Source organism: Solanum stenotomum, chromosome 6 (genome assembly GCF_019186545.1).
Source record: "Solanum stenotomum isolate F172 chromosome 6, ASM1918654v1, whole genome shotgun sequence".
NCBI classification, from domain to species: domain Eukaryota; kingdom Viridiplantae; phylum Streptophyta; class Magnoliopsida; order Solanales; family Solanaceae; genus Solanum; species Solanum stenotomum.
The window spans coordinates 22,031,912-22,104,000 of NC_064287.1; the positions used below are offsets into that span (position 1 = coordinate 22,031,912).

The 72,089-nt window shown below is 39.1% G+C and overlaps 2 protein-coding genes and 1 non-coding gene across 3 annotated transcripts; all 3 read left to right on the forward strand.

The window, feature by feature from the left end:
- Positions 1–29,919: 29,919 nt before the first annotated feature.
- Positions 29,920–33,429, forward strand: LOC125869460 (28S ribosomal RNA). Its single transcript, XR_007446833.1, has one exon. It is a non-coding gene; the product is annotated as a 28S ribosomal RNA (ribosomal RNA).
- A 17,301-nt stretch (positions 33,430–50,730) lies between these two features.
- Positions 50,731–52,644, forward strand: LOC125868577 (uncharacterized). The gene is made up of 5 exons (XM_049549206.1): positions 50,731–50,944; positions 51,313–51,510; positions 51,639–51,720; positions 51,988–52,193; positions 52,325–52,644. Exons 1-5 carry the CDS (start codon positions 50,731–50,733, stop codon positions 52,642–52,644), a joined length of 1,020 nt encoding a protein of 339 aa, XP_049405163.1.
- Positions 52,645–52,753: 109 nt separating this feature from the next.
- LOC125868578 (uncharacterized) lies at positions 52,754–53,146 on the forward strand. Its single transcript, XM_049549207.1, has one exon. It carries the CDS (start codon positions 52,754–52,756, stop codon positions 53,144–53,146), a length of 393 nt encoding a protein of 130 aa, XP_049405164.1.
- The last annotated feature ends 18,943 nt before the right edge of the window (positions 53,147–72,089 follow it).

The window sequence follows — 72,089 nt, forward strand, 5'->3', positions numbered from 1 at the left end:
TAGCTTAAGTGGATCCACTAGCTAATAAACCTACGGGGAAACATAGTTATGGGATAAGGATATTACTACTAGAAACCCGACCTCTACTAACGGGAGAGCTTCCATTTCATGAGACTCCTTCTAGAAACCCGACCTCTACTAATGGGAGAGCTTCCATCTCAATGTCAATATCCACTCGGTGCTAAGCATAAATCCCTGGGAATAGTATGTTCTTACTTATTCTCATTATCCATGGAAAGGCATGTCATTTTCACAATCCAAGCTAGTTAATTAGGATAGCTCTTATTCTTTGATTCAATTAGGTGAGAAAACCTTTCAACCTAAGAATCCTTTCTATGTGAGAGAACCTTTCACATAATGCTACTATGTGTTTATGAGAATGTTCTTACACAACAAAACATCATCATTGGTACTTTACTCTCAAAGCACCCTTAAAGCATATACATAATTCTCATGAAAACATGCATAATTCCATAATCACCTTTGAAGGTCAAAAACCCTCTTTCAATCATCAACATTTAGAAAACAAGGGTTAGATATGGATTTCATTATAAATTCATGCAATTCTCCAATTACATGCTTAATTTCATAATAATCTTCCTTTAAGAGCAAAATCACACAACATATAGTTCATAACTTGAAAACATGGGAATTAAATAGGTTCATAGGGGAAAGCATCATAAAACCATAGGAATTCATCAATTCATGCTTAGAAGATCATAATCCAATCAATTAAATCAATAATGAAAAGAACCCATGCTAATTGAAGAAAACCCTAACTCAATTTGGGGAATTCTACATTTTTGAAATAGAGGAATTTATGAACTCCATGGATGGAACGAATCCATGGATGAAAACTGTCATACCTTACTATCAAAGGCCAAATAAATTGAAGTATGGATGATCTTAAACTCTAGCTTGAATATCCTTCTTCTTCTTCTTCTCCTTTTTCAAGTTCTAGAGAGAGAATATTTGGAGAGGAGTTGGTTTTCTTTTGGGAATTTGGAAGAATGAATTAAATGGGGTGAATTTGGGGGTTAAAAGGCTTTTATAGGGGTCCTAAACATAGGTAAAATGACATAGTATATGAACTAATTAATTAGGAAAAGACCCAACTTTCCCTTAAAATAACTGACAGCAGCCCATCCACGGACCCAGTCGAAGGACCGTGGTCTGACCCAGGGCCCGTCCTAGTGGACCGTAGATTGGTGTCAGAAAGTTGGGATTTGGGGTCTTGAACCATGAACCCTGACCACAGACCGTGGTCTGACCTACAGTCCGTAGGTTGTGTCGTGGTCCTTGACCCCTCAGAATTTACCCAAGCAGCCCAACCACAGACCACATCACGGTTCATGGTCCACTCCATGGGTCGTGGGTGGATGGCGTGGTTTGGTTGCTGCACCACCTGGAAAGCTGCAATTTTTTGTTTTTCGGATACAGGGTGTTACATTATCTCCCTATTGGGACCATGCGTCTTCCAATGAGACTTAAACATGTACTAAAATAGTAGGAGAGTAACTAACAATCCAATCTACGATGCAATGCATAAAATCAAGGAGGAACTATCGACTCTAAGCTAGGACGTTCTCAAAATATCAAAAAGGGGTGAAAGTAACTCTATCAGCCCATTAGGCATGTAAGCACATATATAAGGAGGAAACATCAACTCCAAGATCAACATACTCAAATGCATCATAAGAAAGTAGGAACTACACCTATCAACCCAATTTCTCATGTTCAAGGAGGAATTACCTTCTCCAAGCTAAAATCATGTTCAACACAATCACATGGAGCTCATATGCAATTCAATCTCAAAAAACATATCTAAAGCATGTTCATCAATTTATCTCATGATGTCTATAGGCAATTCATACTCAATGCACAACAACATAAGGAAAATAAATCATATAAGTCATTTCTTTCAAAATTTAAGTTTTTTCATGAACATGCATAATCATAAGAAAATCATGGAAACACATATATGACACATGACTCCCAAAACATAGAACAAACAAAGAGGAACTCATTACCTCAAGCTAGAGTAGGAGTAGAAGGAAAAATATGAGGATATCGAGACATCATATCTGCCTCAGCCTCCCAAGTAGCACCCTCAACTTAATGATTCCTTCATAACACTTTTATGGAAGCTACTTCCTTATTTCTTAATTTCTTGACTTGCCGGTCTAAAATCTCAATCAGAACTTCTTTATATGAGAGATTCTCATCAACTCACAAAACCTCTAAAGGAACTATAGATGTTGAATCACCAACACACTTCTTCAACATTGAGACACGGAAAACCGAATGCACCATTGCCAACTCATTTGGCAAATCTAATTCGTAAGCAACCTTACCAACGCGCCTCAAAATCTAATATGGGCCTACATATCAGGAACTAAGTTTTCCCTTCTTACCAAACCTCATTACACCCATTTTGGGTGAAAATTTTAAGTAAACCCAATTGTTAACATCAAATTCAAGATCCCTTTTTCTCACATTGACATAAAACTTTTGCCGACTTTTAGCCATTCTCAACCTCTCTCTAATGAGTCGAACATTCTCAATGGCCTCATGTACCAATTCGGGACCTATTAGGGCAACCTAACCCACCTCAAACCAACCTATGGGGAACTACACCTCCTACCATATAGGGCCTTAAACGGAGCCATATCAATACTTGAGTGATAGCTATTATTATAGGCAAACTCTATCAACGACATATGGTCATCTCAATTACCCTTAAAATCAATAACACAAGCCCTTAACATATCTTCCAAAGTTTGAATAGTACTATCACGCCTCACACTGAAGGGGCACAAATGGCTCCTAATGCCAAAACTCAGGCCCAAGCCGACCCTACTGAACCATTTGCTACTAGCGCATGGCAGCCACATCCAATCAAGAAAATAAGAAAATATATCTCCGCTTAAAACTACTCTCTCGGCCGGCAAGGCCCCTATCACCAAATCTATAAAAGAAACAGTTACTCCCAAGAGTTCATATAAAAAAATGACAACTAGCACAGAATTCCTATTTGGGTCGTCGAGGCCACCATGATCTCTATACAAAAACTTGAAGTACGTATATATCAAGACAATACATCAAACAACTCCCAAGCTTCAGCAAACCAATAAACTAGGCCAGCATGGCCATAACGTAGCTATAACACCCACACACTGGTTTGTAAGCCTTTAAGAGTAGTAAAGATAGGCGGGACAGGGCCCAGCCTACCCATAAAAATATATACAACAAAAGCTAACAAACCTCCCAACTCTAGCAGTTCCAGAGGAAAGGGGCTAGCAACCTGGATAGAAGTCAATCCTACTACTGAGGAGGTCTACTGGGTCGTCTGTCGGAACGTGCAGGCATGAATGTAGCGCTCCCAGGCAATTGGGCGTCAATACGAAATAATGTACAATGTATGAAAGGGTATAGACTAAATGAGCAAGTATCGTAATATACAAAAAACAATCAGGTAAGGAAATCAAAATTTAGATAAGCAGGCTAACCCACTACTGAATCCAAAAATACAAAAAAATGATCAAACAACAACCTAACAAATCCCCATAAGCTCGGCAGGTACAAACAACATTCCACCTACCTAGGCCCCCTTAAGCGCAAAAGGTGCAAAATCAATCTACATACCCCTATTGGTAGCCCATTGTATTTGTAAGAAGTCACATAGTCCTTTTTGGCGACGATATAGCCTGTAGGCAGCACATAGCCCTTTTAGGCAACTTCATAGCTTTGTGGGCTAAACATAGCCCTCTTTTGCATCAATATAGCCCTGTAGGCAACACATAACCCTCTGTGGTGTAAAAATAACCCTGTAGGGAACACATAACAGTGTTCGGCATCAATATAACCCCTTGGGCAACACATAACTCTCTTAGGCAGTAACATAATCCTCTTAGACAACATCATAGCCCCCATAGGTAGTTCATAGCTCAAGAGCTAACCACAATAGCCCCAAGGGCGACAACAAATAATTAAATAGTCTAAAGGTAAACAATTTAGCTATAATTAATATATGTGAATAGTCTCCAAGTCGTTCCTAACTTAGGGTCATTCTTAAGAGAATATGAGTCCTTAAAATGAGGGTTTATAACAACTCAATCAGCCAACCACTCACAATTACATCTATAAGATCACCAATATTAACTACCCTATTATATCACTCCCAAGCTCTAAGGAAACATGCCGAACGAAGGGAATAGCCTTAACGCAACTTTTTCTTTATAATTTATGCTGAAAATACCTCTGTCCACACTAATAAAACACTAAAAATAAGTGAAATCAATTAGTAATTAAGGACAAGAATTACTACGACAATTTGACAATCATATTTCCTACCGTAAATTACTATACAAGACCTAAGGTATCCTTAAATTGATAAAATATGGTTCCTACCTTTCTTTACACGTCCAGAACACTTAAAAGAAATCAAACTACTAAAAAAACCATGCTGCCACAACCTCCATCGAGCTATACTGCTCAATTCACCATGAAAACTATACCAAAACGACGATCTCGTGACGTAGGCCAATTTTTGAATAGGACCCAAGAAGAGATCATGAACACACAAGGGTGATTTAAGGAGTAATTCTTTTATTTTTGTGGGTTTCCTACTAGCTGGAATGAAGAAAAATAAAGAAGATGCAATCTTATAAGGTTCCACCGACCTAGGGGACCCACATCACGTGCTTGCTTGTGTAGTCTCACAAAAATGCTAATATCTCTCTATTTTGAAGTCGTATGAGCGAACGGTTTGATAAGTTTGAAACTAGACCGGTAGACCTTCGTGGGACCCATAACTTATTATAGATTGGGAGAAAACCTTCGAGACATTTGACCCAAATTTCAGAAAAATCATTAAAAAGAAACTTACGATAACTTCACCAACTTTTATTTTTCGACTTACCTAACTTCAAAACTTGTGATACAACCCTTGAAAACTTAAAATATGGCGTACCACATCATTCTTAATTTATTACTCACCCTTTTTTTTTCCACGAAGGTACTAGTTAAATTAAAGTTCCAAAAAGTCGGGGTGTTACATCTTCCCACCTAGAAACATTCATCCTCGAAGTGAAAATCTAAGCCATACGGTTAAGTACTTACTAGTTTCCAAAATTTTGGCAAAGTATCCTCTATAACCATAATATCTAGGAAGCTGAAAGGCAGAAGATTCCAACCTAAGTACCTCACAGGATGATACAAATAGTTAAGCACCATAGCTCAGCACTAGTAGTACGAGGAAAATACAACAACAACAACAACAACAACAACAACAATAATAAGCAATAATGAAAAAAACTAAATGGGTATCCCATCTCATTCTGCTAATCAAGATTGATATTTTTACCAGTGCGGGATCTAAAACAATTGAGGATATCTGGATCTCATGCCATCCTCGACTTCCCATGTCACCTCTTCCCTATTTTTGTTTCTCCACAGTACTTTAACATAAGCCACATCTTTGGTCCTCAACCTTCGGACCTGTCTATCTAATATTGCAACTGGAGTTTTCTCATAGGACAATTCCTTTGTGATCTGAACATCATCAACAGGGACAACCCTAGAAGGGTCTCATATGCACTTTCGTAGCATCGATATATGGAATACAGGTTGAACCGATTCTATCCCCCATGGCAACTCTAACTCATAAGCCCCTTGTCCTATCTTTCGAAGGATCCGCTATGGCCCAATGAATCTTGGACTAAACTTGCCCTTCTTTCAAAATCTCATAACACCCTTCATAGGTGAGACTTTTATGAATTCCCATTAATCAACACAAAACTCTTAATACCTTCGCCGTACATCTGAATATGACTTTTGGAGACTTTGAGAAGTCAATAAACGTTCCCGGATGAGCTTAACCCGCTCTATTTTTTGTTGTACAAGGTGGGGTCCAACCAACCGTAACTCACCAACCTCAAACCAACCAATAAGGGATCTGCATTTCCGATCGTACAAAGCCTCATAAGGTGCCATCTTGATGCTAGAATAATAACTATTGTTATATGCAAACTCAATAAGAGGTAAGTGGTCATCCCTACTTCAATTAAAGTTCAACATGCATGCCCGTAGCATGGTCCTCAAGTGTTAAAATGATGCGTTCAACTTGGCCATATGTCTGAGGGGGAAAGGCTATAGTGAGATTAACTTGGGTCCCTAATCCTTTCTAAAAAGACTTCCAGAAGTTAGCGGTAAATTGTGCTTCTCTATCCGAGATAATAGATATTGGGATGCCGTGCAATCTAAAAATCTCTCGGATGTAAAGACCTACATAATCTTGAGCTGTGAAAGTAGGCTTGACCGGTAAGAAGTGGGTTGATTTATTAACCGATCAACAATTACCCAAATAGGGTCAAACTTACGCCGTGATCGAGGTAACCTCGTAATAAAATCCATATTAATTACCTCCCACTTCCATGAAGGAATGGCTATCTCCTAGACCACCCCAACATGCTTTTGGTGCTCAACCTTAACCTGTTGACAGTTAGGACAGTGTGCCACAAACTCAACAACATTCTTCGTCATCCCGTGCCACCAATACATTTCTTTAGTATCATGGTACATCTTTGTCGATGCTGGGTGAATAGAATACCGGGAATGGTGTGCCTCTGCCATAATCTGTTGTCGAAGCCCTACCACATTTGGAACACATAGTCGTCCTCTATATCTGAGGACTCCATCTCTTGCTATATTAAAGGCAAACGACTCCTTATAATGAACTTTGCCTCTGAGCTGCTCTAAGTAGGGATCCTCATGCTGTCGTGCCTTCACTTCCAAGATTAAAGATGATCCAATTGTGTTCTGAACTCTGACCCTACTATCACTTGCCCCTTCTAATATGACTCCCAAGCTATATAATTGATGAAGTTCTCGAGCTAATTAACGCCTCTCAACACCTAAATATGATAAAATTCCAATTGATCTATGACTGAGGGCATCAACTACCCCATTTGCCGTCCCTGGATGATATACAATATCTATGTCATAGTCTTTCAGTAACTCAAGCCATCGACGTTGTCGAAGATTCAATTCCTTTCATCTAAATATATACTGAAGGCTCTTATGATTTGTGAAAATGTCCACATGAACGCCATATAGATAGTGTCTCCAGATCTTCAGTGCATGCCCAATCGGAACCAACTCTAAGTCGTGAGTTGGGTAATTCTTCTCATGCTTTCTTAACTTCCTTGAAGCATATGTGATCACCTTGCCATGTTGCATCAGAACACATCCTAACCTAATACTAGAAGTGTTGCAGAACACTGCATATCCCTCTGAACCCTCCGACAAGGATAGGACTGATGCTTATGTCAACCTATCCTTCAGCTACTAGAAATTGTTCTCGCAAGCTTCAGTTCACTGAAACTTAACTGCTTTCTGAGTTAGCTTTGTTAGTGGTGCTGAGAGTGAAGAAAACCCCTCTACAAACATTTTGTAGTACCCAACTAACCCTAAGAAAATACGAACCTCTATAAGAGTTGTGGGTCTAGGCCAAGTCTTCATGGCCTCAATCTTCTATATATCAACCATAATTCCCACATCTAATACAATATGGCCTAGGAAAGCCAAAGAGATCAACCAAAACTCACACTTAGATAACTTTGCGTAAAGTTCCTGCTCTCGAAGAACCTGAAGGACTGCTCGCAAATGATTTGCATGCTCAGCTTTTTAATGCTAATAGACCAAAATATCATTAATAAATACAATCACAAATGTATCTAGATACGGCCTAAATATGATATTTATCAGGTCCATAAACACTGTCGGGGCATTGGTCAATCTAAAAGACATAACTAAAAATTCAAAATGCCCCTATCTAGTTCTAAAATATGTCTTCGGAATATCTTTATCCCGAACTCGTACCTGATGGTGCCCTGATCTAAAATCAATCTTAGAGAAGTACTTAGTACGTTGTAGTTGATAAAACAAGTCATCAATCCTCAGAAGGGGATACCTATTCTTTTAGTTTCCTTGTTCAGTTGTCGATAATCGCTATACAACCTTAGCGAGCCATCTTTCTTTCTCACAAATAATACTGGTGCACCCTTATGGTGAAGCACTAGCCTGATAAAGCCTTTATCAAGAAAATCTTTTAGCTAATCCTTCAACTCTTTCAGCTCAGCCCAAGCCATTCTATAAGGAGGGATAGATATCAGTTGTGTACCTCGTAGCATATCGATAGCAAAATTAGTTTCCCATTATGGAGGGATACCAGGAAGCTTATCTGGAAATACATCTAGAAACTTATTAACTACTGGAATAGACTGAAGAGTTGGTGGTTCTGCATCTATATCATGAACAAGATGGTAAATACAACCCTTAGTAATCATCCCCTTTGCCTTAGATAGGAAAGAAACCTACCTTTCGACGTTGTTGTATCGCCTTTCCATTCCCGAAATGCCTCTCATGGAAAGTGGAATCTAACAATCTTTATCTGGCACTCAACATTAGCACAACAAGATGCTAACCAGTCCATACCCATAATGAAGTCAAAATCGACCATCTCTAACTCTACCAGGTCTACATAGGTCTGACGGTAGATAATTTCTACCGTGCAACCTCGATAGACTCTCTTTGCAATAATAGACTCACCAACTGGTGTAGATACAATAAAGGGTGGATCTAATGACTCTACTACTATACATAACTTCCTTGCAATAAATGGAGTAACATAAGACAGAGTAGATCCAGGATCTATAAAAGAATAAATACAATAAGAGCAAACAATTAATGCACCTGTCATAACATATGGTGATGATTCTGAGTCATGTCGGTCGGCAAGTGAATATGTACAATTTTGGCCACTACCAAAACTAGATGCTCCCTCTCTGCCTCCACCACTGCCTCTACCTGCTGAAGTTTGGGGTCTACGCCCTGTACACTATGTTGATGAAGAGGAACCTACTACTGACCCTGTCGACTGACCTATACCACCATGACCTTTGGTCGGGCAGTTCCTCCACCCATGCCCCTCCTGTCCACAAGAATAACAACCTATGGAACCCTGCTTGCACCTCTCAAAATTCCTCATATCGTAAGTAGCGCAACGCGACGTAGTTGTCCCAGCATGGCCTGAACTCCTCTGCTGCTAAGAGCCTGATGCTCGTGAACTCTCATCTGGGCCTGACTATCCCTGGTGATCAAATCTACTACCATGTAACTACTGTGGTGGAGGTTTAGGTGGCCTACTAGAATATCGGGGTCTGGGACCACAGTGAAAATCTCCCTGTGAATCAGTGGTCCTAGCCCTCTTCTGTCACTCTCTTTCGACCCTCTCACTCATATATTGTAGATGTCGGCGATCCTGTATGCCCTGTGCATAGGCCCGAATTCACGAGATATCCATATTATCATTTGGTGCAGCGGTAGGACAAGCGTCGATATAGTTTGAGTCAAGCCCTTCCACAAATCTATGCACCATGTCATGCATCGTATTAACAAATTTTGGTGCATATCTAGTTAATGAATCAAATCCCAGCCCTTACTCTCGGAGACTCATGCTACCCTATCAAAGGTTTAGAAACTGGTCCACCTGGGCATCCTTAATCTCTCGAGGCATATAATGATCTATGAAATCTTCTGTAAAGCTATCCCAAATGGGTAGGGGTGCATCTTTTCCCTTAGATATCTCCCAACTTTCATACCACAATACGACAAAATCACACAATCAAAATGGTTCTTACTCAGATGACTCAGTCGCTGAGGCATGCATAACTCTGAAGATCCTATGAAGCTGATCAACAAAGTGTTGAGGGTCCTCTCTGCAATCTGTACTTGCAAACTGTGGAGGTTCCAAGGCAAGAAATTCACAAACTCTCGAAATTTCGGGCCCTTCAGAAGGTCCAGCAACATCTGGTACAAGTTGTTGGCGTTGTGCAGCTACTAAATGTGTTTACATACATAATGCACTCTTGAAATCCTGATAAGATGGAATAGGAGGAACTAGAGGTGGTACTGCTGGTGAAGCCGGGAGTCCTATAGACATCGGAGGCTCCTGATGAAGTAGAGAAGCCATAGGGGCTGAGAAGATGTCTCCCCCTGGTTCTCACAATGGGCTACCTCCACCTGTGGTACCTTATCGGTACCCTCACCTGTAGCTGTATCTAGGCCTGGCTAGCTGTGGTCTATCTAGTGTCAGCCATCTTTATCTGCATACAATAATTAATTATAAGCTAGAAACCTCAACCCTTAATATAACGCTCTATAGCGCCAAGTGAGCAAAAGAAAGCTAGTCATTCTAACATGTCCGGTAGCTTATTGCTTATTCAATGTGGTGCATAACACATTTATAAGCAAGACTCTACTAGACACGACTTGCAGACTCCCTCGGATATTACGTTGCTATGATACAAAGTTTATCACGCCCCACACTTAAGGGGCGCAACTGGCTCCTTATTCCAAAACTCAGGCCCGAGCTGACCTTGCTGAACCATTTTCTACTACTTAATGGCAACCACATGCATTCAAGAAAACACGCAAGTATGTCTCGGCTTAAAACTAAGCCCTTGCCTGGCAAGGTCCCTATCATATATCTATAAAAGAAACAACAACTCCCAAGAGTTCATATAAAGAAATATACAACTAGCACAGAAATCCTGATTGGGCCATCGAGCCACCATGATCTCTATACCAAAACTGGATGCAGGTATATATAGAAACAATACATCAAACAACTCACAACCTTCAACAACCCAACAAACTAGGCCATCATGGCCATAACGTAGCTATTCACCCCACACACTAGTCTGCAAGCCTCTAAAAGTAGTAAAGATTGGTGGGATAGGGCCCCAGCCTACCCATAAAAATATATACAACAAAAGCTAACAAGCCTCCCAACTCTGGCAAATTCGGAGGAAAGGAACTAGCCAACCGAATAGAAGTCAATCGTGTTCTTGAGGAGGTCTACTGGGTCGTCTATCGGAACCTGCATGGATGAATGTAGGCACCCCAGGCAATGGGGCTTCAGTACGAAATAATGTATAGAGTATGAAAGGCTATAGACTAAATTAGCAAGTATCGTAATATACCAAAAATAATCAGGTAAGGAAATCAAAATTTAGATAAACATGCTAACCCACTACTGAATCTAGAAATACAAAAAATGATGAAACAACAACCTAAACAAATCCCCATAAGCTCGGCAAGTACAAACAACATACCACCTACCTAGGCCCCCATAAGCCCAAAAGGTGCCAAATCAATCTAAAGACCCTTATCGGTAGCCCGTTGTCTTTGTAAGAAGTCACATAGCCCTTTCTGGCAACGATATAGCTCATAGGTAGCGCATAGCCTTCTTAGGAAACATCATAACTCTGTGGGCTGCAATTACCCTCTTTGCATCAACATAGCCCTGTAGGCAATACACAACCCTCTTTGGCATCAGTATAACCCCGTCGGCAACACATAACACTCTTTGGCTTCAATATAGCCCTGTGGGAAACACATAGACCTCTTAGGCAGTAATATAGTCATCTTAGAAAACATCATAGCCCCCATAGGCAGTTCATAACTCAACAGCTAACCACAATATCCCCAATAGCGACAACAAACAATTGAATAGGCTAAAGGCGAGCAATTTAGCTATAATCAATATATATGGATAGTCTCCAAGTCGTTCCTAACTCAGGGTTGTTCTTAGCAGATCATGAGTCACTAAAATGAGGGTTTATAACCATTCAATCAGCCAACCACTCACAATTATATCTACAAGATCACCAATATTAACTACCCTATTATATTACTCCCAAGCTCTAAGGAAACATGTCGAACGAAGGGAGTAGCCTTAACATACCTTTTCCTTCATAAATTATGCTGAAATTACCTCTGTACGCACCACTACAACACTAAAAATAGTGAAATCAATCAGTAATTAAGGACAAGAATTACCATGACAATTTGACAATCGATACAGATTCCTATCCAAGACCTAAGTATCTATAAACTTATAAAAGATAGTTCCTACCTTTCTTTACATGCCCAGAACACTTGAAACAAATCAAACTACTGAAAAAAACCCTGCTGCCACCTCCACGGAGCTACACTGCTCAAGTCACCATGAAAACTATACCAAAACGACTAGCTCGCGATGTAGGGCAATTTTTTATAAGGAGCCAAGAAGAGATCATGAACACACAAGGATGATTTAAGGAGTAATTATCTGATTTTTGTGGGTTTCTTACAAGGTGGAATGAAGAAAAATGAAGACGATGCTATCTTATAAGGTTCCACCGACCTAGGGGACCCACCTAACGTGCCTGCTTGTGCAGTCTCATGAAAATGCAAATATCTATCTATTCTGAAGTTGTATGAAGAAACGGTTCGATGCGTTGGAAACTAAACTCATAGACCTTCGATTTACTAGGTCATGGGCCTCATAAATATTTATAGATTGGGAGAAAACCTTTGAGAAATTTGATCCAAATTTCATAAAAATCTTTAAAAAAGAACTTACGAAAACTTCGCCAACTTTTATTTTGCCACATACCTAACTTCAAAACCTGAGATACAAGCCTTGAACACTTAAAATATGACATACCAGATCATTCTTAATTTATGACTCCCCCTCTTTGTCTTTCCACGAAGGTACGAGTTAAATTAGAGTTCTGAAAAGTTGGGGTGTTACAAGTACGCTCCGCTTGCCCATCGTTTTGGGGATGAAAAGTCGTGTTAAGCTTAACCTTAGTGACAAGACCCTTTTGGAATGACTTCCTAAACTAAGTAGAGAATTGGGTACCGCGATCGGAAATAATGGATAAAGGCACTCCATGCAACTTTACCATTTCTCTTGTGTACATCTTGGCATAGTCCTCCGTCGAATAAGAAACCTTAACGCGAAGGAAATGAACCGATTTTCTCATCCAATCTACTATAACCCAAATAGAGGCAAACAAATAATTAAGTCCATATTCAAGTCTTCCCACTTCCAAGTAGGAATCGCAATATCTTGGGATAAACCTCCCAGTTTCTGATGCTAAACCTTCCCTTGTTCGCAATTTGGTTAACCATAAATCCCGCGATATCCTTCTTCATCCCATTCCACCAATAGACCTCTTGTAAGTCATGGTACATCTTGGTGGCTCCCAAGTGAATGAAATATCGCTAACTATGAGTTTCTGTGAAAATCTGTACTCTCAAGACATCCACAATTGGAACACATAAATGACCTAGGTATCTAAGGACACCATCTCCCCCTTGGGAGAATGCCTTAACGGATTTCTTAAGTATTGCCTATTTCAGTTCTTCCAAAATTGGATCAAGACCTTGCTTGGCTTTCATGACCACCAAAAAAGATGATTAGGAACTATTATGAACCATAAAACCACCATTGGTGGAGTCCACTAGTTGAACACCTAACCGAGCCAATCTATGAACATTTTTAAACCAACTCTTTCTTTTCTTCCTCAATATGGACAACACTACCCATAAATAATCGACTAAGAGCATCCGCTACCACATTAGCTTTACTGGGGTGATAAAGAACACTCATGTCATAATCCATGAATAACTCAAGCCAACTACTTGGGAGAAGATTCAAATCATTTTGGTTAAACACATATGGAAAAATCTTATGATCGGTAAATACATCAACATGAACACCATACAAGTAATGTCTCTAAATCATTAAGGAAAAACAACGGCCGCTAATTCAAGGTTAGGGGTAGGATAATTCTTCTCATGGATCTTAAGTTGCCTTGAAACATATGAAATAAATTTCTCATTTTTCATAAGAACACATCCCAACCCAATTCTAGAGGCATCACAATATACCACAAAGCCATTTGTTCCTTTCGATAAGGTCAATACCAGAGCGGAAGTAAGCGTATCTTTCAACTCTTGAAAACTCTTTTCACAAGTTTCGGACCATATGAACTTAGCTTTCTTTTGAGTCAAAGCCGTCAAAGGAGAGGAAATTGAAGAAAATCCCTAAACAAACCTTCTATAATAACCGGCCAAACCCAAGAAGCTTCTAATATCCGAAGGATTTAGAGGTCTAGGCAAACTCTTGACCGCATCCGTCTTAATAGGATCTACATCAATACCCTTGCTTGACACAATATGACCAACGAAATCTATGGATCTTAACCAAAACTCACAATTGCTAAACTTAGCAAAAAGTTGTTGGTCCTTGAGAATTTGCAGCACAATTCTCAAATGATCAATATCCTCATTCTCACTTCTTGAATAGATCAAACTATCATCTATGAACACAATTACAAATATGTCAAGGTATTGTGTAAACACCTTTATTCATCAAATCCATAAACGCCATCGGAGCTTTAGTCAACCCAAATGACACTGCTAGAAACTGATAATGATCATACTGAGTTCGAAAAGCCATCGTCGAAATGTCATATTCGTTCACCCTCAATTGGTGATAACCCGATCGGAGATCAATCTTAGAGAAACAACTTGCTCCTTGAAGTTGGTCAAACAAATCATCTATCTTTGGACGAGGATACTTATTCTTAATAGTCACCTTGTTCAACTGACGATATTCAATACACATACGAAGAGACCCATCTTTCTTTCTAACAAACAAAACTGGAGCGCTCAATGGAGAGATACTCGGTTGGATGAAACACTTATCCAACAAATCCTTCAATTGCTCCTTAAACTCCTTAAGTTCAACCGGAGACAATCTATAAGGAGGAATAGTGATAGGTTGTGTATCTGGGAAAAGGTCAGTACCAAAGTCTATTTCCTGCTCGTGAGGAATATCGAATAGATCATCTGGCAACACTTCTGGAAACTCATTTACAATGGGGACTGACTCGAGAGAAGGGGTTTCAGAATCTACATCCCTCACCCTGACTAGATGGTTAAAGCAACCCTTAGAAATCATCTTTTTAACTTTGAGATAAGAGACAAACCGACTCTTAGGCATAGAATTCCCCCCATTCCACTCTAGGATAGGCTCATTTGGGAATTGGAACTTGACTACACGAGTTCTACATTCAATAGAAGCATAACAAGAATGCAACTAATCCATACCAAGAATAACATCAAAGTCTAACATATCGAGCTCTACCAAGTCAACAAGAGTAACTCTATAGGAAAAGGAAATGGGACATCTTCTATAAATCCTCTTAGCCACAACAGAATCACCAACATGAGTAGAGACAAATAAATGTTCTAACAACACTTCGGGGAGCACATCCAACCTCATTCCCACATATGGCGTCACAAAGGACAAGGTAGCACCGAGATAAAAAAAGCATATACATCTATTTGGAAAACTTTTAACATACCGGTGACCGCGATCGGAGAACTCTCTTGCTCACCTCTGGATTGGAGAGCATAGAAGTGGTTTTGCTTAGAAGCATTGGAATTTGAACAACTTGGAGGAGCTTGCTTCTATTCTCTTCCTTTTGCTGCAAGCATTGTACAATCCCTCATTTTGCGACCACTCTTACGACAATTAAAGAAACCATTCGTGCAGGCTAGACACCTACCGTCATGCTTCTTACCACACTTAGCACAAGTAGACATAGGAAATGAAGAACCACCACCATTACCTCCTTGAGGCTTAGGGTTAGACACCCTATCTTGATGAACTTAGGAATAGTATTCGAGGAAACTTGACCGCAAAACCTTTGCCGAAATCTAGGACGACCTTCTCCATTAGGCCTTGCATGAGAAAAGTTATCATCACCGGTCTTAGCCATTTTTACCTCCCTAGACCTTTCCTGGAGTTTCTCCTCCTCAATTTGTTGTGCATGCAACATGAGACGAGAGATATCCATATCATGAATGAGCATTGCGGTTCGGCACTCCTTAACTACCATTTCAGACACACTCAAACAAACTTACTCATCCTAGCCCTTGAATCGGCAATCGTTGTTGGAGCATACCTAGACAATTGTGTGAACTTTAGAGCATATTCCCTCACACTCATACTCCCTTGTCGAAGGTTAATCAACTCAAGCACTTTAGCTTCCCTCATATCAAGGTGAAAGAACTTATAAATAAAAGCACTTTTAAATTTCTCCCAATCTAGAAGACCCACATCTTCAAGTCTCCCTTCCTTCCATTGGTGTCACAACCCTTTTTCGCCCGATGGATAGGGTTTTTTCAATTCAAGTGACATTATTGATTAGGGATTAGTTTAGTTTTTCAGAGTCGCCACTTGAAATTGAGTTATGGTGTTCCAAGTCACCTTTTATTTTTTAACCCCTAATCAAAAGGAAATGACTCTTTAATTTTGGTCTGCGAACTAGAAATTCCAGTAAGGAATTTTGTTGACCGAGGGGAAGGTATTAAGCATTCCTCGAATCCCATGGTTCTAGCACGGTTGCTTTTATTGACTTCTACTTACTTTTAAATTATTTTGGATATATTTTATATGCTACAATTTCACTCATATTCTTATTGTTGAACTTTTATTTGGTCTCAACCTAGATGCGTAACTGCATTCTTGGTTTTGACATACAATATCTTAGAAGCATAACTCATTTCTTATCTAGAGTACATACCTAAAAGTCTTTCTTCACACTTCTTTAATTTAACTAAAGAAAGTTAATTTTTAAAATAATATGGCAAAGTTGTGTCATCGCATCCTCAAATTTCTTGTACGCATCTCAAAAAAGATGTATAACCACATTCTTAATTGAGACAAAACATAATTATGCTTGTACTTTTTAAATATTTGACAACTCTTAATATTGCCTATAATTATGTTACCACCATCTAAAATAATATTTAGCAACCTCAAAATAATACAACATCCCAAAATCCCCCTTTTTTTAGAAAAAAAATTTATTTCTTTTTCGACAATATTTTGAAACTAGCATTACATCCATGTCATATAGAATACCAAGAACTTTAGATGCTTTAGATGACATAAAATAAATTGTATCCAGATGATTTACTTAATCTATTTTAAAACTATTCTCACACGTATAACACAAATCTATATTAAATACGCAATTTAATTCATAGTAATTCATGAGTCAAATCTTGGCATAACAAGGAAAAATGAATAAAGGAAAAATATTGGATCTTAAGCAAGCAAAAACAACTATATGATATACCACATTTAGTCTAAATATAACAATATAAATGTTCAATATATTTCATATTATAATTACCTCAAAAAATATTAATAAGTCAAACATATACGAAATATGAACAACTTCAATATATTGGGATCAGTTCTTGCACAATCATGACATAACACTTAAAAAACAATAATAAACTAGAATTCAATGTTACCTCTTGTGAAAATTAATTCATGAAAAGAAAATATCGTCATAAGAAACCACGAAGTCGAAACCACGAAAGCGAATCTCAAATTCAACCTGTGTTTTTCTAAATTTGTGTTGCTGCGTAATTTTTTTCCTTTTTTTTCTTCTCCTTCTCATTGCTAATTTTTATTTTTCTTTCTTTTGTGTTGTCGTGTGATCTGTTTCCTTTTTCTTTTCATTCCCTTTGTGTGTTTTTTTTTGTTGTGGCCGATTGTGTGGTGTGTTCTTTTTTTTTTCTTTTTTTGTTGTTGTTCTGTCGTGTGTGTATATTGTTTGGAGTAGTGTAGGTGTATATAGGATATGTGTGTGAGAGGATATGCATAAGTGTTGTGTATGCAGGATAGGGGGGAAGTGGGGTGTGCAGGTGGGTAGTGGAGTGAAGTTGGGGTAGTCGGGTTGAAAGAGTGGGTAGTTAAAGTTATTATTATTTTTTAAGATTAAATATATAATATAATTATAATAATAAAAATATGAAGTAATTATTTTGAATTAATAAAATATAAGAAAAGTCAAGTAGCTAGTCTAAAATGTAATTAAGAAATACTAGGTTGTTTAATAAAATTTAAATTAAAAGAAAAAATATATTTTTTGTAGTTTTCGAATATTTTAAAATAAACTTACTAAAATACGATGAAAAATAAATTATTTAATGTAGACCTAGAAGAAATATTTAAGGAATAAAAATAGTGTAAAATCTTATGTTCGGTCAAAAACTATGTGTCTACAGTTTTCCCCTCTTTGACTGGAAACACGAAGAGTTTTCATACAAAAAAGTAGACAAAGCAACAAGTTTTGACCAGACTCTTATTTGAAAGAAAAATATTCAACCGAGTCCTTGTTTTGGATAGTCTGCATATCCCGGGTTATAAGGGAATCAGGTCACGTGTAGTTTAAGGAGATGACGTGATGAGTTCGAAGTTAAGTGAGGTTCCATCGAGGTTCCAGGTCACGGCTCTTATCCTTACCTAAAAAATAAAAATAAATAAAAGCTAATAGTCCAAAGGAAAATAAAAGTACAAGCTCCTATCTATGCAACTTCTCTTGAGTCTTGAATTTGAGATATCACTTAGATTTTGGTGAGTATCTTGATCTTGAATGGATTTGATGCTTAACTTGCCACTTAGAGTGAGTTTTTGGCACTCTTCAAAATGAAAATTTGAAAATGCTGTTGAATGACTATGTTTTCTTGACTAGAAGCTGAATAAAAATAGATGTGAGGAAGTCCGACTGCTACATGCATGGAAGAAGCTGATTCTGGCTATCATGTGATTGATCATTCTTAAAAGAGTTGAAACTTTGCTCTTGAATTTCAAATCCATGTTTCACTTGAAGAATCCTGAAAACCATTGCAAACAAAAGAAATAAACAAATTTTTTAGCCCAGTTTTCACTGTTAAAATTTTGTGAGTTATTAGGAAATGTGAATTTTAAAAAATAAACTCAAACTAGGAAGTACTTCTCCTAAGAGAAAAAAATAAAAATTAATGGTCTCAGACTAAGAAGTGTTTATCGTAGGAGAAGGTAACCAAATCCCTTTATTTAGGAGGGTCCTGCTAATCCTATTTTCCAGGAGGGTCTTGCTAATATAAATCTCATTATGTAGGAGGGTTCTGTTAGTCCCAGTATGAGGAGGGTCCTACAAATATCCCATTATTCAGGAGGGTCCTTGCTACGTTACGTCCCATTATTCAGAAGGGTCCTTGTTACGCTACGTCCCATTATTCAGGAGGGTCTTTGCTACGCTACGTCCCATTATATAGGAAGGTCCTTGCTACGCTACGTCCCATTATTCAGGGGGGTCCTTTCTATATAATGTCCCATCATTTAGGAGGGTCCTTGCTATACTACGTCCCATTATTCAGGAGGGTCCTTGCTATATTACGTCCTATTATTCATGAGGGTCCTTGCTATACTATGTCCCATTATTTAGGAGGGTTCTTGTTATAATACGTCTCATTATTCATGAGGGTCATTTCTATGCTACATCCCATTATTCAAGAACGTCCTTGCTATGCTTCGTCCCATTGTTTAAGAAGGTCCTTGCTATGCTAATTCCTATTGTTTAGGAGGGTCCTACAACTCTAATTCCCATTATTTAGGAGGGTCCTGCTACTCTAATTCACATTTTTTAGGAGGGTCCTGCTAGACTAATTCCCATTGTTTAGGAGGGTCGTGCTACTCTAATTCTCATTGTTTAGGAGGGTCCTGCTACTCAATTACCATTGTTTATGAGGGTCCTACTAACCTTATTCCCATTGATTAAAAGGATCCTACTACACTAATTCCCATTATTTATGAGGGTCCTTTTACACTCATTCCCATTGTTTAGGAGGGTCCTACTACTCTAATTCCCATTATTTAGGAGGGTCCTGCTACACTAATTCTTATTGTTTAGGAGAGTCCTGCTACACCAATTCCCATAGTTTAGAAGGGTCCAGCTACACTAATTCCCATTGTTTAGGAGGGTCCTGCTACTCTATTTCCCATTGTTTATGAGGGTCCTACTACACTAATTCACATTGTCCAGGAGCTACACTAATTCCCATTATTCAAAAGGGTCCTGCTATTGTAATTCTAATTGTTTAGGAGGGTCCTGTTATTCTAATTCCCATAGTTTAGAATGGTCCTTCTATTCTAATTCTGATTGTTTAGGAGGGTCCTGCTACTTTAATTTCCATTGTTTTTGAGGGTCTTGCTACACTAATTCTTATTGTTTAGGTGGGTCCTGTTACACTAATTCTCATTATTTAGAAGGGTCCTGCTACACTTATTCCCATTATAAGGACGTTCCTTCTAGTGTCATTATGAGGAGGGTCCTACTAATCCCATCATTAGGAGGGTCCTCCTAATCCCATTGTCTAGGAGGGTCCAACTAATCTAAATCCTATTAGAGGTGGGTTTTACTAATCCCATTATGAGGAGAGTCCTGCTAGTCCTATTATGAGGAGGGTCCTGCTAATCCCATTTTGAGGAGGGTTTTGTTGATCTAAATATCATTACTCCAGAATATCTTACTAAACAAAATCATCATTTGGAATCACCACACATTTTTTATTGTTAGCTAGTTAGCACCAAAAAATATTTTTTATTAGTTATTAGCGTGAATCACAAATACCTATACCAAAAGAAAAATGCAAGACAATCTGCAATTAGGGAGTTCGTTCCCTAGAAATGAAAGATGATAGGGAGTTTATTCCCTAGAATGCCTCTAGAGTGTTTGATCCCTAAGGTCAAAACACAAATTGGGTGCTTGTTCCCTAGAAATGAAAGATGATGGGGTGTTTGTTCCCTAGGGTTAAAATGCAACTAGAGTGCTTGTTCCCTAAAAATGAGAGTGATTTTTTTTCAAACAAATAAAATTATGCCTCAGTTTCTTAAATTGAGGAACTTTGAAACTTTTTTCTAATTTATCATTCCTTTTTTTGGATTTTTTTTCTTAAAAAATGATCTAATTATGATCTTTCAAGGATATACAATTTTATTTTGTGAGACCGAGCCCTATTGTAACATTGCCTACGTATCTTGTATAACATGAATAAGGTCAAAGGTAGTTCATAAAAATGAAAAAAATATCTTTATTTTTCTTGATTTTTTCTACAAAAGACATCTTTTAAGAAACGAATTAGTTCATGGTTGACAATGATTTGACCTTAGTTGGTACCAACAATTAGTATGATGCATATGAGTCACCTTCAACTACTTTCAGACAAATTTGAGGTCAACTTTGAGTAATCACTATAGTTTTAAATGGTAACTCGAACATACTTAAATATTTACAAGATGAGTTCATTTTCCCTAAATTAAGGGATAGAATTATTCATATCCTCATGTTTTAAGTGCCCTCGCAACAAATGAAGTCCAACTTCACACAATAGAAGTGTTCTGATCTTAGGACGTTTTAGAGGTCACTCAAACTTAGAAAAATGTTCAGTGCATGAGATAGAGATACCATATGCTTGGCCCTTATGTAAGTATCCACTAATGTGAGAACACTAAAAATGAGATCAAATAGGATTTGTCATTGGCTTGTGATGTAGCCGTAGGGTAAGTTAGGATATTCATTTGAGATAAAGTGACTATTTTCTCCTTAAAATTTGCACAGTGCTCTCAATATTTTTAAATTTTCGCATTTGACTTTTGTTTTCTTGAAAGCTTCTGCTCATTTTTTTTTCTTTTTTTTTCTCATTTTCTTTTCTTTTTGTTGGAGATTATTTTTCATTTTTTCATCCTAGTTTTTCTTTGTCGTTTTTTTTTGAACTTTTGCATATTTGGCCTTTTCACTTTGTTACCCACCTAGGTCCTTGACATTGTGTAGATAATTGGTAGTTCACTCAGGGAGATGGTACCAAGGTGTACTGCATTTATGCACTCAAAAGGATATAGGCTAACATGGAATTTAGTAAGCTTGAAAGGCACAATCGGATCAAAGAAAGCCTATAACCCTTTCCCAAATTAAATGTTGCTCAAAATTTTGCTTCAACCAACATTCGGGTCAAGTTCTAGATTAACAATTTCATGTCATTAAATTTTATATCTAAATCTCACTACACAATGCACATGAAACAATGAGGTCGAATTGTTTTATGCTTTAACTTTAAGAAAGACAATTTCTCAAAAATTACATAAATATTTTAAGAGGTACTAAAAGATGTCTATAGGTCACAACAAAGTTGGTTTGTCTTGCCAAATAGTTTAACACTTTTTTCTTATGCACAGTCCTAAATATGTTGGTACCAACCAAGTCAAGAATTTTTTTAAGAAAATAAATAAATAAAAATCCTTTTAAAGAAATATTGTACCCTAATTTCTTTTTTTTAAAAATAAGAAAGAGAAATATTTTTATTTGAGCCTTGAATTAAAAAAACCAGTTTTTTTGCCCAGTTTTTGTGATGAGAATTTTTTAGAGTTTTTCTTGGTTATACCGAACCTCAAAATAAGGTTGCCTACGTATTTTGTCAAAACAAGAATCAGGTCAAACGTAGTTCACGAAGATTATAAACACAACATTATTTTTCATAAGAAATACTTTTTAAAAAAAAATTCATATGGATCACGAGAGGGTTGCCTACGTATCTCATTATGTAACGACTCTAAAAATGAACTCGTGAAACTAGAGCCTCGTGTGTTGATATATAGTTGGTAATCTTGTATAAATACTTAAAAATGGTGTTAGAGTTCAGTTTGGTTGTGTTGGAGGTCAAACGTCAAGAAACATCCACGACGTCTGGAAACTAGTCTTGTGTGTATTAGTGTGTTGTCCTTGATTTGGTGAGTTGTTTGGAGTCAAAATGTAGTGGAAGTGACCCTAGTGTCTAGATGAGCATGTTTAGGGTCAAAACGCTTGGGTACGACTCCCAAGGACCTCCCTAAGGGTCCTTCAAGAGGACCCAAAAGCTGACCTAAAAGCTGTCAAAACCAGCAGCCATCCACGAGCCGCATTGACGGGGCGTGGATTGGCTTCGTGAGTTAAGACTTAGTCTCCTCACCAAGGTCTCCCCAACAGCCTCTCTGAACCTTTTGACGAGCAGCCAGGACGGGTGGTCAATCCATCCACGGTCTGTGGATGGTGGCCGTCAGTTGTACTATGTTGCTGTCCAAAAATCTGCTAAGCCAAGGGTGGTTTGGTAAATTCCACCCTTGGCCAATTAAATGCATGGACGGTTGTTTTAACTTATTTTAGGTATTTTAAAGGTATTAAAAGATTTAAAAGGTATTTTTGAATCCATTTTTCAAATTAAAACTCCCAAAGACTTTCTCTCTCTAAAGTTCTCTCAAGTTCAAGGAAGTAGAAGGTGGAGAGCTAGGGTTTCAAATTGAGGGTTCCTTGCACCAAATTTTGTTAGTATTTCATCAATTGAGGGTTCCTTGCACCAATCTCAAATGAATTTTAATGTTTTCCAAAAAGTAATGAAAAAGATTGTTCCTCAATTCTCTTAAGGGTTCTTGCATGAAAATGGTTTCAATGATTTAATATGGTGTTATTAATGTTTGGTTGAAGGTTTTTGAATGAAAAACTATATGAACCCTTGTCTTCCACAAAACCCTAGAATTTGCTTATGAAGTGGGTCTTTTGCTTAAAATCCAAAGTTTATGAAATTATGTTTGGATTGAATTGTATGGGAGACTCTTATGATTTTCTATATCTATCTATGATGAATTGTTGATGTATGGATGAATTGAGAGTTGTGGCCTTATGGGCAAGTTATGGATGAATTCTCTTGTGGTAAGTAAAATGATGGGGACTTGAGTGTTGTTGAATATGGCTTTGGAGGATGGTAAGTTGGCTTAATCTCATATTATTGATATAATTGTTCTTGTTTGGTTTGATCCACTTATGGTGGAGGTGTTTAATTATAGAATGTATTATGGTCAAGGCCTTGAAGGCATTATCTATAGAATTAAAGTGTTATCAAGTTATGAAGTGTCATTGTACTATGTGATGGTACAAATGTGAAGGTATTCTTATGGACATAAGGTGATCTTATATAAAGTGTTATTGCATTATGATTGAAAGTGTGATGTCTTTTAATGTTCATATATGTGATGATGTTAGACTATATAGAGTCTCTATATGGTAATGTTGTGGCTTGCTTGGTAGACTTAGATGTCTCTTCTTGTTACATGAAATCTTATGGAATGAATGAACGTCTAGGATTAGTAGACCTAAGCATGGTGCCCTTTCTATGAATGATAAAAGAGGACTTCTAGGCTAAGCCTTGAATAGGTAGACCTAAGCATGGTGCCCTTTCATAAGTCAAGACTCCTAAGTGAATGAAAAACTTTGAAGTGGTGGACCTTAGGGTGATGACCTTCTTCTTTTGTGAAATGATAGACTTAGAGTTGGTGGACCGGAACGGTAGAAAACCTTCTCTAGGAAAGTTAATGAACTATCCTATTGAACCTTGATCGGTAGATCCTTGTGGTGTCTTTCTTGTTAAAAGTACTATGGGTCAGCTAGACTTAGTGATGGAGCCCTCTCTAGTACATACACGTGAATGAAATTACTCTATAGAAACTAAGGCTACACACCAAGTGGATATGGTTAAAAAGGTAGCCCTCTCCGAGTATGAGGTTAGGGTACAATGAGCTTCTTTGGATAACCCCTAAACCATGTGCCTACATGGATTGCTTATTAGTTCTACCCTTGACAAGTAGAACACGTTCCACGGAATAGGGTAGACTCTGGATTCCATGCCTAGCTAGTATGGTCTATGTCGGTAAATGCCTATTTCCCATCATGTGGGATGTGCACTCTAGTCATGGCACGAGTAGGCCTAGAAGATACTAAAGTGAGTTCCCTAAGTTTAAATGACTATTATGTGAAAGTCCCCTAATTGCTTGAATGTCTCCTAAAATGGTGTAATAAGGAATGTTGACTTAGCATGTTGTATTGTAATGATAAATTCCTTATCTATGGTAACCCTTAGGAACACTTAGGTGTATATGAAGAGGTTGTATGGGCAGTCACTTCATGTCTCACTTAAGTGTGGCTTAGGGTGACTTGAGATAGAGGTTTCAAGATGATGAAAGGACTTACTTGACTATTATGTTTATGTGTTGTGCATTGGTACTAGTTGAGTAAGTCTGTTATGTGGGTATTGTCTTTTATGTGGATGATGACTTGAAATGTGTTTCTTATACATGTGTTATGAAGGTTTTATCAAAAATGGCATGAAAGCATTTATTTCAAATAAATGTCCGTTTTAGCATAGTCATCATACTTAGTACTTAATTGTGATAATTCCATATTTTCTCTATTGTCTACAAGTGTAGGTCCGGCAAGTGAGCGGGTTCTATAGTAAGCTTGGGATTTGAAGTTCTTCCAAGATCTTGTGGTATGTCCTCATATGTCGAGGACAAGTGAAACAAACCCAAAAATGTCCGAAAATGTGCTTCGGAAGCACCTATAATTGTAATTTCCATATATCTCAAAATCCGTGCATGATTTCGGAAATTCGACTTCATATTCTTATTCAGGGGGTCAAATTGAGTGGGAAATGGGTCTAACCCGAATTTTAGAGCAACCGTATCAAAATTCGAAAATCGCAAAAAATGCGATTTGGAGGGTCAACTTTAAAGAGGCGTATCTCTTAGTACACAAGAAACTGGAAGGGCCACTACCTATTAAATTAAAGACCTTCGAGTTAGCTTTCCAATGCAATTGGTTTCACCTCATTCCGAGTTAGGATGAAGGAGTTATGACCATTTTCGCAAAACCTGTCCGGGCAGAATTGCAATTTCCAGTAGCTGTTTTTTTTTAAAGCCTCAATTTTTTTGGCTAAGTGTTGGGGCGTTTTTTTTTTTATAAAGAGGGGATATGTCCCATACTTAGTCATATTTTGTTTCTAACTTCAAAACACTCAAAAACACCCTCCAAACTTCCACCAAGATCTTCAACCAAATTCAAACATCTCAAGCTCTAATTCCGAATTCAAGACTCAATCTCAAGCTTCAATTCTCCATCCCAATCTTCATCAAGGATTCTCCAATGTTGAGGTATGTGGGTTTGATTGTGGAAACCTTCCTTTCCACAAGTCCAACCATTTATTCTCTATTTTTACTTCAAGTTATGGGTCCTTATGGTTATTATGAACTCTTGAAGTATGGAATTACTACTACACACCCTATTATGGTATAGTTTGCATATTATCATGAAATAGAATTTTTATGTGATGTTTATGGTTTTCATGCTTCCGTTATCAAATTATGAAGGTTGATTTATATATATGTATGTTGTTGGTGGGCTGATTTATATGGATTTTGGAATTGGTTGGACTTAGTACTCTTGAAATACATGATTTTCTTTACATGAACAATAGCCCACCATGTGTTTGATAAAATGCCCACTTATAGAATTCTTAGAAAATGGAAGGTCCAATGTACGTCCTATGAGTCGGATGGTCATATAATCATTGAAATGATGATGAATGGATACATGTATATGATTTTCTCTATATAAGTGTTGTGAGTCGACCAAGCCTAGCTCGGGGGGTTGTAGGCTCTTTCGCCTCTCCAAGGGGGTGGTAGGCCTTGGAAAATACTATAGTGATGGTTACTCGCCACACATGTACTACGTCCCACTAAATATGATTTTTGTGTAAGCATCATTATACATATCATTTCTTTAATATACTATCTATCGGGTATGATTATGCATTTTTCCTATGATGTCCATCTATTGTAGCATTGCATTTCATCCCATATACTTAGTACATTCGAACCTACTAATGCAAACTCTATGCCTACATGATGTCACCATGTAGGGACCGGAGCACCGCTTGACCATCCTCCTCCGCGTGGCTAATACGATTTTCTATAGAGGTTATTGGTGAGTCCTCCATTCCGGGGACGTTGCTTATGATCTTTTGCTATGTATAAGACTTTTCCTTTTTAGTTATGTTTTGACTATGAGGGTGAGCCCGGGAGTTTGTCTTGGCCCCCGCTAAGTACCCATGTTTAGAGGTGGTGTTGGACAAGTTGTGTATTATGCTTGAGCTTGACTCATCTATGGTATTTATGTATCATTCCCTTTTTTTTTCTTGCTCCCTTAGTCCCGATTTTCCCTTGATTATGCTTATCGCTTATGGTCATTTTAATTGCTTCCGCGACCAAGGATGTGTAATGATACGCTATGAGGCTTGTTTGGGGTTCCTTCGGGTTCCCCATTCGCCGGTCACGTCTAGGCCCTAGGCTTGGGTCGTGACAATAAGACTTTTCTATTCTAGTTTTATGATAAGGTTCTTGTAATAGACTTAATAGACTTCTTTTGATTGTAAAGGTCCATGTCCTTAGTATGTTTTCTGGCTTATGTCTAAGATGGCTAAGAGACTTAGTATTCCTCTTGTGTACTTTTAAAAGATGTTTTTAAAAGTGACCTTTGAGCCTTATGGATTTTGTTTTAAAGAGTTTTTAAATTTCAAACTATTTTAGATATCTGATGTGATGAATGCTAAAGGCTTGTATAAGACCTCCGAGAGGTCGATTATGCATTTTAAGACTTGGGGATGCTCTCTGGTTGTCACAAACTTGGTATCAGAGCATAAGGTTTTGTAAAATGGTTCTTAGGTTCAAAGTCTCAAAAGCCACGTTTAGTAGAGTCTTGTTCATCGGTGTGAGTCGCGACACATCTATGAGCGAGAGGCTATAGGATTGTAGAAGTTATACTTCTTTCATTATTCTTGAAGTCGTGTCTTAGAGTTTGGTCTATAAGTCTCCTTTTCCTAATCCTTCTCTAGTTTTTATAGGATATGAATACGAGGGCTAACCTGAGGAGAGCGGGAGAGGAGATTGGAAATGAGGGAGTTCCTCCTCAAGGTGATCAAGGTCTTCAAGGTGGCCAAGTCCCTAAAAGTGAACAAGAGAATGAGGTTCCGGTGGTTCCCCCGGCCATGACTAATGAGGAGATTAGGGCGACTTTTCTAACTCTATCTCAAGCCATGATGGCTCAAGCTAACCGAGATGTGGGGCCTAGGGTGAATGCTAATGAGAGTACCGTGGCCTCAAGATTGAGAGACTTTGTGAGGATGAATCCTCCTATCTTTCTTGGCTCTAGAATGGGAGAACATCCCCAAGGATTCTTAGATGAAATCTACAAAATTGTAGATGCTATGGGTGTGTCATCTTGGGAGAAGGCGAAGTTGGCTTCCTACCAATTGAAAGAGGTGGCCTAAATTTGGTTCACTCAATGGAAAGCCAATAGACGGTTGAAGTGGGTCATGTAGAATGGGAGGAGTTTAAGGAAGCATTCTTGGGAAAGTACTTTCCCCGTGAGAAGAGAGAGTGTAAGATTGAGGAGTTTATAAACTCTAAGCAAGGTAGTATGAGTGTGGAGGAGTATGCTTTGAAGTTTAGCTTGTCGTCTACATATGCTCCATCCTTGGTGTCTAACTCTAGATAGGAGATGAGTAGGTTTGTTACCGGTGCATCCGACTTGGTTAAGGAAGGGTATCGTACGGCAATGCTCCATGGTGACATGAATATCTCTAGGTTTGTTGTGTATGCTCAATTTATTGAGGAGTCCAAACTTATGAGGGTGAATAAGGATTTAAAAAGGGGTAGGTCCGATGAGCAAGGACAACCTAGGTTTAAGAAGAGGGTTCCTAATCAAGATTTCTCAATTGTTCCTAAGTTCAACCAAGAGAGAGGTGGTAGTTCACAATTTGTTAAGCCTACTTGTTCCACTTTTGGGAAGAAGCATTTTGGGAAATGTTTAGCCAGTACTAATGGGTGCTATGGTTGTGGAAAGGATGATCATAAGGTGAGAGATTGTCCTACTCTTGTGGCTAAAGGGAGAGATGCTAAGCAAGCTTCTTATAGTGGTCCATACGTTGAGGGTCAAAAGAAAACTCGTTTCTATGCTCTCCAAGCTAACAACGAAGCAAATCCAGATGAAGGTGCCGATAAGTTGTAGTTCCTTGTTTTGTAATGAGATCTTTATTTGTTGTTTATGATGGCCTAGCTGGGTTTCTCCTAAGTTGGGGATGGTATGTTGAATAGTAGGTTGTGGTGAGTGGGTAGTGGAGTGATGTTGGGGTAGTGGGATTGAAAGGGTGGGGAGTTAAAGTTATTATTATTTTTAAAATTAAATATGTAATATAATTATAATAATAAAAATGTTAAGTAATTATTTTGAATTAATAAAATATAAGAAAAGTCAAATAGCTAGTCTAAAAATGTAATTAAGAAATATTAGCTTGTTCAATACAATTTAAATTAAAAGAACAAATATATTTTTTTGTAGTTTCCGAATCTTTTAAAATAAACTTACTAAAATACGATGAAAAATAAAATATTTAATGTAGACCTAGAATAAATATACAAGGAATAAAAATGGTGTAAAACCTTATGTTTGGTCAAAAATTATGTGTCTACAATTAGTTAAACCAAGTTTGAGCAACACCTTTCAATTGGTAAGCGGCCAACTCCCCCTTCTCCACCGGCATCACTTCCGTGATAATCAAAATCATATAGACCTCATTGATAAACTCTTGAGGATCTTCCTCAACTCTAAACCCATAGAATTCTGTAGGATTCATCCTTGTGAAGTTCCTGACTCTTGAAGCCGCCGAATTCACATTTGAGCTTGTGGGAATCACAACTTCCTTATTGGCTTGGGCCGTCACCGCTTGAGCCAACACTTAAAAAGTAGCCCTACACTCCGCATTAGACACATTATCAGCCAAATGATCAACTAGAACTTGATGAGCTTCTAGTTATGCATTCTCCCTCACATTTCTTCTAGCATAAGCTCTCCGGGTGGTCATATCCTGAAGAACATAAGATAAGGATTAGGAGAGAAACATTATAGTTTTAAACTCTATCGCACAACTTAAGATTAATGAATGAAGTGGAGTTTCCTAATCATCTTGTTGCCTCTCATTCATAAATGTGGCGCTTTTCACACTCATGAACAAGACTCTACTAGACGTGGCTTATGAGACATCATAGGACCATTCTAAACCATGTGCTCTGATACAAACTTTGTCACCACTCAGGGGTATCCCCTAGTTGTAACATGATGTATAGAACCCCGAAGGACTCCATATGTAATGACGCGGACCCGAAAGGTCATTTTTGACAATTTTGAATAGTCATTTGACTATAGTTAATTAATTTGTTGGTAATTTGGTTATTGTTAATAATGGGTCAAGTCTGAAATATTAAAATAAGTTAGTAGGAATTATTACTGTTAATACATAATTAATTTAGAAAAGAAAATAAAGAGGAGTATAAAGAAAACTGACTTATGACGGCGTTAATGAACAAGTGCAAGTATTTGTTTCTCATAAATGGAATTTGTTTTATTGTTACATGCATGAGCACTCAATATATATATATATATGTCCTCAGCGGTGGATCGGGCCCATGTCCCCTGGAAAGGGGTGCCAGAGAGGGTGAGAGCCCCGTTGTACCCGGACACTGTCGCACCACGAGGTGAGTCTCGATTCGGGTTGTTTGGGAATGCAGTTCAAATCAAGCGGTGAATTTCGTCTAAGGCTAAATACGGGTGAGAGAACAATAGCGAACAAGTACCGCGAGGGAAAGATGAAAAAGACTTTGAAAAGAGAGTCAAAGAGTGCTTGAAATTGTCTGAAGGTAAGTGGATGGGGGTCGACAATGTGCCTTGGTCTGATGTGGAACGGTGACTAGCCGGTTTGCCGATCGACTCGTGGCGTGGACCAGCGTGGATTTGGGGGTGGCCAAGGTTTGGGTTCTTGATGCTCCCGTGAAACATCGTCTCCTTTATTGTGGTAGGCAGCGCGTGCCTCTGGCGTGCTTAGGCATCTGTACGCTCCGGATGCTGGCCTGTGGGCTCCCCATTCCACCCGTCTTGAAACACGAACCAAGGAGTCTAACATGTATGTGAATCAATGGGCGAGTAAACCCGTAAGGCAAAAAGAAATTGATTGGTGGGATCCCCCTCATGGGTGCACTGCCGACCGGCCTTGATCTTCTGAGAAGGTTTCAAGTGTGAGCATTCTTGTCGGGACCCAAAAAGATGGTCAACTATGCCTAGGCTTTTTAAAACCAGATGAATCTCTGATGGAGGCCCGCAATGATACTAACATGCAAATCATTTGTCTGACTTGGGTATAAGGGCAAAAGACTAATCGAACCGTTTAGTAGATGGTTCCCTCCGAAATTTCCCTAAGGACAGGTCGAGATCACGTGCAGGTTCTATCGGGTAAAGCCAATGATTAGAGGCCTCTGGGTGCAACGTCCTTGACCTATTCTCAAACTTTAAATAGGTAGGACGGTGCGACTGCTTTGTTGAGCCGTGCCACAGAATCAAAAGCTCCAAGTAGGCCATTTTGGGTAAGCAGAACTGGTGATGCGGTATGAACCGGAAGCCGGGTTACAGTGCTAAACTGCGCGTTAACCTAAATCCGCTAAGGAGTGTGTCACAACTGACCTACCAAATCAAATAGCCTCGAAAATAGAAACGCATGAACTACACCCGACCATTGGGGAAAGTGCTAGGCCCTAATGATTTGGAGGGCGCGGCGGTCGCTGCAAAACCTTGGGCATGATCCTGGGCAGAGCAGCCGTCTGTGTAGATCTTGGTGGTAGTAGAAAATATTCAAATGAGAACTTTGAAGGACGAAGAGGGGAAAGGTTCCATGCGAATGACACTTGCACATGGGTTAGTCGATCCTAAGGGTCAGGGGAACAATACCAGATAGCTTGTTTCGCACGTACTTAGAAAGGGAGCCAGGTTAAACTTCCTGAACCGGGACGTGGCGGTTGATGACAACATTAGAAAGTCCCGAGATGTCGGTTATAGCCTCAGGAAGAGTTGTCTTTTTTGTGTAATAGACTACCAACCCTGGAATTGGCTCAGCCAGAGGTAGGGTCCAGCGGCTGTAAGAGCACCGCATGTCGCGTGGTGTTTGATGCGCTCCCGGCAGCCCTTGAAAATCCAGAGGACCGAATTTTGTCCACGCCCAGTCGTACTCATAACCGCATCAGGTCTCCAAGGTTAACAGACTCTGGTTGATGAAACAATGTAGGCAAGGAAAGTCGGCAAAATTGATTTGTAACTTTGGGAAAAGGATTGGCTTTGAGGGATAGGAATGGGGGTCCCAGTCTCGAACCCATCGACTGTCGATGGACTGCTCGAGCTGCTCCCGCGGTGAGAAAGGGTCAACACGTTCCGACTGGCGGATGGACTAGGAACGGTTCCTTTGGGAGGCTTCCCTAAGCGTAGAACAACCAACTCAGAACTGGTACGGACAAGGGGAATCCGACTTATTAATTAAAACAAATCATTATGATAGTCGTAATGGATGTTTATGCAATGTCATTTTGGCCCAGTGCTCTGAAGGACAAAGTGCAGAAATTCACCAAGCGTGGGTAAACGACGTGAGTAAATATGACTCTCTTAAGGTAGCCAAATGTCTCGTCATATAATTAATGACATACATGAATGGATTAACAGGATTCCCGCTATCCCTGTCTACTATCCATGAAAACCACATACATGGGAACGGGCTTGCCAAAATCAGCAGGGAAAAAAGACATTGTTGAGCTTTACTATAGTCCAGCCTTGTGAAAATACTTGAGAGGTGTAGTATAAGTGGGAGTTGAAAGGCGAAAGTGAAATACCGCTACTTTTAACGTTATTTCACTTATTCCTTGAATCAGAAGTGGGACACTGTCCCTCTTTTTGGACCCACGGCTCGCTTCGCGGGCCAATCTGGGTGGAAGACATTGTCAGGTGGGGAGTTTGACTGGGGCAGCACATCTGTTAAAAGATAACGCACATGTCCTAAGATGAGCTCAACGAGAACAGAAATCTTGTGTGGAACAGAAGGGCAAAAGCTCATTTGATCCTGATTTCCAGTACGAATACGAACCGTGAAAGAGTGGCCTAATGATTCTTCAGACCTTCGAAATTCAAAGCTAGAGGTGTCAAAAAAGTTACTACAGGGATAACTGGCTAGTGGCAGCCAAGCGTTCATATCGATGTTGCTTTATGATCCTTCGATGTCGGCTCTTCCTATCATTGTGAAGAAGAATTCACCAAGTGTTGGATTGTTCACCCACCAATAGGGAACATGAGTTGAGTTTAGACCATCATAAGACAAGTTACCACAGGGATAAGTAGCTTGTGGTAGCCAAGCATTCATAGCGACGTTTTTTTTTATCCTTCTATGTCGACTCTTCCTATCATTGTGAAGCAGAATTCACTAAGTGTTGGATTGTTCACCCACCAATAGGGAACGTGAGCTGGGTTTAGACCATCGTCAGATAGGTTAGTTTTACCATATTGATAACAGTGTCGCAATAGTAATTCAATCTAGTACAAGAGGAACCGTTGATTCACACAATTGGTCATCGCGATTGGTTGAAAAGCCAGTGGCACGAAGCTACCGTATGTTGGATTATGATTGAACTCCTCTAAGTTAGAATCTGGGCTAGAAGCAACATATGCACTCACCGTCCACTTGCTGACCCACAGTAGGGGACTTTGGCCCCCAACGGCACGTGTCGTTGGCTAAGTCGCAGCGACGGAAGCGTCGCGGTGACCGCCTTTAATTACAAATTCCATCAAGTGTCGGGTAGAATCTTTTGTAGACAACTTAAATACGCAACAGGGTATTGTAAGTGGCAGAGTGGCCTTGCTGCCACGATCCACTGAGATTCAACCCTTTGTCGCTCCGATTCGTCCCCCCCACCTTCCCCCTCCCCTAACCTCAAATCCAATCATTTTTAAATTTTTAAAAGAGATGTTCTTTTATGTATTGCTTGCATCTTTGGAAGGAAAACAATCACTAAGTGTTAAAAAATAAGTACCGATAATAACATGGTACGTGAAATTTACTAGTTTACCGCTAAGTGTTGAACTATATGTTCTATGCCGATCAAAATGTTATTCAATAACGATGCTCCATTACGAGGTTTTCCATGACATTGTATTAATTTATCATGCATAATGACATGTTAAGGTCCCAATAACGATGTCGCTATAAAAGGTTTTTAGGGATGTCTGGTGCGATTCTAAGGCAAAGTAAGATATCAATGGGCATGTGGGTCTATGTAGGCAGTAGGGGCAGTTCACGTTCAGTGCCAAGCAATATCACCCAAGCGTTTTCGGCCAACGGCATGTGACATCAGCCAAGGCGTACACACATCGAACGTTGCAAGTGCACATCGGGCAAGCGACGTCGGCCAATGGAAGGCTGTATCAGCCAAGTGACATTGGTCGTGAATTGCCCGAATCGGCCGTGGCCTGTGCACATCGCTCAGCCGACATCCGCCATGGACTAACCACATCGATCGTGGACTTCCTACATCGGCCATGTCCAGTGCACATCGCTCTGTCGTCGTCGGGCGTGGCTTGCCCGCATCGCCCTTGGCCTGCACACAACGGTTAACGAATATCAGACGTAGCCTACCCGCATCGCCTTTGGCTTGGGCACAACGGTCAGCCGACTTCTGACGTGGGCTGGCATCATCGGTCGTGGCCTGTGCACATTGATCAATCGTCGTCAGGTGTGGCCTGCCCGCATTGCCCTTGTCTTGCGCATAACGGTCAGCCGACGTCGGAAGTGGCCTGCCCACATCGCCTTTGGCCTACACAGAACGGTTCCCAATTCATTGAGGAATGCTACCTGGTTGATCCTGCCGGTAGTCATATGCCTGTCTCAAAGATTAAGCCATGCACGTGTAAGTATAAACACATTTAGACTATGAAACTTCGAATGGCTCATTAAATCAGTTATTGTTTGTTTGATGGTATCTACTACTCGGATAACTGTAGTAATTCTAGAGCTAATAAGTTCAACAAACCCCAACTTCTGGAAGGGATGCATTTATTAGATAAAAGGTCGACGCGGGCTCTGGTTGCTGTGATGATTCATGATAACTCGACGGATCGCATGGCCATCGTGCCGGCGACGCATGATGAGTCCACAGTTTAGACTCATTTTGGGCTTGATTTTTATAGATTTAGTATCCTTAAATGCATCTTTTGTCTCAATTACTGATAAAAATCCTTAAGTTTCAGGTATTCGGAGTTTGAGCCAAAGCATTGATTAGTCCACTAATAGGACTCATTTAGGGCTATGTTATGACAGAATTAGTGTCCTCAAATACATATTTTATGTCAATATCTGATGAAAACCCTTAACTTTCAGGCATTTGGAGTTTGAGGGAAAGCATGGACAATACTTAGCAAAAAAGGAACAAAGGCAGCTGAAAGAACAAAGAAATTAAGATTTGAGAATCGCCAAACCCATTCGGCGAGTCGCCCAAAGGTCTTATCCTCGCCTTTTGTTCCAGTGTTCTTAGGCCTGAAAGAAAAGATCAAATCGGTGGTGAAAAAGAACAATCGGCATATCGCCAAGCAGTTCCGCAAAGCAGTAGTATGTCACCTAATGATCCAAAACATGACGATGCTGAAGGATAGATCAAGATGGCGATGAAACCTACTAAAGGGCGAATCGCCGAGTTGATCAGCGATCTCAACTAATGATGCCGAATGATCCGCTGCAGCACAGATTTTTGAAAACTATAAATACTTGTTGAAAGTTGTAGCTTAATATCAGATATTTAATATAGAAATTTTTATCATAGAATTTTGAGTTCTATGTGTGGAGAGGGTTTTGAAAAATATAAAGATTCAAAGGGTTGCAACTCCAAGATTTTTGACTTGGGTCTTGGGGATTCTTCACTCTTTGCCTTTTTGAGACTTAAATCTTCATACCTATTTGAATGCAAACTCATATTGGTAAAAAATTCTATCTCTTTTACATGTCTAGCTAAAACCCCAATTCTTGGGGTGTGATTTTCTGAATATGGGTTAGATTATCTATTGGGTCTTGCAAGTTGATGGTTTATTTATTGTGTAAATGTGTTTTTGTTTAGTACTTATGGTGGAACTTGATGAAATTATAGTTGCAATTATGATTTAAACTTGTGTTTTCGGCTTGTTTGAGAGAGAAGTCGTAAAACTAACACTACTAAATTGATGACTGGTGGGAGTGGGTCAACATGAGGTTCAGCTTGAGATAGTGAACCCTAGTCCTTCTCCCACAAACTCAGCTTGAAAGACTGAGTGGGCTAAGGCGGAGGTTGTTCTTCATGCTACAAGTGGGTGTCCAAGAAGAACCTATTTGATTTGGGGTAAGTTGCTCGAGAGAGAATTTACCCCCACTATAGTCTAGCCTAGTCACAAATACTCAACGGATTTACTATCAAAAACATGTACCTAATAGTCTAGTCTAACCTGTATACCTGTCACATCCAAAGAATTTTGTCTCCTTGATTAGTACTCTTTGCATTTTTGATGTTTTTGCTTACTTGTCACAAAACCCCATTGATAATTGACACTTGTGTCACCCCTTAGATATAACATGTTTATATTCAATAATGTTTTTAGCTATGACTAATTAGAACTTTATTTTATTTTTCTATTAATTCTCAAGCCAATTCCTTTGGGACTCGACCCCAACCCTTGGTTGGGTTACTTTACTATTGTACAATCGTAGACACTTGCATTGGAAGTTGTGTCTTGATTACGCAAACATCAAAATGGCACCGCTGCCAGGGAGTGGTGTCACTTGACAATTCTTAGATTAGTAGATTTTTTGTTCTTCTTAGTTGTAGTTTACTCACATAATCTTTAATTTTGTTTTGTTTGCTTGTGTGAATATTTCAGAAAGCTTGAGTATCAATGGAAGCCAAGTGGGGCACCAAGAGGATATCAAAAATCTCAACGATGTCCAAGAGCCCAACATCAGCGGTCCCTATCTCCTGGGAGGTATTGGAGCGATCCGATTACCTCCAGCTGAGAGAAATGCAGTGTTCCACATAACGAGTACTATGTTGCAACTCTTCCAACTTAAGGTATTTTTTAGTGAGTTGGCTCACTAGCATCTTCAGAACTTCGTGGATGTGTGCGGACAATTCTCGTTCAAAAACATATCTCAGCAGGCAATCCGGTTAAGATTATTCCTTTTCTCGTTGATGGCAGAGGCGCGCAAATGGCTGGCCGGGTTTTCGCGTGAATCCATCACTTCCTGGGAGGAATTGGTAACCGCATTTCAAGTGCAATTTTTCCCTCCCTCGAAGATGATGACCCTTCGGGATAACATTCAGAGCTTTAAGCATTAGGAAGTAGTGCCTCTATACGAAACTTGGTTATGGTTCAAAAAGTTGGTGATTCAATGCCCAACCCATAGTTTTCCTGATAATGTGTTGCTTCAGTACTTTTACCGGAGTTTGGACTCAATTAACAAAAGGGTGGCTGACCAACTTTCGCCTATAGGCTTAATGCCATAACTATATGTAGTAGCAGTCCAACTTTTAGATGGCATGACAACCATCAACATAGTGTGGTACACTCGCGAGGACCAAGTCTCTCCTCTCACCTTCAAACTCTGTAAGGAGCAAATTGAAAAAGATCATGATAGACACCAAAACATGGACAAGATCATGACACAAGTTGACATTTTATCCAAAACTGTCATGGGGGCTTATGCCCGTGGTGTCAATGTTGTAGGGGTTGGGAGTGCAAATCCTGAGGAGATGAAGTTTGAAGCTTTGTATAACGAGAAGGTAAATTTTCTATCCAACCAAGGCGGTAGCTATTGTTCAAACTATCCAAGGCAGTGTGGTAACCAGGGTTAGGCTAGAGACGAAGGCTGGAAGAATCAAGATCGTGTATAGATGGACCATTATCTGAATTGGAAGGATGGGGAGAAGGATAGATATGTGCCTCTCCATGAGTGCAAAAATCCCAAGGACTCGGTAGGTGGTAGGACTGAGGATATGCTCTCACGTATTCTCAACAAAGTTGAAGGGTCAGACAAAATGTTAAAAGGCATGAAAGAAGAAGTGTCCACCCTTAGCAAGACCATCACCTCCTATTCAGTTTTGATCAAGCAGTTAGAGACCCAAATGGGTCATATCTCGTCTCACATCAATCCGAGACAACAAGGGGGTTTGCCTAGTGACACTATAGTCAGCCCCAAAAATGAAGTTTGAAGGTGGAGTTACGTCGTGCCACGACGTTAACTAACGCGTTGTTTTGGAGGAAACCCAAAACCCTTAATTGCTTTATGTTGCTTTGATAAAATAATGGTGTGTTGATTGTGCAGATGAAAGTGTGGAAAGTGATCAAAAAGTGCAGATTGGCGAGCAACAGGTCCGATCAGGGACTCTGTGAACGGTTTTGCGACTCCATACTAGACCGTCGTTAAACTCAAGACCAACTTACATTGGATTTTGTAAAACTCGGGGAGCACAGGAAATTCTTGGCAAATCGCCGACCTTGTCGGTGATCCCAGTGGAAACCGTTGGTTGGACTCCCCAATTAACAGGGGGATTTTGTAAAAATTGGCAAAGAATGTGATTGCTCGGCGTGACGCCGAATGGTTTAGCGCTCACGACTAATGTCCTGAGTGGTTAAGAACTGGACGATTTTTCAAGCTAAAGGTTTAAAAGTTTCAATTTCCTACGCTCTCCCTCATTTACAAACATTACATGCTCACACCTAGTTTTACTTTCAATATAGTTGCATCTCTAATGTATTTTGGTTGATTTGTGCTCGGAATTGGATTACATTGCCGCCTAGCGTTTCAATCATTCCATAGTCAGCACAAGAGGTAGATTTTGTGAAACATCCCGACTTTTCCAAATGTCTAAATTAACTTGTACCTTCGTCAAAAGACAAAGAGGGTGAGTAATAAATAAAAAAGGATGTGGTATGTCATATTTTAAGTGTTCAAGGGTTTTATCTCAAGTTTTCAAGTTAAGTAAGTGGCAAAATAAAAGTTGGCGAAAGTTATCATAAGTTCCTTTTTAAAGATTTCTTTGAAATTTGGGTCAAATGTATTGGATGTTTTCTCCCAATATATAAATAGTTAGAAGACCTATTATCCATTAAATCTAAAGCCTACGAGTCTAGTTTGCAACGCACAAAACCCTGTATCAAACGGACATCCGAGTAAAAAGTTATGAGGGCTTTACTAGAGACTGCTAGGGTAAAAATCCTGGTCGGATCCGGGTCAGGTAAAGAAATATGATATGTCAGCTATTTAACATTTTTAGCCATGGAAACAATTCATTTTAGTTCCAAAACCAGAGAGAAAGCTTAGGAGAGAGGGTTTCTATAGAGTCCTAGTATAATGAAGGTGCATACCAGCTGTGTATATATAGTGTTTTCGAAGATTAGGACATAAGGAACAACTTTCGTGAAGGAACTACGGTCTTTCGAGCGTTCATTGGAAAGGTCCTGACAGACGACTGAGTAGACCTCCTCAACAGCAGGATTGACTCTTATCCGGTTGGCTAGCCCTTTTCCTCCAGAGTTGCCAGAGTTGGGAGGTTTGTTACCTTTTATTGCATATATCTTTATGGGTAGGTTGGGGAACTATCCCGCTAATATTTACTACTCTTAGAGGCTTGCAGACTGGTGTGTGGGGTGTATAGCTACGTTATGGCCATACTAGCCTATGTGGTTGGTTTGCTGAAGCTTGTGAGCTGTTTGATGTATTGTATTGATATATACCTGCTTTTAGTTTTGGTATAGATATCATGGTGGCCTCGACAGCCCAATCAGGACTTCTGTGCTAGTTAGCTATTTATTTATATGATCTCCTAGAAGTAGCTATTTCTTTTATAGATCAGTTGGCAGGGGCCTTGCCGGCCGATGGCTTAGTTTTAAGCCAAGATATACTTGTTTGATTTCTTGATTGCATGTGGCTGCCATGCGCTAGGGGCAAATGGTTCAGCAGGGTCGGCTCGGGCTTGAGTTTTGGCATTAGGAGACAGTTGTGCCCCTTGAGTTTTCCAAGTGTGAGTTCTGGTTGAACTCTATTGCTTTCTTAGGTCATATTGTATCATATGCAGGCATTTCGGTTGATACACAAAAGATTGAGGCCATAAAAACTTGGCCCAGCCCTATCACTCCGATTGAGGTTCGTAGTTTCTTAGGGTTAGCTGGGGTACTACAGAAGGTTTGTAGAGGGGTTTTCTTCACTTTCAGCACCATTAACGAAGCTGACTCAAAAGGCAGCTAAGTTCCAGTGGACTGAGGCTTGTAAGCATAGTTTCCAGGAGCTAAAGGACAGGTTGACATCAGCACCAGTTCTAGCATTTCCAAAGGGTTCAGAAGGCTATGCAATGTACTGTGATGCTTCTGGTTTTGGGTTCGGATGTTTTCTATTGCAACATGGTAAGGTTATCGCATATGCTTCAAGGCAGTTGAGGAAGGATGAGAAGAACTATCCGACCTACGATTTAGAGTTGGCTGCAGTTGTGCATGCATTAAATATCTGGAGACACTATTTATATGGCGTTCATGTTGACATTTTCATAGATCATAAAAGCCTTTAATATATCTTTAAATAGATGGAGTTAAATTTGCGACAACGTTGATGACTTGAGTTACTGAAAGACTACGACGTGGATATTTTATATCATCCAGGAAAGGTGAATGTNTGTTGACATTTTCATAGATCATAAAAGCCTTTAATATATCTTTAAACAGAAGGAGTTAAATTTGCGACAACGTCGATGACTTGAGTTACTGAAAGACTACGACGTGGATATTTTATATCATCCAGGAAAGGTGAATGTGGTAGCTGATGCCCTCAGTCAAAAATCTATGGGTAGTTTATCCCACTTAGGTTTTGAGAAGCGGGAGCTAGTGCGAGAGCTTCGTCAGTTAGCTAGCTTAGGAGTCAGATTGTTAGAGGCAGACGATAGTGGGGTCACAATTCAGGATACAGCCGTATCATCTCTAGTTGTAGAAGTAAAATCACGACAGCAAGAGGATCCTAGCTTAGAGCTAATGCTCAGGATCAACAATCTTTAGCATTTGATATAGCAGAAGATAGAGTCCTTAGATATAGCGGTCGATTATGTGTATTGAATGATGCAGGGCTTCGACATAGAATTTTGGAAGAGGCACATCATTCCCGTTATTCTATTCACCCTGGTTCGACGAAGATGTACCATGATATTAAGGAGATTTATTGGTGGCAGGCGATGAAGAAGGAAATTGCTGAGTTTGTGGCGCAGTGTCCTAACTGCCAATAGGTGAAGGTTGAGCACCAAAAGCCCGCTGGGCTAGTTTAGGAGATATTCATTACTTTGTGGAAGTGGAAAGCAATTAATATGGATTTTATTATAGGGTTACCTCGATCGTTTCACAAGTTTGACTCTATTTAAGTAATGATAGACTAACAAAATCACCCCACTTCTTACCAGTCATGGCTAGTTTTTCGGATGAAGACTATGCAGGGCTCTATATTAGAGAGATTGTTAGGCTACACGGTGTCCCAGTATCTATTATCTCTAATAGAGGAGAACAATTTACCGCCAAATTCTAGATGTCCTTCCAGAAAGGATTACGAACACAAGTTAATCTTAGTACCACCTTTCACCTCAAACAGATGGCCAGACTGAGTGCACAAATTTGACACTCAAGGATATGTTACGGGCGTGTGCGCTAGACTTTAAGGGAAGTTGGGATGACCACTTGCCTCTTATTAAGTTCGCATATAATAATAGTTATCATTCCAGAATCTGGATGGCACCTTATGAGGCATTGTATGGGAGAAAATGTAGATTCTCTATTGGATGGTTTGAGGTAGGTGAGTCAGGGTTGATCGGACCCGACTTAGTCCAGTAGACAGCAGAGAAAATTAAGCTCATTCGGGAGAGGTTGGTAACAACTCAAAGCCAACATAAGTCATACTCAGATGTGCGACGAAGGGACTTAGAGTTTTGTGTCGATGACTGGGTATTCTTAAAAGTCTCGCCTATTAAAGGTGTTATGATATTTGGCAAAAAAGGCAAGCTTAGTCCAAGATTCATTGGGCCATACCGGATCCTTCGGAGGGTAGGACAAGTGGCTTATCAGTTAGAATTGCCTTCGGGGCTAGAATTTGTTCATCCAATTTTTCATGTATCAATGCTACGGAAGTGTGTAGGAGACCCTTATCGGGTTGTCCCAGTTGAGGATGTTCAGATCACAAAGGATTTGTCCTACGAGGAAACTTCAGTTGCCATATTATATCGACAGGTCCGTAAATTGAGGACCAAGGAGGTGGCTTCGCTTTAAGTATTATGGAGAAACAAGAATAGAGAAGAGGTGACCTAGGAAGCTGATGATGGCATGAGGTCCAAATATCCTCACTTGTTTCATACCCTAGGGTGATAGCATATCATTTTATATTAGTTAATTAAGGTTAGATACCTATCCATTTTTATTTTTTTTTATTTTTTTATTATTACTTATTATTATGGTTGTTGTTGTTGTATTTTGCTCGCACTGTTATTGCGGAGTTGTAGTGCTTAGCTATTTACATCAGTTGGCAGGGGCCTTGCCGGCCGATGGCTTACTTTTAAGCTGAGATATATCTGTTTGATTTCTTGATTGCGTGTGGCTACCATGTGCTAGGAGAAAATGGTTCAGCAGGGTTGGCTCGGGCCTCAGTTTTGGCATTAGGAGCCGGGTGCGCCCCTTGAGTTTGGGGTGTGACATTTTGTATTCCCCAAATTTATTTTATGAAAATTTATGCTCATTTACAATAACCAGATCTTGTTGAAACTGTCCTGACCCTGTCGGGTAGGACTAGATTGTTTACACGCATGCTTTAATTTGACAATCTTGCTCGAGTATTTATGACCGTTGAATTCCAGTGATTGTATGCCTTAATATGGATTAAAATTCGAAGGGTTGTGTTTGGGTGCTATGGGTCATACCTTGATTGTACTAATGCATACTTTGATTTTGTCTTCAGGGGTTACAGGGTTGAATTCGAGAAGATGGGTTGAAAATAGGTACGTTGAGCCGTTTGGCGAGCTGAGTCGTGCTCGCCGAACCACTCAGAGGTTTGCCTAACCTCCCCATTTCTCCTTTAATTTAATGATAAATGTGTTGTTAATTCTATAACTTTTGGCGAGAAGTTAAGGTCACCAATGACTTTCGGCGACTCACCGAAAGTCTCGCTTTACCCTTGTCAACTCCCCTGGATGTTTGTGCACTGTAGCTCTTAGCAGACTAACTCTAGATCACCGAATGATATCGGCAAGTCACTGAAAGAGTTGGTGAAGTTTATTAGTGCTTTTGTCAAATATTTCTCTAACTTCTCTTCGAGTTTTACAGATATCACTAAAGCTAAAGCTGCCGAAAGAATAATGCTAGCTCAATAGAAGTCCAAAGGAATTGTGATAAAGGAAGATGCAGTTACATCGAAAGGAAAAGCTTCGAAACTACCCATAACTACTGGGAAAGGCAAGGAAAAGAGGCCCACTCCTGCCAGGAAAACCATTACCCTAGACCCTAATACTCTTCTATGAGCCAAGGGATTTTGCAAAGTGGTGCATGTTTTTCCAGTCAATAGACCTTGGTGAAGCTGGGACTGTTGTTCCCCTTGAGGTGACCTTCGGCACTGATCCCCAGTCTTAGGGTAAGGCATTGGACACTGATGCCCACATAGATAGAGCGACCGATTAGCCAGGATCCCCTCTTTACCTCCCTCTTTGTCTTACTTTATTTTGACTTTTGGTTTTTGTGTTAATTGCATTTGAGGACAAATTGCTTTTATTTGTGATGGGGTGAGGCCCACCTTTGTGTGCTATTCGTGAATTATGTTTGTTTATGTATTTTGGTTGTAAGCTATAATTGTGTTAAATACTACTTATTGTTGATGTTTGATCTTGTGGCAGCTTTTATTTTAAATTGCAAAATGATTTTGATCCGTCCAAATTTTTTTGCCACCTCTCGTGTGCTCAACGTGAATGTTCTTTTGCAAAATTTGAGTCTCGATTCCAATCAATACCGTTGACTTGAATAGTGCTCTCAATCGAACAAACATGAATGCGCAGCTACGATGAAGCCAAATGAAGTTGCATAGACAATATGTGAACTCTTTGCATCTCGTTATGACTAGCCTAGTATCGAATTGAGTCTCTTGTGATGATCATTGCAGACTAGAGAAAGTGTGGAGTCTTGTTTAACTTATAGTGTCAATGCCTAGTGTGATGAGCTTACCTGTGAACTATACATGATAGATGCTAGAATTTGCCCCTTTGGTTCGGTCAACTAAGTGATGCTATCTCTTAATATGATATTAGGCAACGTCTAAGAGTGTGAGATAATTTGACATAAACCAGTTTTGTGACCTACCTTGTGAGTGTGTGAACCGCTTTTGAGCACCCCTTGAGTCTTACCTTTCTTTAGAAGAAACATGATGAAAACTAGACCTCTCTTAATCCACTACCTATAATCCTCTAGATTTGAGGTTTATTGAATAGACAACTTAGGCCAAAAGCCTAAGTTGGGGGTGTGGTGAAAACAAAAGGGAAAGTCAAGAAGTGCATGGAAAGTCTCCTTTAACCCATGGTTTTGAGAAAAATGGAACCCCTCCATATAAAAAAAAGAGAGAGAAAATCGAAAGAAAAAGAAAGTTATGGAATAAAGTACAAAAGAAATGGGGTTTCCCAACAATTCATGGAAAGTGAATAATAGGATGACTTATGAGCACTAAAGAAAATGATGAAGGAAGAGGAAAGGAAGTGTTGTGAGTTCCACATTTCATGAGGATGAAAGTCACTGAGCCTAAATGACCATACCTTTGCACTCAACCTCATCAGAAGCCTTGAAAATACCTTCTTAATCTTGAGTGAGCCGAAGCAAGTGTTGATTGGAAAATACAGGCAAACCTATTTGTCAAATTATGCATTATGTTCTTCTTTGTGAGTGTGAGCGTTGCATTTGATTCCAAAACATTAAATGATTAAAACATTGTGTGTTAATATGGAATCATTCCTTGTGTGAGGGCATTTGAACACTTTGCTTGAGCTTGAACTTGCATTTGAAGCAAGTATTGTGAGCATGAGATTCTTTGATATTGGTGAGTCACAACTTGAATCTTTGAGTGCACATTTGATCTTTGCTTAAGTAAATTAAGTCTTGTTGTGTGCATTCATGATTGAGTCTTGTGTAGCATTGTTTGGGATACCTTTTTTGAACGACTGAATTTGAGTTTGCTTGAGGACAAGCAAAAGTTTAAGTTGGGGGTTTTGATGAGTCCACAAATTGGACTCATTTAGGGCTATATTTTGATAGAATTAGTGTCCTCAAATGCATATTTTATCTCAATATCTTATGAAAACCCTTGAGTTTCAGGTTTTTGAAGTTTGAGGGAAAGCATGGACACTACTTAGTACAAAAGGAACAAAGGCAGCTGAAAGAACGAAGACATGAAGATCTGAGAATCGCCGAACCCATTCGTTGAGTCGTCAAAAGGTCTTATCCTCTCCTTTTGTTCCAGTGTGCTAAGCCTTGAAAGAAAGGATCAAATCGACGGTGACAAGGAGCTGTCGGCGTGTCACCGAGCAGTTCCACAAAGCAGTACTATTTTTCCCAATGATCCAAAACACGATGATGCTGAAGGATAGAGCAAAATGGCGATGAAACCTACCAAAGGGCGGATCGTCGAGTTTATCGGCGATCTCGACTAACGACGCCGAATGATCCGCTATAGCATAGATTTTTGAAAACAATAAATACTCGTTGAGAGTTGTAGCTTATATCAAATTTTTAATATAGAAATTTTTAACATAGAATTTCGAGTTCTAAGTTTGGAGAGGGTTTTGAAGAGATTGAAAATTCAAAGGGTTTCAACTCCAAGATTTTGGACTTGAGTCTTGTGGATTCTTCACTCTTTGCTTGTTTTGAGACTTAAATCTTCATACCCATTTTAATACACACTCATATTGCTATAAATTTCTATCTGTTTTACATGTCTAGTTAAAACCCCAATTCTTGGGGTGTGATTTTGTGAATATGGGTTAGATTATCTGTTGGATCTTGCTTGTTGATTGTTTATTTACTGTGTAAATGTGATTTTGTTTAGTAGTTGTGGTGGAACTTAATGAAATTGTAGTTGCAAATATGATTTCACTTTTGTGTTTTCGACTTGCTCGAGAGAGAGATCGTAAAACGAAGACTACTAAATTGATGGCTGGTGGGAGTGGGTTGACATGAGGTTCAGCCTGATAGAGTGAATCCTAGTCCTTCTCCCACACACTCAGATCGAGAGAGTGAGTGGGCTAAGGCGGAGGTTGTTCTTCATGCGGCAAGTGTGTGTCAGAGAGGAACCTATTTGATTCGGGGTAAGTTACTCGAGAGAGAATTTACCCTCATTATAGTCCAGCTTAGTCACAAATACTCAACAGATTTACTATCAAAAGCATGTACCTAATAGTCTAGTCTAACCTGTATTCTTATCACATCCCAAGAATTCTCTCTCCTTGATTAGTACTCTTTGCATTTTTGCCTATTTATCACAAACCCCCATTGATAATTGACGCTTGCGTCACCCCTTAGATTTAACATGTTTATATTTGATAATGTTTTTAGCTATGACTAATTAGAACTTAATTTTATTTTTCAATTAATACTCAAGCCCACTCCCTTGGGACACGACCCCAACTGTTGGTTGGGTTACTTTACTATTGTACGATCGTAGACACTTGCATTGGAAGTTCTGTCTTGATAACACAAACATCAAGCATGGACACTACTTGGCAAAAAGGAATAAGGCAGCTGAAAGAACAAGAAACAGAAGACCTGATGATTGCCCAAACAATTGGGCGAGTTGACGAATGTCCATGGTCTTGCCTAATGTTCTATTGAGCTAAGCCCTGGAAGAGGTGACCACATTGGTGATAGAAAAGAGCATTCGACGGATCGCCGAACAACCATGATATCTACTAAAGTTACAGAATGCTGGAGCTAAATTCAGGGAAATTTCGGCGAGGAATAGAGCCAGTTGGCGTGTCACCGATCTATTCAGTGAAGGACAATCATATCGCCAAAGTTTGCTGAAAAAGATCTGCACACACGCTGGTGAACGAAATAATAGAGAGAAGGCGATTCGCGAAAGTGTTCGGCGATCTCAATTTGGATCGTCTAAAGTTACAGTCGCCAAACCATGAAAGAGTCAAATCTGAAAGCGAGATAGAGAACATTGTCGCATCGCCGACCTATCGGTGCATCGGCGCATCGCCGACCTATCAGCGACATTCGACTAACCTTGCCCGAATGGTCTATAGCAGTCACACATTAGACTTATTTTAATTTATTTTTGGAGAGGAGAGAGGGTATTCAGAAATGAGTGAACAAAATAATTTAGTGAGAGGATAGCACGAAAGGCTCTGCAGAGGGATTTTTATCGAAATATTTTTAGAGATTTTGTAATCAAGAAGATCTTTAGCTGATTTCTTCATAAAAATTCTCATTTTTCTATATTCACTTATGGAAGAAGAATGGATGTGAATTTTTCTACTTCTGATGTGAGTGGCTAAAACCCCTCTATTTGGGTTTTGACTATGAAGCCAATTGTTGAAGTTTTGCTAAGTGGGTTTTGTTGAAATGCAAATAGGGAGGTTAATTTGAAGTGGGTCTTAATTGTTACTACGTATTGAGTTTGTTTTACATATTTAGTGTAATTGATTCCGCGTTGTGAGCTTGCTCGAGAGAGAAGCACATAACCAAGGTAGAAATCTTAGCATTCTTAGTAGTGGGTTACCCAAATTTCAGCTCCAGAGAGTGAAATTCGAAATATATCCTTTGTATCTAGCTCAAGAGAGTGGATTTGATGAGGACAAAGGTTTGGGCATCTTACAATTAGTGATGAAGTTCGAGAGAATTCGTCATAGAAAAGGTAATTGTTCGAGAGAAAGTTATCTTATATATGGCTCGACCTACCCACAACAAAATAACCTACTATTTGTATCAACATTCACCCTCTAAAGTAAAATTCGACAATTGGCTGGTCAATTCTCCAAGTTCTACTCTAGTATTTGTTTAATTTGTGTTTATTCGTGAAGTTGAATTGAAATTGGGCAAACATAATCATAACATTGACGGGATTGTGTCAAAGTTTCATTTTTTAATTTAAAGGAAAAACTACTCCCTTGGGATTCGACCTGAACCCTTGTTTTGGTTATATTACAATTAAACGATCGCTGATACTTAGTATTGAGTGAAGTACATTTGATTGGGTTTATCAAAATGGCGCCACTGTTAGGGAGTAACATTACCTAGAGTTCTTTGATTGAATGTTTGTCACTCTCAAATTTGCTGGTTGTAGTTAAATTGGTTTTGGCTGCATTGTGTAAGTGTTGGCTGGACCACATAGAAGTGGACATGAGTTAGGACGAGATGAACGATAGTCAAGCAGGTCATCGTGATGGTATAGACGACATCAATAATGTCTACAACCCGGATCAATCAAGTGGAATGGGTGCCATTTGCATCCCACAAACTGATGAGAATGCGATGTTTGAACTCACTAGCACAACTCTGCACCTTCTCCAAATGAGGGGACTATATGGAGGTCTCGATCACGAAGACCCGCACGAGCATGTGCGAAACTTTATAGAGGTTTTCAGCCCTTTTTCATTGAAAGGTGTGTCGCAAGAGTCAATTCGACTGCAGTTATTTCCTTTTTCTTTAAAGGGAGAAGCTAATAAGTGGTTGACCGAGTTACCAAACAAATCCATCACATCATGGGAGGAGCTAGTTATAGCATTTAACACAAGATTCTTCGCTCCATCAAGGATGATGAAACTTAAAGATGAAATTCAAGGTTTCAACCGACGGAAAGGAGATCCGCTCCATGAAACATGGGTGAGATTCAAGAAACTCCTACTTAAATGCTCAACTCATGGGCTGCCAAATGATTTGTTACTTCAATATTTCTACCGAAACCTCAATTCGGTTAATAAAGGAGTGGTTGATTAGTTGGTGTGAGGAGAAATATTGTTGCAATCGTTTGAGGTAGCCTCGTTTCATCCAGATGACATGACTAGAATAAACCAAGTGTGGTTCACCAAAGAGGATCAAGTCTCTCCATTTCATTTTATATTAACAGAAGAGAAACTGGATAAAGAGAAAGAGAGGGATGAAAACATCAAGAAGATATTGACTCAAATGGAAGTTCTGCATGAGCACCTGAAGGGAACTTTTGGAGTATTCAGAGTTGAGAAGAGTTCATCCTCAAGCTATTCAAAGCTTGGGGATAATCAAGGTTGGAACTCCAGAAGAAGTGAGGAGGGTTTCTACCCATGCTATTTGCAGCGAGGTGGAAATCAAGGTTGGAACCATTAGAAGGAAGTTGAGCAAAGGAGATGCCACCAAGATTTTTCCGAGCAAAATGAGTATTGGAGAAGAGAGGATCAATATGAAGAGAAACACCCCGCCTCAAGTGAGAGCCAAAAATCAAGGGGAGGTGCAAGTAGTCCCCATGTGAATGATTTGCTGGCACGCACTCTTGATAAAGTTGAAGGCTTTGATGATTTATTGAAAGGGATGAAAGCGGACTTATCATCCTTGAACAATAAATTAAACTCGCACGCAGATGCAATCAAAGTCCTTTAAAGTCAAGTGAGTTTACTTTCAATACAATTGAAATAAAATATGGTGACATATGATGAAGATTAAGGAGTAGTCGTTGTCACTCGGAGCGAAAACGAAGTAAAAGGTGGTGTGACATGTCATGAAGAAGAGCACACACGGAATGAAGGCAAAGATAGAGAGGAAGAAGAAAAACCATTCCTCATGACTTTACAAAGGAGCAGCAAAGTGAGGAAGAAAAGTACAAGCCATGCCTAAAAGCCAAGCAGCCTTTACCCAAACTCTCCTCCATTTCCTCAACGCCTCATGAAAAAGAATGAGGACGAGAAGTTCAAGAAGTTTCTATCGGTATTCAAGACTTTATCTATTAATCTCCCTCTAGTTGAAGCATTGTTGGAAATGTTGGGTTACGCCAAATTCAAGAAGGATTTAGTCACAAAAAAAGAGCTTGGATTTTGAGACGATTGAAGTCTCTCACAGTTGTAGTGCAATTATAATGAAGGAACTGATGGAAAAGAAAGATGATCCTTGAGCATTCACCATCCCGTGTACTGTAGTCCTGCTCAAGTTCACAAAAGCCTTATATGATCTGGGATCAAGTATTAAACTAATTCCTTATGCTATTTATAAACAACTCGAGTTGGGTGAACCGTAGGCTACAATTATGAGACTCTTGATGGATGACAAATCGATCAAACACCGAGTGGGAATACTTTATGACATTTTGGTTAAGGTTGACCGATTTATTTTTCTTGCCAATTTTGTCATACAGGACTGCTATATAGATGCTGATATTCCTATTATCTTGGGGATGCCATTCTTGGCAACTCGGAGAGCGTTGGTGGATGTTGAGAGTGTGGATCTGAAATTTTGGGTTAATAAAGATGAAGTCACATTTGATGTGTGCAAATCAATGAAACACCCGAGTTACATTCACATAATCTCAACTGATGATATGATTGACGAGGTAGTGGCTAGTGTGAGCCATTTGATGTGCAGCAAAGAACCACTTGAAGTTGTGTTGGCTAACAATGAAGAGTTTGAGGTTCAAGGCCAGGATAAAGTGGTAGCCGCATTTACAAACATAGGGGGATTTACAAAGACACCAGTGAAATTGGACATTGTCCTAAAAAATTGAGAGAGCCCTCCTGCCAAGCCGTCAATCGAAGAACCACCAAATCTCGAGCTGAAGGTATTACCCTCTGACCTCCGATAAGCTTTCTTAGGTGCAAATAACACCTTGCCGGTGATTATTGTAGCTGATGTACTTGATTGGCAAGTAAAATTGCTCCTTGAAGTACTGTGAAGGCACATAAAAGCCATTGGTTGGACTACTGCTGATATAGTGGGCATCCTTCCAGGCATATGCACTCAGAAAATTCAGCTTGATAGCGATTGTAAACCGAGTGTTGAACATCAGCGAAGACTAAACCCGCCAATGCAAGAGGTGGTGAAAAAGGAAATAATAAAATGGTTGAACGTAGGAGTGGTATACCCTATTGCAAATAGCATATAGGTCATTCCAGTGCAATGTGTACCAAAAAAAGGAGTCACGATTGTCCCTAATGACAAAGGAGAGCTTGTATCTATGCGAACGGTGACAGGTTGGAGAGGTTGCATGGACTATCGGAAGCTAAATTCATGGACTAAAAAGGATCATTTCCCCATGCCTTTTATGGATCGAATGCTTGATCGAGTATCCAAGAGAGGGTGGTATTGCTTGTTGGATGGGTATTCTGGCTATAAGAAAATCTCCATTGCTCTGGAGGATCATGAGAAAACAACCTTTACCTTCCCTTATGGTACTTTCACCTTCAATCAAATGCCATTCAGATTGTGTAATGCCCCGGCCACGTTACAACATTGCATGCTAACCATTTTTGCAGACATGGTGGAAGACTCAATGGAAATATTTATGGATGATTTCTCAGTTGTGGGTGACACATTTGTAGAATGTTTAGAACACTTAGGACAAGTTCTCCAAAGATGTGTAGAAAGAAATTTAGTCCTAGATTGGGAAAATTGTCATTTCATGGTTAAGGAAGGAATTGTGCTTGGTCACAAAGTATCACAATAGGGACTGGAGGTGGACAAATCAAAAGTTGAAGAGATTGAGAAATTACCGCCACCATTTTAGTAAAGGGGGTTCAGAGTTTTTTGTGAAATGCAGGATTTTATAAGAGATTCATCAAAGACTTCTCAAATATTGCACTTCCTCTATGCAAGCTTTTGGAAAAAGAGGTGAAATTCCACTTTGATGATGCTTGTATGGTAGCTTTCAAATTCCTGAAAGAAAAACTGATTTCCACTCATATCATCATTAGTCCTGATTGGTCAGAGCCATTTGGAGTAATGTGTGATGCAAGCGGTATGACATTGGGCGCGGTGTTGGGATAGAAACGAAATAACTGTGTACTCAACGTAACTACACAGTTACCGAACAAGATTTTCTTGCAGTAGTTTATGCATTTGAGAAGTTTTGCGTATACTTTCTAGGTACAAAAGTGATTATTCACACTGATCATGCTACATTGTGTTTTCTAATGGCAAAGAAAGACACCAAACCGAGATTGATAAGGTGGGTGCTTTTATTGCAATAATTCAACTTTGAGGTCAAAGATAGAAGAGGTTGTGAAAATCAGGTGACTGATCACTTTTCAAGATTGGAAGGCAGGGAGAGTGACGAGCTGGGCATTCGCAGTAACCCTCACATAACCCCCTTGGTATGCTGATTTTGTAAATTACATAGTGTATGGAGTAGTGCCAGATGAACTGAACTTCCCACAACAAAAGACGGTCATGTTCGATGTTAAGAAATACTTTGGGATGAACGATATTTATTTAGAGAGTGTGCTAACCATATAATTAGAAGATGTGTTCTGGAAGAAGAAGCTGTTGAGATCCTGCATGCTTGTCACGCCTCGCCGGTTGGAGGTTATCACAGTGGTGTACGAACATCTGCTAAAGTTCTGCAAAGTGGGTACTACTGGTCGTCTCTATACAAAGATGCTCATGAGTTTGTCAAGAAGGGGACGCAATTTCAAAAGCAAGGTGGAGTGTCCAAAAGGCACGAGTTACCTCTCACGCCAATTTTGGAAGTAGAACTATTTGATATATAGAGAATCAATTTTATGGGTCCATTGTGAGGTCATTTGGCAATAAATATATCTTGGTGGTTGTAGATTATGTTTCCAAATGGGTAGAAGGTGTAGCTCTTCCAAACAATGAAGGAAAAAGTGTTGTTCAGTTCTTGAAGTGCTACATTTTTGCAATGTTTGGGACTCCACAAGCCATTATTAGCGATGGAGGATCATACTTTTGTAATAAATGGTTCTCAACTGCATTGAGTAAATATGGGGTGAAACACAAAATAGGAACACCGTATCATCCCCAAACAAGTGGCCAAGTTGAAGTGTCAAACCAGGAGATAAAAAGCATTTTGGCTATGACAGTGATTGCAAGTAGGAATGATTGGTCTCGAAGGTTGGTTGACGCACTATAGGCGTATCACACCGCATACAAAACTCCTATTGGGATGTCTCTGTATCAACTAGTTTTTGGTAAATCTTGCCATCTTCCCGTCGAGTTGGAACACAAAAGTGTTGCGGGCAATGAAAGGTTTAAATTTGGACTGGACAAAGACCTCAAGGGGAAGAGTAGAGCAGTTAAACGAATTGGATGAATTCAGATCCAGAGCCTATGAAAGTTTAGCCCTGTACAAGGAAAAGATGGAGAAATGGCATGATGCTAAAATTCTTAAGAAGGAGTTTAAAGTGGGAGACTGGGTGTTACTATACAATTCCCAACTTAGACTCTTTTCAGGAAAGCTCAAGTCCAAATGGTCAGGACCATTTAGACTAACAAAAGTATTCACAAATGGTGCCATAGAAGTCGAGGGTCAAGAGGGACCTGCATTTAAGTTGAATAGGCAGCGCTTAAAATTATACTTTGGAGAATGCCAAGAGATTTCTTTGATTGAGGTGGTGTACCTGGAAGATGCTTGAGAGCATTTCCACATCGTGCCACAACGTTAAATAAGGCGCTTCTTGGGAGGCAACCCAAGTGTTGGTGTTTTAAATATTGTGTGTGTTGATTTTGCAGGAGTAGGGATCATGAGCGAGACAAAAGTCTTCTTGGCAAGTCGCCGAACTATTTCGGTGAGCACAACTTGCCTCGCCTTATGGATCTAAATAAAAATGAATGAGAGTGAGACTCTGGAACATTCGGCGGGCTACCTCCACCAGTTGGCGTATCGCTGATGTGTTTAGGCGATCCACTTTTCCTCACCCTTTCTAATCAAAGCGGACAACGTTCCTCAAGGATCAATCAGCGATGCTTCAAGTTCATTATACGGATCACCGAGGTGTTTGGCGATCTGATACATCTTCACCAATCTGCCTTCTCTGGGAGTGTGGCTTACTAGAACTAAGGGCTATCTGAAGAACATTCGGCGCATCGCCGCAGCACTCAGTGACCATTTCACTCCATCGCTATCTGGGTACTTAGTGAAGATTTCTCGTTACCCTACTTTACTTAGTGACACACTAAATTGCTTTCATTTTTCTATACTTTTTATTATTCATATTTCATGTTCATTTCGGTAATTGTCCACCCTCTACCCACATTGAGGACAATGTGAACTATTTTTGTTGGGGGTGTAGAGGCCACTGATGAACCTCAGCGAATCTCCGTGCTTGGGTTAAAAAAGGCTATTCTTTTGAAAATTTGAGTATCGGTTTTGATTAATACCGATGACTTGAATAGTGTTCATAATTGAACAAGCATGAATGTGCGGCTACAATGAGAACAAATGAAGTTGAATACAGAATATGTGAACTCTTTCCATCTCGTTATGACTAGCCAATTATCAAATCAAGGCTCTTGTGATGATCGTTGCACACTAGCTAAAGTGTGGAGTCTTGTTTGACTTTGGTGTCGATGCCTTGTGAGATGAGCTTATTGTGAACCATGCATAATAACACCTAGAATTTACTCCGTTGGTCCAGTCGACTAAGTAAGGCTATCTCTTGATATGATCTTAGGCAACTTCAAAGAGTGTGAGCCAATTTGACATATACCCCTTTTGTGGCCTACCTTGTGAGTATGTGAACCTCTTTTGAACACTCCTTGAGCCTTACCTTTCTTTGGAAGAAACTTGATGAAAACATGACCTTACTTAAAATCCACTACCTATAATCTTCGTGATTTGTGGTTGATTGAATACCCAACTTACGCCAAAAGCCTAAGTTTGGGGTGTGGTAAAAAGAGAATGCAAGTCAAAAAGTGCAAGAAAAGTCTCATTTAACCAATTGTTTTGAGAAAAATGGAACCCCTCCATGTAAAGTAAAAGAGATAAGGGAAAGAAAAGAAAGAAGAAGAAAAATAATGAAAAAGTTGTGGAATAAAGTACAAAAGAAATGAGGCTCCCGAACAATCCAAGGAAAGTAAATAATGGGATGACTTCTGAGCACTAATGAAACGACCCCAAAAATGCCCGAAAATGTGCTTCGAAAACGCCTAAAATTGTAATTTCCATATATCTCAAAATCCGTGCATCATTTCGGAAATTCGACTTCATATTCTTATTCAGGGGGTCAAATTGAGTGGGAAATGAGTCTAACCCAAATTTTGGAACAACCGTATCAAAATTCGAAAATCGCAAAAAATGCGATTTTGAGGGTCAAATTTAAAGGGGAATATCTCTCAGCACACAAGGAACTGGAAGGAGCTCAAACTATCAAAATTAAAGCTCTGTGAGTTAGCTTTCCAACGCAATTTGTTTCACCTCATTCCGAGTTAGGATGAAGGAGTTATGACCATTTTCGTAAAACCTTTCCGGCAGAAAATGCAAATTCCAGTAGCCGAAAACACTGTTCACCCGCCTCAATTTTTTTTCTAAGTGTTGGGACGTTTTTTTATAAAAAGGGGACATATCCATACTTAGTCATTTAACTTCAAAACATCCAAAAACTCTCTCTAAACCCTCTCCAAAAATTCCACCAAGATCATCAACCAAATTCAAGGATCCCAAGCTTTAATTCCGGATTCAAGATTCAATCTCAAGCAATTCTCCATTCCAATCTTCATCAAGAATTCTCCAAAGTTGAGGTATGTGGGTTGATTGTGGAAACCTTCCTTTCCACAAGTCCAACCATTTATCCTCTATTTTACTTCAAGTTTATGGGTCCTTATGATCATTTATGAACTCTTGAATTATGGAATTATTACTACACATCCTATTATGGTCTATTTTTGTATATTATCATGAAATGGAATGATTATATGATGTTTATGGTTTTCATGCCTCCATGATCAAATTATGAAGGTTGTTATATATGTATATATATATGTATGTTGTTGGTGGGCTGTTTTATATGGATTTTGAAATTGGTTGGACTTAGTACTCTTGAAACACATGATTTTATTTACATGAACAAGTAGCCCACCATATGTTTGATAAAATGCCATTTATAGAATTCTTATGAAATGGAAGGTCCAATGTACGTCCTATGAGTCGGATGATTATATAAGTATTGAAATGATGATGAAATGGATACATGTATATGATTTTCTCTATATAGTGTGTGAGTCGACCAAGCCTAGCTCGGGGGGTTGTAGGCCCGGGTAACCGTATCAAGGGGTTGGTACCTTGGTTGCCTAGTACGGGGGGTAGTAGGCCCGTATAACCGTATCGAGGGGTTTGTACCTTGGTTGCCTAGTACGGGGGGTAGTAGGCCCGTATAACCATATCGAGGGGTTTGTACCTTGGTCCCTAGCTCGGGGGGTGGTAGGCCCGGGTAACCACATTGAGGGGTTTGTACCTCTTTCGCCTCTCCAAGGGGGTGGTAGGCCTTGGAAATACTATATTGATGGTCACTCACTACACATATACTATGCCCTACTAAATATGATTTTTATATAAGCATCATTATACATATCATCTCATTAATATGCTATCTATCGGGTACGATTATGCATTTTGCCTATGATGTCCATCCCTTGTTGCATTGCATTGCATCCCATATACTTAGTACATTCAAACGTACTAACGCATACTCTATGCCTACATGATGTCACCATGTAGGGACCGGAGCACCGCTTGACCCTCGTCCTCCGCGTGGCTAATACGATTTTCTATCAAGGTTATTGGTGAGTCCTCCATTCCGGGGACGTTGCTTATGATCTTTTGCTATGTATAAGACTTTTCCTTTTAGTTATGTTTTGACTATGAGGGTGAGCCCAGTTGTTTGTCTTGGCCCCCGCTAAAGTACCTATGTTTAGAGGTGGTGTTGGACAAGTTGTGTATTATGTTTGAGCTTGATTCATCTATGATATTTATGTATCATTTCTTCTTTTTTTTTTCTTTCTCCCTTAGTCTCGATTTCCCCCTTGATTATGCTTATCGCTTATGGTCATTTTAATTGCTTCCGCGACCAATGATGTGTAAGATACGCTATGAGGCTTGTTTGGGGTTCCTTCGAGTTCCCCATTCGCCGGTCACGTCTAGGCCCTAGGCTTGGGTCGTGACAACTAAAGAAAATGATGAAAGAATAGGAAAGAAAGTGTTGTGAGCACCACATTTCATGAGGATGAAAGCCACTGAGCCTAAATGACCATAGATTTGCACTCAGCCCCATTACATGCTTTGAAAAGACCTTTTTGATCTTGAGTGAGCCGAAACAATTATCTATTGGAAAATACGGGCAAACCTATGGGTGAAAGCATGCGTTGTGTTCTTCTTTGTGAGTGTGAGCGTTGTATTTGATTTTGGATATTTAAATTTTTGAACCATTGTGTGTGCATATGGAATCATTCTTTTGTGTGAGGGCATTTGATTTCCTTTGTTGAGCTTGAACTTGCATTTGAAACAAGTATAGGGAGTTTGAGATTCTTCGATAATGGTGTGTCACAACTTTAAACTTTGACTGCACATTTGATCTTCACATGAGTAAATTGAGTCTTGTGTGTGCATTCATGATTTAGTCTTGTTTAGCACTGTTCGAGAAATCCTTTTTGAACTGTCGAACTTGAGTTTTACTTGTGGACAAGCAAAAGTTTAAGTTGGGGGTGTTGATGAGTCCAAAATTTGGACTCATTTAGGGCTTGATTTTAATATATTTAGTGTCCTTAATTGCATATTTTGTCTAAATAATTGATGTAAATCCTTAAGTTTCAGGTATTTGAAGTTTGAGGAAAAGCATCGACAATACTTGGCAAAAAAGAACAAGGCAGCTGAAAAAATGAAAAAGAGAAGTCCTGATGATCGCCCAAACCATTGGGCAAGTCGCCGAATGTCCATGGTCTCACCTAATGTTCTATTCAGCTAAGCCCTGGAAGAGGTGACCATATTGGCAATAACAAAGAGCATTCGGCGGATCGCCGAACAGCCATGATTCCGCCTAAAGTTACAGAATACTGGAGCTAAATTCAGGGAAAATTTGGCAAGCAGCAGAGCCAGTTGGCATGTCGCTGATCTATTCGGCGAAAGACAATCAAGTCGCCAAAGATTGCTGAAGAAGATATGAACACACGCTGATGAGTCGCCAAAGATTGCTGAAGAAGATATGAACACACGCTGATAAGCAAAATAATAGACATAAGGCAATTCGCGGAAGTGTTAGGTGATCACGATTTGGATCGCCTGAAGTTACAATAGCCAAACCAAGAAAGAGTGAAAACTAAAGGCGAGATAAAGAACGATCGGCGCGTCGCCGACCTACCGGCGGCATCCGAATAACCACGCCGAATGGTCTGTAGCAGTAACTCATTAAACTTATTTAAATTGATTTTTGGAGAGGAGAGAGGGTATTCAAAAATGAGTGAACAAAACAATTTAGAGAGACGATACCACGAAAGGCTCCGGAGAAGGATTTTTATCAAAATATTCGTAGAGATTTTTAGCTGATTTCTTCATAAAAATTCTCATTTTTCTGTATTCACTTATGGGAAGAGGAATGGATGTGAATATTTATAATTATGATATGAGTGGCTAAAACCCCTCTATTGGGGTTTTGACTATGAAGCCAATTGTTGAAGTTTTGCTAAGTGGGTATTGTTGAAATGCAATTAGGGAATTTAATTTGAAGTGGGTCTAAATTGTTACTGCATTTTGAAGTTGTTTTGCATACTTAATGTAATTGATTCCGCATTGTGAGCTTGCTCGAGAGAGAAGCACAGAACCAAGGTAGCAATCTTAGCATCCTTAGTAGTGGGTTAACAAGATTTCAGCTTGAGAGAGTGAAATTTGAAATCTATCCTTTGTATCTAGCTCGAGAGAGTAGATTTGATGTGGATAAAGGGCTTGGTATCATACGATCAGTGATGAAGTTCAAGAGAATTCTTCATAGAAAAGGTAATTCTTCCAGAGAAAGTTATCTTATATATGGCCTGACCTACCTAAAACAAAATAACCTAATGTTTGTATCAACATTCACCCTCTAAAGTAAAATTTGACAATTGGATGGTCCATTCCCCAAGTTCTACTCTAGTATTTGTTTAATTTGTGTTTATTCGTGAAGTTGGATTGAAATTGGCCAAACATAATCATAACTTTGAAGGGATTGTGTCAAAGTTTCATTTTCCAATTTAAAGGAAAAACTACTCCCTTAGGATTCGACTTCAACCCTTGGTTGGTTTATATTACTATTAAATGATCACTGATGTTTAGTATTGGATGAAGTATCTTTGATAGCGTTTATCAACACATCATTTAAATTTTTTCCCTTTCAACTTTCGATGGTAGGATAGTGGCCTACCATGGTGGTGACGGGTGATGGAGAATTAGGTATCAATTCTGGAGAAGGAGCCTGAGAAACGGCTACGACATCCAAGGAAGGCAGCAGGCGCGCAAAGTACCCAATCCTGACACGAGGAGGTAGTGACAATAAATAACAATACCGGGCTCTATAAGTCTGGTAATTGGAATGACTACAATCTAAATCCCTTAACGAGGATCCATTGGAGGGCAAGTCTGGTGCCAGTAGTCGCGGTAATTCCAACTCCAATAGCGTATATTTAAGTTGTTGCAGTTAAAAAGTTGGTAGTTGGACTTTGGGATGGGCCGGTCGTTCTGCCCTAGGAATGCACCAGTTTTCTCATCCCTTTTATCGGCGATGAGCTCTTTGCCTTAATTGGTCGGGTTGTGCCTCCGGTGTTGTTACTTTGAAGAAATTAGAGTGCTCAAAGCAAGCCTACGCTGTGTATGCATTAACATGGGATAAGATTATAGGATTTCGATCCTATTATGTTGGCCTTCGGGATCAAAGTAATGATTAACAGGGACAGTCGGGGGCATTTGTATTTCATAGTCAGAGGTGAAATTCATGAATTTATGAAAGATGAACAACTTCGAAAGAATTTGCCAAGGATGTTTTCATTAACCAATAACGAAAGTTGGGGGCTCGAAGATGATCAGATACCGTCCTAGTCTAAAAAAAAAATAATGGTGACAAGGGATCAGCGGATGTTGTTTTAGGACTCCACCGGCACCTTATCAGAAATCAAAGGTTTTAGCTTCCAGTGTGAGTTTGATCACAAGGCTGAAACTTAAAAAGAAATTGACGGTAGGGCACCATCAGGAGTGGAGCCTGTGGCTTAATTTGACTCAACATGGGGAAACTTACCCGATCCAGACATAGTAAGGATTGACAGACTGATAGCTCTTTCTTGATTCTATGGGTGGTGGTGTATCATCGTTCTTAATTGGTGGAGCGATTTGTCTGGTTAATTCGGTTAACAAACGAGACCTCCGCCTTCTAACTAGCTATGCAGAGGTATCCCTTCGCGACCAGCTTCTTAGAGGGACTACGACCTTTTATGCCATGGAAGTTTGAGGCAATAACAGGTCTGTGATGCCCTTAGATCGCAGGAGGCCAACTTCCACCCCGCGCGACGCCTTGCAGTGTACGGGGGCCGACGCGATGCATGACACCCTGGCAGACGTGCCCTCGGCCTAATGGCTTTGGGCGATATATATATATATATATATATTAGCATATGATGGGTAGAAAGAGAAAGAGGAATTGATTTAAAATCATGAAATTGATTGATTCACCTACTTTAGGATTATTAATTTATTTTATAATTTATTTTGGCTACTGTAAAAATCTAATCATTGGCAATGATTGCGATGGAGATATGGTCCAATATACATTAGGAATTAGGATGCAGAATAGTATGTCTGCAAATTATTTTTCATAAAAGCTGATTCTAGTTTTTAATTTTTTTTCTTAATGTTACATTATAATTTTGGTTTTTATCTTCTATAGTTGGATTGAAATGGAATAGAACCTGTAGTATAGTTTTGTTAGTTGGGTTGAAAAACATAAATAAATCAAAAGGGTGAGAATTGATAAGTTGTTCAACGTGTTGGGGTACTGGGAAACAATTTATCACTAGTCAATCATTGGCCAATCATATTGCCAATGATTGATACCTTGGTAGTAAATTGCAATAAGAAAAAGTTTATTACAAACGTACTGCTCTTTTCTTTTTCTTTTCGAATTTCATAAGACTCTATCACATTAGTTATATAATTAACTTAACTTGATGCATTAGCGTATGTAATTAAATATGGAATGTATTATATTATATGAAAACTATTAGGATTGTATTGTTGAGAGGAATTAATACTTAACCCTAGGCTTGCAACTTAGAAACTGGATTGTAAATTTCGATGAGTTTTTGGGTCTACGCTAAACCTATGGTAATATGGGTGTTGTTAGTTTCAAAATCTTATTGTTATTATGTACTTGAATAGATTGCACTGATTTGGAAGCTCAACGAAAGGGGAAGGCTCAAGTCCCAGAGTGAATTGTTGATTAATTGAGGCAAGTAGATTTCTAAACTCTTGTTAAGTACATAGAATCGTGCATTTCCTTGTGATATGTATTGGGGAGTAATGGGAATTTGTGATGAGTTGACTTGTCCATATTGAATAATTCTAATGATGAAAAGGGGGTAACAAAAGGGAATGTTATTAATTATTGGTGTGTGACCTGTTCAGAATGGTTTGAAAGGCTTATTAATTCATTGTTGATGTTGTATCACGATTGTGTTGTTGTGAATTGTGCATTGTTGTGAAAATGGTCATCTTCTCATTATTTGTGTGAACATGTCATTTGTATTGGCTCTGAAACATGGTTGTGATAAGTGTTTTGTGATAAGAGGATGTACCATTTTGAGGGACGTATCATGCGTCGCGATGGATACTATTTATCGAGGGTCGTGCGCACACCGAGAAGGATGCATGGATAGATATGTCCTCCATGGGTCCCGGACTGACAAACAGCGGGTGTGTATCATTATGTCAGACATGCATCACTATAATTGACATTGCATTTCATTGCATTGCACATCTTTATCATTGGTGAACTTGATCTTGTGTGTTGTGATCTTGTGAGTGCCTTTTTGTTCAACTTGTAATTGATGAATATTGAGCTTATTGTTGAGGATATGTAATTGTTAGAGGGTAATTGTTAGTTCTGTGCTATGTAAATTGTGAACTATTAGGTTGGGTTGGTTTTATGCAGGTTGCAGTTGTGGAGGTTCGGTTGGTGTGTAAGATGTACCCGTATTCTATTCCCTTAGCTTGTGTTTAGAAATTTTCTTGTTGAGTATCGTGTGGTTGGGTACTCACCCCTTGCTTCTACATTTTTGTAGGTTACGAGCGCGGATCTTCGTGATACTTTCTACTCTTTTCTTATCAGAGGCTTCATGTGGAGATTTGTGAGGTAGATGCTTGTTATCTTAGCGGACCTTCTTACTTCTATTTATGATTTAGTTCTATTTTGAGAGACAACATTATTTGAGACTTGCATATTTTCTTTCAATTATATTATTTACATTAGAGGCTTATGCACTGATGTTTGCGTAATCACAACACAACTTCCGATGCAAGTGTCTACGATCGTACAATAGTTTAGTAACCCAACCAAGGATTGGGATCAGCCCAAGAGAGTTCTAACTAGTCATAGCTAAAGACATTAACAAGTAAAAACATTGTAAAATTAAAGGGGGACACAAACGTGTCAATTAACAATGGGGGGGGGGTTGTCACTAGTAGGTAAAACCAGCAAAATAAACAAGGGTTTCTAACCAATGAGAGGGGATCCTTGGGATGTGATGGGAATACAGGTTAAGCTAGATAATTGGGTACATACTTTTCGATAGAAGATCTAGAGTAATTGTGACTAGGTTAAGCTTTAAGGGGGATACTCTCTTTCTCGAGCAACTTACCCCGTTTCAAATGTATTCCTCTCGGACACCCACTTGTCACATGAAGACCAGCCTATGCCTTAACCCACTCACTCACTCGAGCTGAGTGTGCAAACATGGGACTAGGGTTCACTCTCTGGAGTTGAACCTCATGTCGACCCACTCACACTGACCATCAATCTAGTGGTCTTAGTTTTACGACCTTTCTCTCGAGCAAGCTAAAAATACATAAATAAACTTGTATTTGCAACTATAAATTCATTCACAACCACTAAACGAAATCACAATTAAACTATGATTAAACTATCAGCAAGCAAGACCCAACAATTATCTTAACCCATATTGGCTAAATCACACCCCAAGAATTGAGGTTTTTAGCCACACATCAAGAGATATAAATTTATACCTAAATGAGCTTGCATTCAATTGGATATGAAGATTTAAGTCGTGTAACAGGCCAAGAATGAAGAATCCAAGAGACCGAAGTCCAAATCCTTAGAGATGAAACCTTATTTTTCTTCAAGTCTTCAAAACCCTCTCAAGTTTAGAGCAAAATTATCAAAAAGTACTATTCTATATGAGAATTATAACAATTTTTCGACACTTAAAAACTACAACTCTAACTAATATTTATAGCTTTCACAGATTTATGGTGCAGCGGATCATTCAACGTCGTTAGTCAGAATCGTCGATCAACTCCGTGATTCGCCCTTTGGTGTAGTTCATCGTCGTCTTGCACCAGCCTTCAACATCGTCGTGCTCTAGGTCATTGGACGACATGGTATTGCTTCGCGGAACTGCTTAGCGATGCGCCAACTGCTCCCTTTTTCCACCGACTTGATCCTTTCCTTCAGGGCTCAGAACACCGGAACAAAAGGCAAATTAAGACCATTCGGCAACTCACCAAGTGGACTCGGCGATCCTCAGGCCTTCATTTCTTCGTTCTTTTCAGGCCTTTCATTCCTTTTTGCGACGTAGTGTCCATGCTTTCCTTCAAACATCAAATACCTTAAAGTTAAGGGTTTTCATCAGATATTGAGATAAAATAAGCATTTGAGGACACAATTTTTATCAAAATATAGCCCTAAATGAGTCCAATTTGTGAACTCATCATGCACGTGACAACTAGGTTTTGGGGATATAGTTAAGTTGACTTGTTATCCTTATTAGTAATTGTTATTAAACTGGTATTTTTATTTTATTTCCAAACTTTATAGAAATGGTTGGGTTGTAGGCTGACTTGTCTTTGTGGTCTCATGTGTACACATGCCGAGTTTCTGTAGAGTCTCAAGGATCCGTACGGAGACGTCTGTACTTATCTCTGGGAGGCTATGAAGACTATTAAGAAACTTCCCTTTTGTTCATTCCTTCTCATCATTCCTGGTTACCTTCCATAGTATTGAGTTATTGTATATTTTTTTGACAGATGACGATGACTAAACCTACTATTACTGGTGGTAGAGGGGCGAAACTTCCCAAGACAATCATTGAGGTACTAGTCAGGGGTAGGGATAGAGCCCGAGTTAGAGGTTGTGCTCATGGAATGGAACTACCTAGAGGTCGTGCCCGTGAAACAACAACAGTGAGAGGTCATGCTAGAGAGGTCTCTCCAGAGCCTAAAATTGATGATAGAGAGGACCAGGTTCCTGTAGATCCTGCAACCACGCCTTTGCTTCAGGATATATTATTGAGGGTGTAAAGTGTGTTTGAGAAATTTAATTAGAGTGGCGGTGCGACCGCCACACCACAGGACTCTCAGACTAGAAAGGGGGATCAGACCCAAGTGCAGCAGCAAGCTCCAGTTATTCAGGATGTGCTGGGGCAGCCACTAGTGGATCCCGTGGTTAGAAATGATCTTGCTCCAGTAGTTGGAGGTCAAGGTGCACCATTAATCGTTCTGACAGAGGATGAGCGGCGTAAGTATGAGAAATTTTGAAAAATGGACCCACCTCAGTTTCAGGGTGGGAAGAGTGAGGACAATCATGTGTTTCTGAGTACATGTCGAGGGTTTCTAGAGGTGGTTGGGTTAGCTGAGCGACATGGGGTTCAGTATGTTACCCTACATTTGTGGGCCAGTAAAAGAGTGGTGGAGAACTTATTAAGGGTCCTTGCCAGTTGGATCTCCTGTAGTTACTTGGGAGATATTTTTTACAGTGCCTTTCATGATTGCTTCATCCCTTGGAGCGTGAGAGAGGAAAGTCTTCTAATGTTTGAGAATCCAAGACAGAACACCTTATCCATTACAGAGTATGAGGCTCACTTTTGCCAATTGTCTAGGCATGCTTTGGCCATTATTCCAGATGAGATAGAGAGAATCTGTTGATTTGTGAGGGGGCTGAATTTCTCTATCACATCGGTTGTGTTTAGGGCATCTAGAGAGGGGGATTCCTTCCAGTCCATTGTGAGCACCGCCAAAGAGGCAGAATTAATGAACAGAGAGGAGTTTGGGGACCCTAAGAGGGCCTGTACATCAGGTCAGTTTCATGGTACCTCATCTAGAGGCAGGGGATCACACAGAGGGAGTGGTACCTTTAAGCATTGGGGACCCGTTCATGCATCTATTCCAACCTCCTAGGTTTGTCAGATGCCTCACTGTTCTTATAGCGCGGGTCAGGGCTCGTACAGTTCACAACAGTGACCTATGGGGAAAGGCACTTATAGTGGGTCTTCAGGGTTTACACAATAGTTCTCGGGTCAAAGATCATGCTTTACTTGTGGAGGTTCTGATCACCTGATGCGACAGTGTACTTCCTAGAGGAGTCGTGGAGGACCCCAACCTATTTTTTCATTTTAGGTTGGATCATCGGTACCACAGGGTAGAGGCCAAGGCAGAGGCAGAGTTCAGTCCAGTAGAGGTGGTAAAGCTTCTAGTAGTGGTACTGTAGCTCAGCAGAATGGGGGTAGAGGTACCACCCATGCTAGAGGTGGCAGAGGGGGCCAGTGTTATGCTTTCCCGGGGAGACCCGAAGCAGAAACTTCTGATGCTGTTATTACAAGTATCATCCCAGTATGCCACAGATCTGCGTCTGCATTGTTTGATCCAGGGTCTAAATTATATTATGTGTCTACCTATTTTGCTGCTGAATTTGACATGATATGTGATAGTATGACCCTACCTATTCTTGTTTCCATACCCGTGGGTGAGCCCTTAGTGGTGGATCGAGTCTATCGATCTTGTCTTGTTTCTTTGGCTAGGTATGACACTTGGACTTAACTATTCTGGGATGGTAGACTTTGATGATATCTTGGGTATGAATTAACTTTCTCATTCTCATGTTATTCTTGATTGTATTGCTAAGACTGTGACTTTAGAAATTCCTAGTGTTCTGAGGGTTAAGTGGAAGGGTACTAGTGACTCTTATCCTAACAAGGTTATCTCCTTCATCCGTGCTCAGAGATTGGTGGAGAGAGGGTGTTTGTCCTACTTAGCTTTTATTCGGGATATTAGTGTTGAACTACCTCTCATAGATTTTATTCCTGTGGTTCAGGAGTTTCTCGATGTATTCCCTTCTGATCTTCCAGGTGTTCCTCCCGATAGGGATATTGATTTTGCTATTGATTTGGAGCCGGGCACTAAGCCTATTTCTATTCCTCCCTACCGTATGGCTCCAGCAGAGTTGAAAGAGTTGAAGGATCAGTTGCAGAATTCATTGTGTAAGGGGTTTATTCACCCTAGTGTGTCACCCTAGGGTGCCCCTATGCTGTTTGTGAAGAAGAAGGACAGAACTATGTGGATGTGTATTGATTAAAGACAGTTGAAAATTGTAATAGTGAAAAATATGTATCCTCTTCCACGTATTGATGACTTATTTGATCATGGAGTATCGTTGTTCTCTAAGATTGATTTGAGGTTTGGGCCTCATCAGTTGAAGATTAGGGCATCAGATATCCCTAACACAATTTTTCGAACTCAATATGGGTGTTATGAGTTCTTAGTGATGTCCTTTGGGTTGACTAATGCCCCTGCATAATTCATGGAGTTGATGAACGAGGTGTTTTGACCATACATTGATTCTTTTGTGATTGTCTTTATCGATTATATTTTGGTTTAATCCACGACTGAGGGGGACCATGTATGATATTTGAGGATTGTACTTCAAAGGTTGAGGGATGAGAAGTTGTATGCGAAGTTCTAAAAGTGTGAGTTCTGGCTTAATTCTTTGGCATTCTTGGGAATTTTGGTGTCCTAGAAGGGTATTAGAGTAGTTCCAACCAAGATTGAGGCTGTAAGAAGATGGATGCGACCTACTTCTCCTACTGAGATTTGGAGTTTTGTGGGATTGGCAGGCTGTTATCGACGATTTGTTCAGAGTTTCCCCACTATTGCAACTCCATTGACCAGATTGACTCGACAGGGTAGGGGTTTTCAGTGGTCCGAAGAGTGTAAGGAGAGCTTTCAAAAGCGCAAGATGTTGTTGACTTTGGCTCATGTGTTGACTCTACCAAAGGAGGGTGTCGACTTTACAGTGTATTGTGATGCTTCAAAAGTTGGTTTGGGTGGTGTATTGATAGAGAAGGGGAAAGTGATTGCTTATGCTTCTAGGCTGTTGAAGTCTCATTAGAAGAACTATCCTACTCATGATTTGGAGTTGGTGGTTGTGGTATTTGTACTAAAGTTATGGCGTTATTATTTGTATGAGGTGCATTGTGAGATCTTCACCAATCATTGGAGTTTTCAATACATCTTCAGTCGGAGGGATCTAAACTTGAGGCAGCGGAGATGTCTTGAGTTGCTGAAGGACTATGATGTGACTGTTCTATATCATCCAGGGAAGGCCAATGTGGTGGCCGATGCTTTGAGTTGGAAGACTCTTAGCATGGGGAGTCTTGTCGCGCTAAGTATTGAGGAGAGACCGTTTGCTAGAGATGTTCAAATGTTAGCTAATAGTCTTGTCCAGTTGCAAATTTCAGAGGAGAGTAATGATATGATTGCTTTTATTGAGGCTCGATCTTCTAGAGTCGAGCAGATTCGTGAGCACCAATTTGATGATGAGACAAAATGTTGAGAGGGGATGCTATTCATAAAATGACATTTAATGATTATTTCTTATTATTTATCATATGAACGGTCTAACACTAGCATAAAAAAATCTGCATATGGATTGAAGAACATTAATTGGTTGTCTTTTTATACGGTAAAAAATTTCATGTTGCATATTAATAATCTCTACCTTCGTGTGCTGGTTGGAATATAGGATCGAGAAACATTGTGAAATAGTTCTAAAAGTGATTATTATGGTCCATTAAATAACGGCGATCGCATTTTGGAGTTCCCATTCATCCAATAATGTTTTATCAATATCAATAGCAATATCTGCCTATATTTCATTTTTTAAGTCTGTTGAGAATATTAAGGTTATGTCACATCAATGTTGGTGAGACAATTTTGTCATTAACCAAATGATTACAAAGAAATCAATTTTTGATAAATTGATCAAAATTAAATAATCCTTATAATTTACTACATATTGTCAACACATAATTTTTTTTCATAGCTGTTGCTGACTATTTTATTTTATTTCTATATTTTGTCGAATATGTCAGATAAACTAAATATTGCTATTTATATGCTTGAGTTCTAAAAGAAAACATAAATGTGAAACACATTTATATTAACATGAAAGTAATTAGTAATAAAGTTCCTCTAACATTCTAAAGTTTATCTGAGAATTCTTTCGATGCCTATATCAATTTATTTTGCATTTGTAAAATGAGCATTATCAATTTGTAAGAACATAAATCAGAATATAGATGATAACTTATTCAAATTTTATGATTATATGGATTATTAATACACATGAATGTATGGAATAAGCCGATTGCGAGTATTCCAAAAAAAAAAGTATAGATTTGGAATAATGATTAAATGCATTTATATAACAATTTGAATTTCAATTGTTGAAAGTTTTGTTCGAAGTCATTCCATTTAAAAAGCTCTGTCTTCTAGATGATAGGATAGGACAAATTGTCATTTTAACTTTATTTTATTATTCAAACACATTATCTAATTATAACTTTATTTAAAATATTATATACTTATGGATATGAGGTGTTATGCGTGCCCTGAAACTGGTTTGACTATAATTTATTCCCATATATTTTTGGATTTTTTTAAATCTAGGAACCACAAGTTTTTGCACATATTGGTAAACATTCAATTCACATGCAAACAAAATAGGTCAGTCAATGATACGCCAAACACTTAAATGGAAGAATAAAAAATCTGACTACTACAATATTAATGAGACTAACCAAGAATTCGATTTATAATATTAGCTTTAGAAATGAGACACGAATTGGAATATATAAAAATATAGCTTATCATAATAATACAAAAATACAAAGATGATAGGATAACCATTTTTTTATATTATCATGGAGCCTGGGTAAGCCTGTGTAGACCTCAGGTTTCTGGTATGTCGCACATGCACATGTACTGGATAATTTTGTCCATCAATGCATTGACGTCTATGTCACATACTCGAGTACAACTATATGATAATTAATTTGATAAAGTGACAACAAAGAGTTAGGTAGACGCTCCTATCGTTAGTTGCAGTAGGAGTCCAGACTCAGCAAAGACATGGTATGCTTCTTTTTAAAAGGGCCGATTCTAGTTTTTATAGTGTTGAGTAGAGTGAACAGATTTCTTTTGATCCAACAAAATAATTTAATTAGTGCTACAAAATACTTTTCAGACACATTATGGTAACAATAACTAACAGTTCCATAGGATCCAAATCTCCATGACTAGGATCGAACCTTATTCCATAGTATTTATATCACGTTCCATCTTAATGGGAATGAGAGGTCTTAAATCATCATTGGTGTTCTCTGCTGCTTTCAAGGTATTTGGAAATAAATTTAGAAATCAAAAAGAATAATTCTAATTAAGCACTATAAGGAAAAATATATTTCTAATTAAGACAATCTTCTTTAAATGGAGAATTGGAGAATGAAATTTACATGGAAAAATCTGAGGGGACTTGTGGTTCCTAGTAAAAAAGGAAAGTGTGTAAACTTCTTAAGTCACTATATGGGCTCAAACAAGCATCCAAACAATATCATATTAAATTTGATCAAACAATATTGGCGAATGAATTTAAGAATAACCAGTGTGATAAATATGTCTACATTAAACACGCTCAAAATCATGAAGTCATTATTTGTTTATATGTTTATGACATGTTAATGATGAGTAAATATATTAACAATATAAATGTTACTAAGCACATCTTGTCTAGAAAATTTGATATGGAAGGACTTAGGAGTTGCCAATTGAATCTTAGGAATAAGAATTCACAAAACTCCGCAACGTATTATCACATTCTCTTTATATTGAAAAAGTACAAAACAAGTTAATGTATTAAAATTTTGATTTTTCCAAGACTCTAATTCAAGTAAGCTTTATATTTAAGATGAATAAGGTTAAAGTTATTCACAATTGGACTAGACAAGAATGTTAGAAAATTTGATGTATATTATCAATTTTAATGACCCTATATAGCATGTATTATTAGTTAATAACGTCGGTTCACAAGTAATTCTAACTAAACTCACTCGATTACAATGAAACAAGGTTTGGGGTACCTTCACAAATATAGTTTTTGCATTTTAGCAAAAATCCCACCGTTATTAAGGGATATAGTGATGCAAATTTGATCACCTGGTCAAATAAAGTAAAATCTACAAGTTGATATGTATTTACCCCTGGTGGAGGAGAAGTCTATTGGAAATCATCCAAATAGACACGTATCACTCGCTGCACAATGAAATATGAATTTATTGCTTTCTATAAGGCAAGTGATGAAGTTGAACAACTCCAAAAATTTTAGAAGACATTTTATTCAGGTTTGGGACCTATATGCATACATTGTGATAGTTAAGCAACAAAAGGTAGGACAGGGAGCGTTACATACAATGGAAAATCTTGTCACATAGGTCGAAAACATAATATTGTGAGACAACTAATACTCTCTAGTGAAATTATTAAAATTGACTATGTAGGGATAATTTGTCAGATCCACTTACAAAAGGCCTAGCTAGAGAGTTAAAAGATAATATAAGGGAATAGGTTTAAAACTTAGGTCAAGTCATCAGGGTGGTAACTCTATCTAGTGGATGAGAGATCATAAGACCTAAGTTGAAGGATTGAATGATAGTTCGACATTGTGAAATAACTCAATCTATTCTCATGGTGAGGACAATGTTTAGGAACAACGCTAAAAAATACTAATTCTTCTTAACGAGTTAATAAAGTTAATAGTTTTCTAGTGATTTCTAAGTTTGACTGATTTGACCAAATAATGTGTCCACATGACAACACGGTTATAAATGACCTATGTGAGTGTGAAGTGTAAGGTGCTTCAAAGTGAGTGAATGTAAAATCTCATCTTATGTACACCCATGAAACCATGGGGTGGTTGTGGATGAAATGAATACAACCATAAGAGCAAGAGGCTGTAAAGGGCTGATTATGTAACATATGGTTTTCAATGTCTACACAAAATTTCAATGGTTTAAATATATCAAATCTACCAATTACCGAGTATATCCAATATAAGATCACTACGAAAAGTTCAAAGGAAAACGTACTTATCCAGATACAATTGATCTGTGCTTGTAAAATACACACTCGTCTGTGAGTTTCGTTATGTTATAGTTATTCCCCATTCATATGGGGGATTGTTGGTGTAACACCTCCGAAATGCCTAACTCAAATAAAGTGGAAAGTGGAGAAATGTTACTGAAGTATGCAACTTTCATTTTTACAAGAGGTGTTCATAAACTACATAAGCTTGAAAAGTCCCGGAAGCCACCAGCGAAATAAACCTTAGAAAGTGGAAATCTGTTGATCAAGATTTACAAATGGTTATACGGTCCGTAAAAAGGTTCATGAACCATAGACCTTATCATACACCAGACTTCAGAAGTTGGAAAATATGTTCAATCAGGACAGATGGGTTTTTATGACTTGTCGAATATTCTACAAACCATGGATGGGTCCGTAGATCAAAGCACTGGACTTCATAAAATTTAATTAAGTTGTGGGTCTTACGATAGGCAGTATTGCCCATATAAGTTTCCACGAACGCTAGACCTGGTTATTGAAAGGAAGTTCAGAAAGATGCAATATTTTGGACTTGGATAAGATGAGAGGACTTCATAGAGAGTGTAATATTTCATGGACAATAGAAAGGTTTGTATCAGGAAAAGTTAAGATTCAGGTTTTCCCTTTTGACTTTTACGAACCACCTCACATACCGTAGAAGGTTATAATGTCCGTGGACGGTGTCCGTAAAGGTCATTTTGAGAGTTTTAACCCACGTTATTTTAATATTTTCCCACTCTTTTAATTCCTATACTACGTCATTTTGGGCTTATTTAGAAAACTATAAATTATTCATAAGACCCCTAACCAACTCATTCATTCTCATTCTCTCAAATTCTAATTTCCTCTCTAACAAGCCTTCTCCCTCAAGCAATCTAGGGCTCCAACATCTGAAATCTCCATTGAAGGATTTCCCATAGGTTTTCTATCATGGTATGACATAATTTCATCAATTGGGCCTTCTTCACCCATTGAGTACCAAGGAAACCTCAATTTCTCAATTTATGATCTTCCTAAGTTCTAGGGTTTCATGATTTCTTATGGGTTCTCATTGAATTTAAGTTTATCCTCCCTGATTGATCTTATTATGCATGAATTGATTATAATTCAACAATTTCAAT

Bases quoted from the DNA above. Each gene is read 5' to 3' on its own strand.
- LOC125868578 (XM_049549207.1), top strand. From the start codon at position 52,754: ATGAAAGGTTTAAATTTGGACTGGACAAAGACCTCAAGGGGAAGAGTA.
- LOC125868577 (XM_049549206.1), top strand. From the start codon at position 50,731: ATGCGAACGGTGACAGGTTGGAGAGGTTGCATGGACTATCGGAAGCTA. The intron at 51,511-51,638 runs GTATGACATTGG...TATACTTTCTAG, and splicing joins AGTAATGTGTGATGCAAGCG to GTACAAAAGTGATTATTCAC. The intron at 51,721-51,987 runs GTGGGTGCTTTT...ATATTTATTTAG, and splicing joins ACCAAACCGAGATTGATAAG to AGAGTGTGCTAACCATATAA.